Source organism: Lycium ferocissimum, chromosome 4, assembly GCF_029784015.1.
Source record: "Lycium ferocissimum isolate CSIRO_LF1 chromosome 4, AGI_CSIRO_Lferr_CH_V1, whole genome shotgun sequence".
Taxonomy (NCBI): Eukaryota; Viridiplantae; Streptophyta; class Magnoliopsida; order Solanales; family Solanaceae; genus Lycium; species Lycium ferocissimum.
Window position 1 is genome coordinate 22,319,707 of NC_081345.1, and position 72,089 is coordinate 22,391,795.

Below are 72,089 nucleotides of genomic sequence, written 5' to 3' on the forward strand. Positions count from 1 at the left end.
ATTTTTTATTCCGAAGGGCATGACATTATAACAGTAAGTCCCATACCGGGTAATAAAGGATGTTTTCTGTTGATCCTCCGGGTGCATCCGGATTTGGTTATACCCAGAGTAAGCATTGAGAAAACTTAATATCTCATGTCCGGCCGTCGCATTGATCATTCGGTCGATGTGAGGCATCGAAAATGAATCCTTCGGGCATGCTTTGTTTAGATCTTTATAATCAACGCACATTCGAAATTTATTACCTTTTTTTGGCACCACCACTACGTTAGCCAGCCAATCCGGGTATTTTACCTCCCGAATAGAGCCTATTTTCAAAAGCTTTGTTACCTCATCCTTTACGAAAGCGTGCTTTGGTTCTGCCATAGGCCTCCGCTTTTGCTTCACCGGGGGAAATCTCCCGTCGAGGCTGAGCTTGTGAGTTGTTACTTCCGGTGGCACACCTGTCACCATGCGAAACAATCGGCATTAGCTTGAAGAAATTTAATTAACTTGTTCCTGAGCTCCGAGGTTAACCCCGTGCCCAGGTATACCTTTCTATCCGGTAGATATTCAAACAAGATGACTTGCTCCAACTCCTCTACTGTAGACTTGGTTGCATTCGAGTCATCTGGCAAGACGAATGATCTGGGAACACCAAAATCATCCTCTTCATGCCCCGGGTCCAACCCCTTCTGCTCCGTTATCGAACCCATGTACTTTAGTTGCTATTTAGAATTCTTGCCCCCGGTTGACTCATCTTCTTTTTTATCCGGTTTTTTGGGAAGAGGTGACGCTTCCTCGATCGCGAACATTTCCCTTGCAGCGGGCTGTTCACCTCGAATGGTTTTTATCCCCTCCGGGATCAGGAATTTCAGCAGCTGATGTAATGTCGATAGTATGGCCCTCATGCTATGTATCCATGGTCTACCCAGCAATGCATTATACTTCATATCACCTTCGATTACATAGAACACCGTTTGCTGAATAGTGCCATCAATGTTGACCGGCAAAGAAATCTCCCCCTTCGTGGTTTCACTCGCCATATTAAACCCGCTGAGCACTCGGGCTACCGGTACGATCTGATCGAGTAGCCTTAGCTGTTCAACCACTCTCCACCGGATGATGTTGGCCGAGCTACCTGGGTCAATCAAAATACGTTTAACTTGCGATTTAAAAATAAGAACAGAAATTACCAACGCATCATTGTGCGGTTGAATGATGCCTTCGGCGTCCTCGTTGCTGAAAGTGATGGAACCCTCGGGCATGTAATCCCGGCTGCGCTTCTCGCGTACAATGGAAACCTTTGTCCGTTTCATCACCGGGCCCCGAGGCGTATCCATACCCCCGATTATCATGTTGATTATATGCTGAGGCTCCACCGGTTCAACCCGTTTGTTTGACTCCCTTTCCTTGAAGTGGCCTTTAGCTCGCTCACTCAGGAATTCACGAAGGTGACCATTTTTCAGCAAACGGGCCACCTCCTCTCTTAATTGGCGGCAGTCTTCAGTTCTGTGCCCATGAGTTCCGTGGTACTCGCATATAACGTTCGGGTCCCGCTAATCAGGATCCGATCTCAATGGTCTCGGCCATCTTGCTTCTGCGATACGACCTATGGCCGAGACGAGATCCGAGGTATTGACGCTAAAGTTGTATTCCGATATCCTTGGTGGGTCTCTGTTGGTAGCCGAGCTCCCGGCATCACTTCTAAATGACAGACCTCGGTTGTTCGATGGCCGGTCGGTTCGTTTATCTCCCCGGTTGGAGAATTGACCGAGACCAATCCTCGATTTTTCCGACCTGAAGCTTGGCTTTTCTGAATGAGAGTATGGCCGATATCTTTCCCTCGATGGTCTTGACTCCGGATCGTAATTTTTCCTCGATCTCTCAGAGCTTTTGTTCATATTTACGAGCCCCGGGGGAAGTTCGAGTTGGTCATCCTCTACCCGAATCTTCGATTCGTATCTGTTGTGGACATCCGCCCAGGTCACAGCCTCGTATTCCAGCAAGTTTTTCTTTAGTTTGAACGAGGCCGTCGAGCTCCGAGGATTGAGTCCTTTGGTAAAAGCTTGTGCAGCCCATTCCTCCGGAACCGGAGGGAGCTCCATCCGTTCCCTTTGGAACCGGTTGACAAATTCACGCAATAACTCATCATCCCTTTGGGCTATACGAAAAATATCCGCCTTTCGGGCCTGCACCTTTTTGGCACCGGCATGAGCTTTTATGAACGCATCCGCAAGCATTTCGAAAGAAATGATTGAATGCTCGGGCAGATGGTCATTCCAAGTCAATGCTCTCTTTGACAGAGTTTCCCCAAACATTTTCAACAACACGGATTCAATTTCATCCTCTTCGACATCATTGCCTTTTATGGCACAGGTGTATGAAGTCACGTGTTCCTGAGGATCCATTGTGTCGTCATATTTCTAGATGTCGCATTTTGAACCTCTTCGGGATCAATTTCGGAGCCGCGCTCGGAGGAAAAGGCCTCGAATGTACCCTTCGAATCCGGTCCTTTCGAATGGGGGGGAGCCCCGGATCCGGTCCACCCGAGAGTTATATGTTTCCACCCTCTTCTCAGTTGAGTCTACCCGGTTCGCTAATGTTTCGAGCATTCTCAGAACTTCGGTGGATGAACCAGTTCGGGACCCATTAATCTCGACCATCTGTGTTTCGTCCCTTCTGGGTTCGGCAACACCTTTCATCCTCTCCGGCCGTTTCATCATTTTTGCTTTGTACCGGGGCTATTGCGACTCCTTGTTCGGCAATAGGCGCCTCTCGTTCCCGCAACATTTCAAAAATTAAACGTAAGTTAATATCATCGGGGTATCGAGCACTTTCCGGCCTTGTGATCGGGTCAAAGTAATTGAATTGTGAGTATTTAAGGGATCGGTGGCCGGCGGGGCGGCATTCTCCTGGTTCACGGTGTTTTGTCGGTTGAGGCCCTCCCTCAAATCAATGGGGTTTGGGTCAATGGGATCTGCTGGTAATCCCCGTTGCCCACTGTTCTCATTTTCGACCACAATCTCATTGTTGTTGTCGTGACTAGATTGTCCACTGCTTGCCATTTGGTCCGTTTTCACAGAAACGAACAAAAGATTTTTTCTATCTTAATGGGTAAGAGATAGAAACCAAGATCAAAGACCACTATTATCCTAGCCCCACGGTGGGCGCCAAACTGTTTACCCCGAATTTAGGTAATCAATTGAATTTGTAAGTGAGGTATAGGATATGTGGATGAACTTTAATCTATTATGGGCTAATATGAACGTATGAGAATTCGTATGTAAAGATAAGAATATGTGTATGAATATATATATATTTTAACAACTTGAGCTAAGATGTAAACGTTGATGATTAGAGCTAATATGTTATTGAAATAATTATAACTTCACGGATTCGGACCGAAGAGAAAGAAAAACAAAGCTTTAATGTATTTTTTGCTATTACAATATTCTAGATCTTAAGAAGCCAACCCTTCAAAGTAGGGAAATACCCCCTATTTATAGTTTTGCCTTCTCGGCCTTCTATACAACATAAAGCCCTTTTAGAATAAAGAAAACCCTAAAAGGATAAGGTTGGGCCGTACGGTCTGACACCCGTACGACTGGCAGCACAATGTGGCAGAACGGTCTTGACACGTGGCAATTTTGTAACTGATCAACCGGACTAACGGCCACGATCAACTCGGTCATGGAGAAACCGGACTAACGGCCACGATCAACTCGGTCATGGAGAAACCGGGCTAACGGCCACGATCAACTCGGCCATGGAGAAATCGAAGTGGCTGTGATGAGGAGTTTGCCCCGGATAAATCGGACCATACGATTTTTTCTCCGACTTCTTCTGATCGACCACTTCTGACGCAATACCCCGGGCCCGAAAGAGTTTTTGCGCTTGTGCTTGTTTCTTCCTTCCCTTGATCCCCGGTCTCACCGGTCTAGCATTAGTACGATTTTTACCGTATACAAACAGACAACCTTAATGGCTCTGTTGTTAACATCATGTACCAAAGGTATGATAACCCTAGAGCTAGTATAAACTTGAGCATAAGCTATGCAGTATTTGGTTAAATTTTTAATACTTGCATAAAAATCGACATTATATTATTTGGCTGTTATTTTTGTTGGCTGCATAAATAATATGCAAAAAATATGTAGGAATTATTCTATTATTTCGTACTAGATAAAACATGTAATAATAATACTTAAAATTAATTAGTAATATGTAACCAGTAGCTTAAAGCAATTAAAATAATCATTACTTATGAAACAATTGTAAAACAAAAAGGATAAACAAGACACAACCTTACAGTTATACATATATAATATTTTGTGTGCGTTATTAATCTTTACATTATTGTCATATATTATTTATTCATGCATAATTTATCTCTGAAGCAAACGACCCTTTACAATATGAAGCACTCCTTACGAATAATCACTTACTCCATTCGATCTTTTTATACATCGTTGAAGGTTGACACTTGACACACCCATATAAAAAGTTCTTTGCTAGCATTGATTTTAAGGAGTACCTTATTAGTTATATCGTTCTCTTCCTTAAATGAGTTACATATTAATGAGAAAATGACAAAAAAGTGATCCCTTATGTTTGATTATAGGTTCAAAATTGCCCTTAAGTATGTATTTAATAGTTTTCGTCCTTTAAGTTTGTCAAAGTTAACGTTTTTAATATTCGTCAAATATTTACAGGACTTTGTCTTTTAGATTTGAAGGGAACTATGAAAAAAAAAAATTAGCTGAACTCACATTTAGAGGTAATTTTTTTGTACTTTCTGTTTTTTTTTTTTTTTTAATTTCTAGAGTCTGGAAAAGTTTTTTTTTTTTTTTTTTTTTTTTTTTTTTTTTGTTGCGCGGATTGCCCTTTATTTGGGGTGGTCTTTAATATTTGCCCTTCAAAATGGTAATCTTTAATTTTTACCCCTCGCCTAACATCCCGAGATTGTGGGTTCGAACCCCAGCTCAGGTAAAAAAAAAATAAAAAAATTCGCTAGGCAGAATTTTGCAAACTTATATCGGCGATGCATTAGGATTTGTAGTCGCCGAAGGCCAAAATTTAAAGACCACCATTTTGAGGGTAAAAATTAAAGACCATCCCCGGCGAACATTTTTTTGCGCGGAGTGCCCTTCTTTTGGGGTGGTAAATTATGCCTCTATATAATTGTTGTCTTTAATTTTTGCCCTTCGCGCAAATTGCGAACCCTCGCTCAAGCATTTTTGGGTCGCGTGTAATTTCTGTTATTTTCTTATATCTTTTTAGTGTAGTTTTTTGTGATGCATATTTTAGGATTTGATAGAATTTCTTGATGCTTATAGTCAAATCTTTTTTTATAGTCAAATCTTTTTTTAATAGTTCCCGTCAAATCTAACAAATAAAGTTCGGTAAAATATTTGACAGAGACTAAAAGTATTAATTTTTGACAAGTTTAAAGGACCAAAACTGTTGGGTAAATGCTAAGGGACTATTTTGAGTCTACTATGAAACATAAGGGACCATTTTTGTCACTAAGCAAAGGGCAATAAAAATTTAAAGATTTCTCTCCGAGGGCAAATATTTAACTGTAATTCTTTCGCATATATACTCTAGGAAGTCTTATCTTTTTAGTGTTTTTGTTCTCTTCCTTTTTGTATTTTTAGGATTTGATAGAAAATTATCCCCGCAAATCTTTTATAGTCAAATCTTTTTTTAATAGTTATAATCTAACAAATAAAGTTCGGTAAAATATTTCATTGAGACTAAAAATTTATCCCATTTAAAGGACCAATAAAATAAATCTAAGGGACTATTAATGGCATAAACATAAGGGACCATACCCTCGAAGTATATATCGCTATATATTAACTATGAGCTTCATTTTATACTTTGTGGAATAAAATAATCCCTAGGTTAGAAGGTATTCTTGAGTTAAGTTTTATATCAAATATGGTACAAAATTAATCTCAAAACTAATATTGAGATATCCCACCTTTTAAAGGGTAAAGCCGTAAAGCGTTTCCTATGAAAGGTTGCTCAATTTTTAAAGACAGACTTAAAAATTGACAAGGAACTATAGTGAGAGATAATCGATTGAAGGGAGTAGTTAAAATTTTATTAAATACTTTTCCTTTTCTCCAGTCGCCAATTATTTAAGTTTTCCCTGTACGCCTAAATAGGGTGGGCATAAAACCCACAATCGACCGAACCGAAATTTTCGATTTGTTCAATCAGTTAATGGTTTATCCTTTTTAGAACTTCAATTTTCGTTCGGTTCTTGATTTTAGTGTTTCGGTTTTAAGGCTAAAAACCTGTTTGGATGGACTTAAAAAAAGCTGCTTATAAGCTGCTTTTTTTAAGCTAAGCCAAACGGGCTAACTTATTTTTTTGGGCTTATTTTAAGCACAAAATGACTTATAAAAGAGAAGAAAATTTACAACTAAACACCAAAAAATTCGAAAACAAATTTTATACAACAACTTATAAGCTAACCAAAAGGGCTCTAAACTGAAAAACCAAAATTTTTAAAAGACTTTGACTTTTGCCCTTCGCTAAAAATTTTTTTTGGTTTTAGGTTTGATGTTAGGTAGGCGTTGCTTGGAAAAAAATGTCGTTAATGTTAGGTAAGAAATTTTAAAAAAAATTCGCACGATAGAGTTTGGATTTGCATCAAAGGTGTTACATGTGCTCCAACCATGGCGTAATCTAATTTTTCTGCCTTGCATTTTTTTTTTTATCGCACCAAGCATTCGAGCTCGAACTCAAAACCCAAGTGTTAGCGAAGGCGAGAAAAACTTAAAGACCACCAATTTAAAGGACAAAAATTAAAGACCACCCCAAATGAAGGATAATCCGCACAAAAAAATGAAAAAGAAGCCCAGTTTGATAGGTCCAAAAGTCAAAAAAATTGAATTGATTGAACCAAATCAAACTTGGAAAAATCAAACCGAACTGAAGTTATTTCGGTTCGGTTTCGCTAAGCAAAATCAATAAACCGAATACCAAAAAATTGAATCTAATTAAACCGACTGACCTCACCCTAGTCCCAAATATATAACTGTGTTATCTCACGCCTGATTGTGGAATGCAGTTCGCACGCTTTGATATGGTTATATTAGAGTTTAATTTTGGGAATGGAATTGAAAGGACATGATTGCCCTTCATTTTTTTCATGAATTGGATGTGGGATTCGACAAAGCGTGCTAAGCCTGTCCACATGACATAAATGAGATGCTCTCTTTTTTCTTTTCTTGTTCCTATTTTTGTCTTTGGCCCTCCAATTTTCTACAGACAACTTTGAAGATGTTTGAAATATTTTGTGCCTTTGAGTCATAAGTGGAGTTTGCATGTAATAAAATGAGTTGCTTCCTCTTCCTTTTTGTAAGGAAATTATTTGGTCAAATATTCGATCGATTGTAATTGAAGAAGTGCATTCTCTTCTTCTGGAGAGGAATTTAGAAGTCGCTAGTAATTACATATTGTGATCACATTCAAATTGTAACTTCTTAGAAAAAGTTACATTCTTTTTTTTTTTTTTTTTTTTTTTTTTTTTCAAAATGTAATAGTTTTCCTTCAATCCACTCCTACTTTGCTGCTCATATTTTATTCACTAGGTAATTTACCCGCGCTTCGCGCGATAATGAATAACTTCATTGAGCTTATGAATGATCATTCTATAATATCCGAATGTAAAAAATAATGAAAAAGTAGATTCTTCTTGAAACTAAAGGTAATTAGAACATTTTTCAATATAAATTAGGAATTTGGTATTGGCACATATATCAAAAACCTGAATGATTGCAAAATTCTAACTCTTTGATCAATTGTACCTTCTACATATTTTTCGGTTGTAATATTTGTTCCTTGGATATAATTGGCTTCTCAATATTGAACGATATTTCATGAAATAATCAATCATCACTTTTTCTATTTTTGTGTACATGAGAAGTATAAGATATTTAATTTTGTGGCGTACGCTATACTCATTCCGAAGCCTCTAGCTGCAAGTTTTCGTTGCTCTTCCATGTCATTGTCCATAAGCACCAGTAAATGTGTCATAATAAATCTCTCTTGAGAAAGATAATTAGCTACTCGTACACTTAATTAGCTAGAGTTTAGAAGAAATATTGTTGCAACTTAGCTTTCTTGCGTTGTTACCTTATGTCAGCTGATGTTATCGACCATAATAATTTTACGCTTCTCGGATGTTTTTGAGTTCTCCTCATGGTCATTGACTTGATCTGGCTACAACAATGAACTATTCCAATGAGTTAAGTGTTAAAGAAATGGAGCATGCCTGAGAAATTTTGTAAGACATGTGATGTAAGAGTCAAATTCAATTCTTAAGAAATTATGCCCATCCAATAGTAGAAAAGTGCCTTCTTTGAAGAGTTTCCCTCACAACAAGTTACTACCTACCACTTCTGAAATGGCCATTACCTTTAACAATGGAAGATGAAATATACAACTCAAATCAAATGAGCATACGCCTAAAATTTCAAATTGAAAATGGAGATTAACAAGATGCAAAGTCCAGGTTGATTTTCTGGTTCACAAACATGACAATCAACTGTATCTTACACCTTATGTAAAGGGCAAACGAATATGAGAGGACATCAAATAAAAAGAAAGAAGGCTAGAGAAATAGTAATGATAAAAAATGCAATAATTGTAGAACCTGGAAAGCTCGTAAGACCGGCTAATTAAACAATAATAACAAAATATTAATGCAAAATTTACCTTGCCAATTATTCGAAGAAATTTGATATGCATGATCTATAATATTGTTATCCATTATAGAAATCCTATATGAAAAAAAAAAGTATTATGAAGATTTAAGAGAGGAAAAACGAAGAAAAAAGAACGTTAAAATATTTTATATGCATGATCTATAATGACCTCAGAGGGGCCATGAAGCACACTTGGTTGTTAAAAGAAAACATAGCTAAATGCATAAGTCGCCCTTGAATCAAAATACAAAAGTGCAGAATGGGAAATAAAAACGGAGCAGGACAAGTATAACAATGCTATCATACCATGAAATCTGTATAGTCAAAAGAAAATAAGGATTGAACAGGTTGATGAAGTGCACTTTGAACTCCCAGATCAAAGCATGACAATTTATTACTAATACCGAGTAATCTCCTAAATGAGATACTTCTTGACACAATATGCAAAAATCTATGTGAACTAAATGCTTGCAGACGAAACACCTAACAGGAAGCAAACCAACTATATGCACGATTATATAGAATTGTTAAGATCGGATCTTCCAAAACACTATAAACCCAGTTGAAGTAAATGGTTGATGATATACATGCATTATTGACTATTTCTATCGCACAAATGAAACATCTTAGTAGATTCACTCTTAATCCGATCTCATCTCAAGTGAAGGGGCCCTCAACTAAAATATCATAAGTTTCGTTCACGACATTGCAAACTCAACAAAAGCTAAATAGAAATTACAGTGAAGTTAAAAGAAAAACAGAAGAAGAAAAGAACACAAGGATGACCAACGAGAAAGTATAAAGCAAAAACATTAAAAACTGAGAAGAAGGCAAAAAAAAGAAACTGCTTATGATGGCAATAAAACACCATTGCTTTACAGATCTCTGTTTCATGTCCTCCCAATTTTGCCATCAGATTTTTTTGAAAATTGGTTTCTTCCACTTACTTTAATTAAATTGTCACAACTTTTAATCTTTCTAAATAACCAGACCAAAAAAAAAAGGTTTCTCAAGCAACAAACTACAAAAAGGATGCATCACGTGATTTACTACATGGGTAAAATTTTAGGAAGAATTTACACGACCAAAACAGAGGTATATCGAAAGAATGACAAAGGGAAAAAATCATCACATAACTGACCTTCTTGTAACTGAGTATGGACTTTTATCGTCGTTGTTGGCCGTCTGAGCACTATTCGATATTAATACAGAATGTGGACTCCATATGAAGTTGAATAACTGAGGATAGTGGGAGAAAGAAGAGGGAGAACGGGAGGGAAAAAAGAAACAATTAAACTCTACAAATCATTGAATGATAAATACCTAATCTAAAAATTGTCATGGTACTGATCAATTGTTATGTCACCCTAGCCGAAGGGACGCATAAGTCGAAGCAACGAGTGTAAAGGTAAACGAAAAGTGGGAACGGAACCTAGAATTACAGGAAAAATAAATAGATTAATTTCCTGATTTCTGAGCTGTGCCACGTAAGCGGGCCCTTGTCCTATATTGAACAAAAACGTTAGTTATTGAACTGAGAGGGGAAGATGCTACATGTTGCAAATATATCAAAAGAATGTAAATGGGGTTAAGATCTACTTTGAAAGAATTACCGACCTGCACCTGCTGAGTAAATAACACCATTTCCTAAAGTCGTAGGCAATGAGGACAACTGGATCACAGTTTGCTACCAATTCAATTCTGAACAGATTTCGTAAATTAAGAAAAGATCAGGAAAATTTCACCTCTAAAAGTAAAGGAGGAAAAATTACTTGGCAGTGTACTGATTAGAAAACCTTTCAATAAAATAAGTTGATAGATAACTATAACTTTCAATATGCACGCCCAAAAATAATGGCAGCAACCCACAATTTGAATACCTCAACAATACTGGCAAATAAAAACACAAGGAACACTGAATAATCACGTTATATTGAACATTAGTAAGTGTATTTTATATCTCAACGTTACTGGCAAGTAAAAGCAAAAGGGAAACCGAAATGTTATATTAAACATTAGTAAGTGTACTTTCAGTCTAAAGATTACTGGCAAGTAAAAACATAAGGAAAACTGAAAAATCATGTTGTATTGAACATTAATAACTGCACTTCCACCATAACAGGTAAAAAAAAAAAAAAAACGTGTTTGACTGCAGTGAATGATATTCTGAGAACTCCGACGAAATCCACTACCTTTGAGCCATAACACTGGTGGGAGAATTCCTTCACAAGTTTTCATATTATTAAGATTTCGACTCTGTGAAGTTGTGAAGACGATGAAGTGGCCTAGATGCCATCCAGGTCTTTCCCCGCCTTCACTTGCTTATAGGGAGATAGTGCTATTTCACTGAATTGATCAGTGTATATATTATTTGTGTATACAATATTGTCATAAGATATGCATTAAATCGGTACCTCCAACAACTGCTAATTTAAGAACTTAAAGAATATAAGGAACAACATTCCACCCTGTATGATATGTGGTCTATTTGGTAAGAAAGATATCGTAGATGCTTAAGGGTCAAAAAAGTTTCTTATCGCAAATTAGATCTGATTGTATTTTATTGTTATCTCTTTGGTGTCCTGGAATTGGCAAATGAATCTGAAACGCTTTTACAATTGGAAAAAAATAATTGTATAGGCAATCCAGGTACATCTTTTTTGTTCACTTGTAAGAACTGCATAAATTTGTTGTAGATAAAGCTATGTGCATCATCACATGGATTGAATCAAAGGGAAATTCTTAAATGCCACAGCAGTATAGAGTCTAATGAAATTGTGAACCACTGGACATGGCCACTCTTTTTATGAGGGGAGAGACCAAAATGACTTCTCCTATTATCTATGTCGAGATTATACAAGCCGAAGAGTCGCATCAGTTACATGCCGCAAATATCAAATGCAAACTTATACTCATTCTTTTTCTTTTTTAACTCTTTTTATCTTAATATAAATCCCACACTCAAGACAAACAATGTGAAACCAAAACTTCTTTCTATTATAGATATAGTAAATGAGTACAACAAAACTTTTTTATGAAATTTACAGTAATGTATATGTAGAGATTACTTTAAAAGAATTACTCAACTGCATCTGTTGAGTAAATAAAACTCTTTCCTCAAGCCATGGTCTAGTTGTATGACATTTTGTTGAATAGTTTATGGACGTCAAAGGAAGCACCCTGTTTTTTTTTTCTCAGTCAAATATGGTACCATTGGTGATGTAGTTCCTCTTCAACACTGTAATGCAAACACAAACATAATTAAAACAATCAAAGCTCAGTGAAGTGGAACATGAAAGATAAAATGGAGATAGCAATACAGAAAGAATATAGAGGAATTCAATAAATTGAAGAAAAATGAAGCAAGAGAACCATAAAGGAAAAAAGATAGAGAAGGAAGAACAATAAAAAGAGAGGGGAGAGGAAGAACGATGCAAAAAGAATTGGTGTAGGAAATTTTTTGAGAAGCGTTGGGATGCTTAAGCGGGTTGTAACTGAAATTTTAAGTACAAACTGAAAGGGAATTTAATAGTCGTGACTTTTGGAATTGTCTTTTAATTTATTTAGAACACTTAAATAAGAGGGAAAAATGTTAAATTCTAAGAAAAAAGATAAATAAGAATGTTGGCTTTTTAGAGTGCCACGTCAGCGGCCTATGTCCCTGTTTTATATTGATATATAGATTATCAGTATAAATGCTAGTTACAAAAAAATAACTTGGCGTCTTGTGTAATTTCTAGTCATCGGTATACATGTAATTACTATCCTTCTATAATTTCTTTCTTAAAAAATACACGACCTAGTACTACAAAAGTGATTTCCAATACACACTATAGCTCCATTTTGTATGTAGTCCATTCTGTAGCTGGAGATAGCGGGCCAGTGGGGTGAGGTGGTCAAGGGGTGGCACCGTGGCGGGCGTTGGGGGTTGGCGGAGTTACGGGTGGGAAAGGAGAAAATGAATTTAACATACCACTTATGAAACCTGTTTTTCCTACTTTTACTGAGAAAACAAAATATATGTCTAATCCACTCTAAGAGTGATTAATTTGAAGATTACAGCATACGTACATTTCCAAAAGTTTATTTGTGAAAACAAATATTGGACTTAAGTTGAAAAAAATATATATGCCTAATTCACTGAAATAAGGATATCATACTGCTAGAAAAGTTGAATTGCTCAATTAAGGAGATTTATCTGAGCAATTTTTTGTTGTTTGTTTGATGGTTCATCCGATTATGTGTGGATAGGATTTTGGATGTGGGATCAACATTTGTAATCCCAAATAGAGAAAAGAAGAGGAGCAAAAAAATCAATTATTGATTTTTCTTCCTTTTTTATAGAAAGTTAATTCTAGTATTCCATCTTGTTTGCTGAGAATGAAAAGAAAAAAGGATATACTAGAAATTTTTATCTAATTTAAATACGTAAAGGAAAGAGTGGCACATAGGCAAAACAAATCCTTTCCAAGTCAAAAAAATAGATTTTGAAAAATTTCCTCTTTATTCTTTCTTCACATAAAATATACTCATACCTCAATTTCACGCCGGCAACTTAATAGTTAAATATGTTTCATTTTTGGCCCATAATTAAATATAATAAAAGAAACAAAAAGAAAATGAGCATCTGGAGAGTGATAATCATCGCTTATTTTATTTTGCATATGATACGAATCGATTTGGGGATGAGGCCAAATCAATTCAAACGCGGAAAATTAAAGGATACGAAGAAAAAGGATGAGAAAAGAGGATAAATACTTGACCCGAATGGGGGGAATCCTATAGACAAATCTAAGTATATGAAACCTAAACCCTTCTAATTTGAATTCAACAACCCAACAGAACCAAAGCAATATGAATTCAAGGCAAGATATTCAGATGAAATCCACAAACGAACAATCTTCATGAAATCATTGGAAATAAGCGGTTCAAAGACCAATAATGGAATCCACCATTGAATCTACTAAACTAAGCTAAACCCTAGCTAAACAAACTATGATAATCCTATCATCACTCAAATATTCATCATCAAAATCTAAGTAATGAAATGAAAGACAAGCTATATATACAAGCTAAATAAAGAAGACTAATAGGCAATTACAATGCTACCTTTAACGAAGTAAGGCCTTGTTTGCTACTCTTCTAGTGTAGTCTTCAATTCAATTGGCCTTCAATGGCCAAACACGCCCCTCCTTACATAGATGATCCTCTAATCAACCTTGCATGCATGGCCTTCTTGCAAGCATAACCTTCGTTGCACAAATAGCCAACTCCCGATCTTGTCCAAGTTTGCAAGTGTAGCCAATTTGCAGAAATGTCCATGTTTGCACGTTTGGCCACTTTGCGCATTTGGTCCCCCTTTCTAGTAGCTTCTTCATCAATCAACTCCCAAGCCACCTTCCACACATCATAAGCCATCTTGTGTGGCTTGTAGGAGCCTGCAAAGGACTCAAATGACTTCCTCATCTTCCATGTAGCTTGTAGGGCTTGAAGTCTCATATCTCATCCTTGATTGTACGTCTTGAAATGAAGTGTGCTAAGTAGGATCATATCATCCTCCCCTTCTTTAAAAGGATTCGTCCTCGAATCCGAACCTAGCAAAACCCAAGGGAAGACATACGAAAACATACTCCTCAAGGATTGAGGGTTAGCACACAAAGTAATAACCACACATACATGCCAAGGATGGACAAATTCCGTGGTACAACCACACATCAATAGCAATCATGACTAGCAAAGGTACTACGAGGTATCGTTGTTGATTCCTCCAAGGTTATGACATAAGGGTAAAGTAATAAAACTAATAAACGCAAAATATGAAGCATGTAATACTACATTGGCTCTATTTGACATGAAGCACCATGAAAATTCAATTTTTAAGCAAGGACTCTTCCAAGATAGTGTCCCTAAATCACACAAGGCATCAGCCGGACCAAATGGGAAGAACATCCACCTAGTATGGTCAAGAACACAATTGGCCAGATCATAAGAGCCTTCTCCCACATAAGATGCACTCTCCATAGGCTCAAGAATGTCATCATATGCAAATAAGTAATAAAGAAAGGTATCACATAAGACAACTTCCTTAGCTATGTCATCCCCCAATGTAGCCTCACTATTAGGTTCAAGAATAAGATCATTCAATAGGCTATTAGGAAGTTGAACATGAAAGGAAGAATTTCCAATTTCTAGGCAAGAATCACCTTACTTTATAACACTTTCCTTCCCCACAAATGGATTACAATTCCTCAAAGGAAGATCTCTGTCATGGGAAAGAGTGTCATCATTCCATAGTGGGTTGCATATCACATTATAGTCTCCAAAGGAAACAAAATGCTCAACATTACCAAACACCCCACTAGATTCATCATTCCCAATAGTCATGTCAATATCAAATAATGCATTATCTATAAAGAGAGAAGGATCAATTAACATTGAAGTATCAAAGCATGCAATTCCACTCTCATAAAGACAACGGTCACTTTCCACAATACTTTCATGCACATGACTAGGTAAATGATCAATTGTACCAACATCATCACTAAATTGAGGGTCATTAAGCACATCAAAAGGTTCCTTAAATAGTGGATTTTCATAGCAAATAAATTGATCAACACAATCAACCACACTAGTTGGACGCAAATTGATCTTGCTGTAAGTTAATCAATTCGGTCATCGCAAGATCAACCAAAGTGGGTGTCTTAACAACTCACATGACAATGTAATAACATGGAAATCATAGGGATCAACACTAGGTTGACACAACTTGAACTTAAAAGAAGAGTCAAGATAGTCATCAATAGAATCAACTAGTGTTGGATCACCCATATCGTACACATTGTCAATTGTCACAATAGCACTAAGCTCATCACAAGGCAAAGCCTCATTAAGCTCAATTAAGGATAAGCCATCAATTACACTCACTTCAACAACATGATCAATCACATCATTTGTGGTGTTAAGATTAGCTATTTTACCTTGAAGTTCACACTCACCTCTTTTGCCTTGGGTTTCAACTTCGGAGCTCGTTTGCTCTTTCGGGAAGCTCTCAACCACCTCAAGAACCTTCAAAGGTTGAGGGTCATTATTAGGTTTGCTTCCAAGAATACCTGCACTATCATTAAGACCACTGGAGAAGAAAGAAAAGTCATAAGGGTTAGATAAAGGTTGTGACAACTCCCTCACATCACTCCTCACATCCTCTCATTTTTCCTCTCTAGAGTTGTCACTTTTCACTCCCTTACTCCTCTCAATCTTTTCTCTCATAGTTTGTTGGGCCTTGTGGACTTGTTCTTGCATTTAGAGAACTAGCTCCGTCATTTCCTGGAGGTTATCTTTTGCCCCTTTTATATTATCTCCTATACACTTGAAGTCTTCTCTTATCTCCTTGAACCTACCACTTGTGCTTGTTTCTTTTTTGGGTTCATTCCTCGCTTGAGGCCCCTTATACCTCCTACTTCCTTCACCTATCGTCACTCCTCCCCTACTTTCCATAACATAACCACCTTGAGAACATGGTAACCTCGGATTAGGATAAGAGTAATGATTCATTGTATTCCTTAGAGTAGGATAAGATGTCGGATTTGAGTACCCGCCATAATAATTTCCATGGCCAAAATGATGGCCACCTCCCCTCAACACTTCTCTTCTCCTACCCTCTATATCATAACCATATTGGGAATTTGGTGCTTCCGGATTAGGGTAAGAATTATATGCCCTTGTGTTTCTTGAAAGAGGGCATGTATACTCTCTTCTCCTTCTAGGCGGACTCCTACTCGGCCCAATCCACAGACTTATACCTTTTTGCTTGGAATAGGAAGTATCACAAGCCGATGTACGTGAATATCTACTAGAAGATCCCACATGAGAGTTTTATTCAATCCCATTATCTTCACAAGTATATTCACCACAAAGCGCATAGCCATTAGGCTCATAATCACCACATTCTTCCCATTCTTGCAAGTTCTTATCAAGTGGTTCATATCGAAAGTGTGAGGAAGGAGCATACCTTAACTCACCTCCATGTCCATGGTGTGTAGAATGAGACTCTTCATGCTCGTATCCACCATAGGACTCTTCTTCATACTAATCTACTCCTTCTTCTTCATAAGCCTCATGAGGTGTTGCCTCACAATTGCCCTCAGAGTAGTATTCTTCACCTTCGTATGAGTTATGATCGTAGCGACCATGTTCCTCATACGACTCATGAGCACCATTATATTCATTGTAAGAATACTGATGCTTATATCCCATGGCATCTCCCTCATATCCCCTATATTCATCATAGTCATACCCTCCATTGCTAGAGGCATAACATTCGTAATCGTCTTCACAAGATTTCGAGGCTACGGAAGACATCCTTATCTCTCCTCCCTTATGTCTCCTCTTCGTGTACCTACAAAACGAGCAAACAAGATTAGTAGCAAAATCTCCTCACATCACTCGTATTTGCACTCAAACTTACCTCTCAACCTAAGCTTCTTCCAAGGTTGGTCAAAAACCCTTTTAATCTAAATCAATTCACAAGATTGCTAACCTTTATGGAGGAATAGATTCTTATTAATCGAAAGACGGACAACTCGGTAAAGCAAAAGGACTTGAGCCAAGAAGTTTCTACGATATTAAAACGAGAAAAGCTTGAAAAGAATTGGCACGAAGGAAATTAAGGACTCAAGAACTAGTTAACAACCAAGTAAGGATCAATTACTAGTTGTTAATTAGTTAGAAGAATCAAAGAAATGATTAGGAATGGAATCAAAAGAGAATTAGAGTTGAAAAACCTGAAATGCGCAACATACACACTGTAAAGACATGCTACTTGGCAGGTGCAGGTAACGCGACTCGCATGTTCAACATGCTATGGTGATCTGCGTCTAGCAGATGATGCAAACCAAAATTTTCAACTCTCTATCACAAGATGCTACACCACGTGCGACTAGCAGGTGCTACATGCGACCTAACATGCTACTAGCATGTGTCGCATATGGGCCAACTTTTGTGACTTTAATTTTTCTCTTGGGATTTGCTTGGATGCTTCTTTTTTTGACTTTTCCTTGTACTTGGGCCCACTAAACCTAGTATTTTCCTTTTTGGGCTAGAAAAACACTTTTCAACTTTTTTGTACTTGAAATTTTGGATCAAAACTTCCCTTTTGGGTGTTTTCTTCCTTTGAAGATATGAAGATTGCTCAAGAACACAAGAACATCCAAATTTCCAACTATGCTCAAATCAACTCCAATTTTTCCCAAATTTCGAATCTAAGCTCCCTTCAACTAGGAGAACAAAGCCCAATAAGAATTAACCTCCAGTTTAACCTCAATCACTAAGACCCATTTGGAGTTCATCAAAAAGCTTGAAGGTCTTCAATGGTGATTTTCCAAAACACCTCCAAACACTCCTAAATTTGAGATCTAGATGGATTTGACCATAAGAAGCTTGATTCTAACTTCAAATCCACCAAACAACAACAATTTTCTGAATTTTTTTGATTTTTGAATTTTTTTTTTTTTTGGTTCAACCAAGGATTGAAGAATTGATAAAAACAACTCCTCAACCTTGCTCTGATACCAAATGATACGAATCGATTTGGGGATGAAGCAAATCAATTCAAACGCAGAAAATTAAAGGATACGAAGAAAAAGGATGAGAAAAGAGGATAAATACTTGACCCGAATAGGGGGAATCCTATAGAGAAATCTAGGTATATGAAACCTAAACCCTTCTAATTTGAATTCAACAACTCAAAAGAACTAAAGCAATATGAATTCAAGGCAAGATATTCGGATGAAATCCACAAACGAACAATCTTCATGAAATCACTGGAAATAAACGGTTCAAAGACTAACAATGGAATCCACCATTAAATCTACTAAACTAAGCTAAACCCTAGCTAAACAAACTATGATAATCCTATCATCACTCAAATATTCATCATCAAAATCTAAGTAGTGAAATGAAAAACAAGCTATATATACAAGCTAAATAAAGAAGATTTATAGGCAATTACAATGCTACCCTTAATGAAGTAAGGCCTTGTTTGGCTAGTCTTCTTAGTGTAGTCTTCAATTCAAGAATTGTTCTTCAATGGCCAAACACGCCCCTCCTTGCATAGATGGTCCTCTAATCAACCTTGCATGCATGTCCTTCTTGCAAGCATAACCTTCCTTGCACAAATAGCCAACTCCCGATCTTGTCCAAGTTTGCAAGTGTAGCCAATTTGTAGAAATGTCCATGTTTGCACGTTTGGCCACTTTGCACATTTGGTCCCCCTTTCTAGTAGCTTCTTCATCAATTAACTCCCAAGCCACCTTCCACACATCATAAGCCATCTTGTGTGGCTTGTAGGAGCCTCCAAAGGCCTCAAACGACTTCCTCATCTTCCATGTAGCTTGTAGGGCTTGAAGTCCCATATCTCGTCCTTGATTGTACGTCTTGAAATGAAGTGTGCTAACTAGGATCATATCAGCATATACATTGGTCCGCTTTTTCATTTCTCTAGTGACATCGATAGAAATTGTTACCACAAAAAGATGTGGTGCAGCGGATGGGATTACTCCTCCCTTAACAAGAGATCTCGGGTTCGAGCCCTGGGTATGAAAAAATTCTTGTAGGGAGGGCTTCCCCCCGAATGGGGCCCTACGCAGCGCGAATTCGGATATAGTTGGGCTCCAATGCGGGTACCGGATGCCGGGTGGGAAACCAAAAAAGACAGAAATTGTTATGCCATTGTATTGTCTTTAAATAAATAAAAAGGTAAAGAATTATCAAATTATTCTATCAAATGCATGTAACCAAAAAAATATAATACCAATAACTAACATATTAAATAAGTAAGAAGCTGAACTAGTTTCGATACAAATTGTTATAGAGTTTTAGCCAACTTCATTCTTTAGATTAAACAAACGTACATGTCTTTGTTAGTAATAATAATTTGTTCCATATATACGTATTGGAGTATAAGGATTAGTTAGAGTTAATTCTTGGTATTAGCTTTAATGATGATGCAGTTAGTTAGTTAGTTAGATGACATAAGCAGTTTGTTAGTGACAACTGGTTATAGCTCATGTGCACATCACGTGCACTGTATGACCAAATGTATAAATCCAAGGTTGGCATTTGTACTCAAACACAATGAATGAAACTTCTCCTCTTTCTTCTAATTTTCTCTCAATGCTTGCCCTAGTTTGAGATCAATGAAGCTAAGCATCACTAGATTTGATCAAATAGATCAAATCTAACATGGTATTAAAGCGGGAAGATCTGGACTGCATTAATTCCTAAACACAGATCAATTTCGAAACACAATTTTTTTGAGAAATTGCAGTTCTTCGCAATTCTCGCTTTAAAGTTAGAATTGTAGGTTTTTTCTTCAAATCAAAGCTTAGAAATGGCGAATCTCACAGTAGAAACACTCGAACACAGTCATCTATTATATTTGCAACAATCACACACACTTGGTGTTGTATTGATTGGTATAAAACTCACAGGTCCAGAAAACTACTAGATATGGAGTAGATTGATGAGGCTAGCCTTAATGGTGAAGAACAAGTATTGTTTTGTTGATGGAACTTGTTTAAAGAGTTCGTACAGAGGAGAATTGGCAACTTAATGGGAGAGATGTGATGCTGTGGTTCTGTTGAGGATTAGCAGCACAGTTTCACCAAATTTAGTTTCTACTATATTCTATGCTCCAAATGCAGAGCATGTGCGGGATGATTTCAAGGAACAATTCAACAAATCAAATCTAACCAAAATCTATCAGATATGGACTGAGGTAGCATGTCTGAGGCAAGGTGCAAACTCTGTAACTGACTATTATACTAAAATGAAGAACTTATGGGATGAATTTGATGTGTTAATTCCTTCATCTTCATGTGGATGTGTGGAAGCTAAGCCCTATGTAGAATATCTACAGCAACAAAGGTTGTTGTTGTTTCTGATGGGATTAAATGAGTTCTTTAGTCATGTGAGGAGTGATATATTGCTTAAATCTGATGTACCTAGTGTGACTCAAGCTTACTCTACTGTTGTACAAGAGGAAAACCAAAGGCAATTAGGAGTAGTTGATACAAATAGAGAAATTCTTACTATGTTAGCTGGAAGAGGATAAAATTTTAGAGGAAAAAGGTCAACAAACTCATTCAAGGCCTAGCTTGTGAGGTCTGTGGTTATAAAGGTCATAAGACAGTAGATTGCTATAGGTTGGTTGGTTGCCCTGCAGACTTCAAAAGTAAGAAGAAATCACTTCAAACTGGTAATCAAACTGGTCCAAGTGGTTATGATCAAGATCAGAACAAGGTGCATCAAGGAGGTTATAAGCCAAGAGGTGGTGCACATCAAGGTGAAACAAGCAACTTCAAGCCATATGCCAATAATGCAGCAGCAGTAGCAGGACAAGGATATTTTCTTACTAAAGATGAGCATAATCAGATGAAGCATTGCTGCACAACACTGAATTAAGTGAATGCTAGGCCAACTTGGCAGGTAATGTTTCTTTGGTGTCTAATAATCCAGGCTCACATGATTGGATAATGGACTTAAGGCAACACACCATATAATATCTTGTAAGGATCTGCTAAAAGAAATAAAAGCAATTAAAAGACTCAAGTACGCTGATTCAGTTACTAATAGGAAATAAGACTCAAATTACAAGCACGAAAAATTTGTGTTAGGTGACATAAAAGTGAAAGATGTCCTACATGTACCTGATTTCAAGTTCAATACCTGATTACAAGTTCAATCTTTTATCAGTTGCCAAGCTCACTAGGGAATTACATTGCAGTGTTAGTTTTTCCCCTAATTTCTGTGTGCTGCAGGACCTTTGCACTAGCAAAGTGATTGGGATTGGTAGACAATCTAATGATTTGTACTTATTGAGAGATGAAATAAAGGCAACAGTGAATGCATCAATAAAAGGCTCAAGCTTGTTTGAACTTTGGCATCTCAAACTTGGTCATCTTTCACTCAAGGTAATACAACATATACCAACTATCAAAAACAACTTGAAGAATCCACCACAACAATGTTGTCAGATATGTCCCATGGCAAAAAAATAAATAAAAAATAGATTACCATTTCCTCATAGTGTGACTAAGTCAGATCATACTTTCCAATTAGTTCACCTAGATATAATAAAAAATAGATTACCATTTCCTCATAGTGTGACTAAGTCAGATCATACTTTCCAATTAGTTCACCTAGATATCTGGGGTCCCTATAGAACCCCTACTTATGACAAGAAGCATTACTTTGTTACAATAGTTGATGATTTCAGTAGATTTAATTAGATGTGTTTGATTCAACATAAAACTGAGGTCTTGATTGTACTGACAGATTTCTAACAATGGTATGTACTCAGTTTGGCATTAAAGTGCAAATATTAAGGTCAGACAGTGGCACTGAATTTACTAATTCAAAATGTAAAAGTCTTTTTTCTTCTCTTGGAATTGTACACCAAAGTTCTTGTCCTTGCACACCCTAGCAAAATGGAACTGTAGAAAGGAAACACAAACATATTTTAGACACTGCTAGGGCCCTGCTATTTCAAGCTTCAATTCGTATAAGATTTTGGAAGGATTGCATTCAAACTGTCGTTTATCTAATAAATAGGCTGCCTTCTCGGGTACTAGATGATAAATCGCCTTTTGAAATATTATATGGGAAGGAACCAAAGGTTGATCACTTAAGGGTGTTTGGTTGCTTGTGCTTTGGTTCTGTATTGCCAAGGCATGACAAGTTTGCACCAAAGGCTGAAAAAGCCATATTCATAGGGCATTCTAAGTCATAGAAAGGTTACAAACTACTTGACGTAATATCCAAGACTTTCTATGTTAGGTGGATGTATCTTTTATGGAACACACTTTCCCCTTCCAAGGGCTTTATGATGAGTTTGTGGATATGTTCATTCCACAAGAACCAGTGACTATAGATTGCGAGCAACTTTCCACTCACATTACACCTAATACTATCTCACCTGTTGCATCATCTGAGGAACTTGAACTTGTTATACCAAATATTCCCATTTGCCAAAGTGAAAGTGAGACCATTGACACAAAATCTCCCCATGATGATCAACCTACTGCTATATCTGCTCATGTTGATGATGATGCAATTATTCCTAGTGGTGATTCAAATACTGCAGCTGATGTATACTTCACCAACTCTTCTGATATTATCACAAGGCCAACTAGAGTTTCCAAGGCTCTTCTACGGCACAAAGACTATGTGGTTCCAAAGAAACCAAACTCAGTTTGCTCGTATCCCATTGGGGATCATTTATCCTACAATCATTTGAGTCATTCCTATCAGAACTATGTAAAGCTTTTTCTGTTGCAGTTGAACCAATTTATTTCAAAGAAGTTTCTAAATACCAGCATTGGCTAGATGCTATGGAAGCAGAGATAGATGCTTTAGAACTTAATAACACTTGGACAATGGTAGATTTACCCCTAGGAAAGAAAGCAATTGGTTCTGAATGGGTGTATAAAGTGAAACACAAGGCTAATGGTGACAGGAGATATAAGGCTAGACCTGTTGCTAACGGATACAATCAGCAAGAAGGACTAGACTACCATAAAAGTTTTTCCCCAGTGGCCAAAATGGTCACCATAAGAATTGTTATCAGTATAGCAGTAGCTTCCAACTGGCCCCTTTACTAAATGGATATGAATAATGCCTTTTTACAAGGTGACTTGGTTGGAGAGGTGTATATGGATTTGCCTCAAGATTTCCAGAAACAGGGAGAGTACAAGGTGTGCAAACTGCTTAAGTCCTTATATGGCTTGAAGCAAGCTTCAAGGCAATGGAACCGCAAGTTAACTGAGACCATGGTTGAAACAGGCTACATTCAAAGTGCTCATGATCATTCCCCATTCACCAAAAAATCTGGGCATAATATAGCAGTTATTCTCATATATGTAGATGATTTGTTGATTACTGGCAGTAGCACAAGCTTGATCCAAGAGTTGAAGTCCTCACTGCACAACAAGTTCAAGATGAAGGATCTTGGCACTCTCAAATATTTCTTTGGCATTGAAGTGTTGAGAACACAGGCATGAATTTTACTCAATCAGAGGAAATATGCCCTTGAATTGATATCAGATTCAGGGCTCAGTGGTGTAAAGCCAGTGAATACACCCTTGGAGGCCAATGTCAAGCTTACCTTTGTTGATTATGATGAACTTACAGGAATTACAAATGATCCACCTTATCAGGATGTCAATGCTTACCAGTGACTCATTGGAAGGCTATTGTATTTGACAATTACTAAACCTGGCATTAGTTTTGTTATTCAAGTGTTGAGTTAATTTATGCAAATGCCCGAGATGTCACATTGGGAGGCTACACTAAGGTTAGTTAGATACATCAAGAGGTGTCCAGGTCAAGGTTTATTACTGAGCAACACTCCTAGCACAAGTTTAGAGGCTTATTGTGACTCTGACTGGGCTGCATGCCCAAATACTAGAAGATCTATAACAGGCTATATGATCAAGTTGGGTCAATCTCTCATTTCCTGGAAATCCAGAAAGCAACAAACAGTGAGTAGAAGCTCAGCTGAAGATGAATACGTTTAAGCATGGCTGCTGTAATTTCTGAGATCATATGGTTACTTGGACTTTTGAAGGATTTAAATGTTGCAGTGTCAACACCAATCAAGCTGTATTGTGACAACAAAGTAGCCATTCAAATTGCTGCAAATCCCATCTTCCATGAAATGACCAAGCACACTGGCATAGATTGTCATTTTGTAAGGGAAAAACTCAAGGCAGGTCTGGTGGAAACTCATTATCTTAATACTAAAGAGCAACTAGCTGATTTACTTACAAAAGGGTTGGAAACTTCTCAGCATCACGTTCTACTGCATAAGCTTGGGGTTTTTGATGTATGCACAAACTCCAGCTTGAGGGGGAGTATTGGAGTATGAGGATTAGTTAGAGTTAATTGCTGGTATTAGCTTTAATGATGATGCAGTTAGTTAGTTAGATGACATAATCAGTTAGTTAGTGACAACTGGTTACAGCTCATGTGCACATCATGTGCACTGTATGGCCAAATGTATAAAGCCATAGTTGGCATTTGTATTCAAACATAATGAATGAAACTTCTCTTCTTTCTTCTAATTTTCTCTCAATGCTTGCCCTAGTTTGAGATCAACGAAGCTAAGCTTCATGGATTTGATCCAATAGATCAAATCTAACAATACGTATAAGGCAAAATCCTCCTTCAACCTTGCAAAACACAGTCAAAATTATTCACATAAAACTATGAGATCAACCCGTGGGAACTTTGTACTGTGGCTCCACATTGTTTTTGCTCTAACTTCTAGCTTGATAGCCACTGGTGAATTAGTGGAATATGAACTTTCCAAAGATGGCATTTCATTACCACTAAAAAATTATGAATTATTAGAGGCTTCATCACCTTCAGCTTTACCATCTATATCACCACCATCACCTAGATCTCTATCTCCAGCTCCAGCAGCTCCACCTAAATATAGATCATCATCACCTCCGCAATCATTATTGTCACCACCTCTGTGCGACTACAAACTATCACAACCATTATCTTCCCCTCCACATTATCAGGGATGACTTTCTTATATGACCAATAAAGCAATCGTTTGGGGCCTCAACTTTTTGGGGCTTCATTTTTTTCTTAAAGATGTATTTATATTATATATATATATATATATATATATATATATATATATATATATATATATATATATAATTGTTGGCTCGACCGAACAAAACTTTTTAAAATTAAAATTGATAAAATCTTATCTAAGACGAACAATGTCTCAAGTAAGTTTGAATGTATTAGCTATATGTAATATCAATTGAAAAGGAATTGTTTGAACAAATAGATTATAGAACAGTAATTAATGAGTTTGCATCTAAAAAGGCTAGAAAAGTAGACTTTAAATAAAAATATATATGACGGTCTTTATTTCTTAGAAAAATAGGGCCTCTCTCAGAAGTTTGGCGCCCCCAATGTTATTGAGACGGCCCTGCACATTGCCATTTTAATTCACTACCACCACCACCTCGATCTCCATCTCCTTCGCCATTGCCACCTCTAGCAGCTCCTCCGAAATATGGATCATCAGCACCATATCCACCATCTCCATCTCCGCCACCTCTTCCATAATCTCCATTTCAAACACTAAAGAAAGCTACGAATCTACCATATTACTAGGTTTCACTCTCATAATACGTATACTACATAAGCACATGTATCCTCTTCAATCCAACTATTAATACAAGTTTCACATAAATTAATTTTATTCTTATGAAGCATTATTAATTGAATTGTGACATGAAAGTATTGGTTTGGTTTGAGGAAGAATTGGGTATGTATGATATTCTACCTTCTCTCTAGGGGAAGGGGAGGGTGCAGGGGTGTGTCTCATCTTATAGTGTTGTAATAGTTAACACCCCAAATTACAAGATTTAATTGAATGTAGTGTACATTATGTACATCTCCGTGTAATATCTAATACAGTTTCCTCTTGTGCTTAAAAAATTGTTCCACTGGAATCCTTACAAATTATATATTAGGTCCTCACTAGTTTACGGATCACATATGGTGTTACCTTAAAATGCTAGTATATCCCAATATACGAGACCAGGAAAATGATGTAGAAGAAAAGAAAAAAATAAACCAAAACTTGCGTAGTTATTAAATGTGAAATAAATATATCTTATCCTATTGGCCCAAATCGTGGAACTCGTTCTCTAAAACTCTGAGAGAGTTGTGAATTTGGGAAATGGGAAGTATTCGGCCAATTATAACCCATAGACCAAATCCTTATTGTACTACTTCTAGGAGCCGTTTGGACATGGTTTGAAATCACAGTTTTAAACCATAATTTGAAATCATGTTTGGATATGTAATTTGGATATTTAAGTTATATTTTCTCTTATACACATAAAAACCCCACAAGTTGTGAAAACCATCAAAACATTCTCAATTCTTATACAGTTTTACCAAATGAGCAAGTCATAGTTCTTAACAAAATTAATACGTTACTAGAAGGCCTATCTAAAAAATACAATATCAATTGATCAAACTTTAGTTCAATAAAAATAAAAATTTAACATGACTAGTAATGTAACTACTCTTTAATTATAATCCTCCCACATGGTAGACATAAATAAAGGTTGGTGGAAGTTAATAAGGTTGGTAAATGATTAGTGGGAGTTATTGTTAAAAATATTTACCAACTTATGTGTCTTTTTTTTATAAAATATAAACTTATGGTCAAATTTTATATTTAAAATATTTGAAACCATAGCTTGAAATCCAAATCATGTCTTTTTGAATGATTTGAAGTTTGAAACCATGAGATGAAATGCATGTCCAAACGCTAATTTCATCTCATGATTTCAAACCGCATGTCGAAACGCCTACCTAGTATCTTTTGACCAATTCATTGTGAGTTGTATTTATTTTTACACACTATATAATGGTAAAAGATAAGCTCATTGAACTTATTCTGAAACAGAGTGGTGGGAATTGCTATAGGTTGTCATTGTGTAAAATTGTAACGGGATGAACAAAGAAAGTCTAAATTCTTTTTTTTTTTTTTTTTTGGAAATTCCAAACTTAAATTATGTAGTATCAAATGTATTGATGTATCTCTGCTACCTCCCCGATCACCCGTAGCGGAACACTATCTATTAAGACTTGAGTTTCGTATTTTTATTTAGCTAAAACTTTTAATAATGATTTTTTAAAAATACTGTAATACAAAATTCTAGCACTGCTCCAATAGTCCAACTGACTTTAAAATATAACCTCGAATTATGTATAAATCGCCGTTGAATAATATTCAATTTTTGTTTTTGAGCATTATTATCAAATAGGAGCAGCTCTGGCTGAATATTTTATATATCGTGAACGACACACTTTAATCATTTATGATGATTCCTCCAAATATGCGCAAGCTTATCGCCAAATGTCTCTTCTATTACGAAGACTGCCCGATCGTGAAGCTTATCTAGGGGATGTTTTTTATTTGCATTCACACCTTTTGGAAAGAGCCAATCACGTCTTTTACTTTGCAATTAACGAAAAGAGCTAAGTATAAAGTATTCCTCCATTCACTTTTCCTTGTCTTAACTTTGCATCCCCCTTAAGAATTCATTAAAGAAGTATGTAGTTTACTATAATACCCATATTAATTGATGTATAATCACAATAGATTTGTAAAATGAGTAATTAATATTAAAGGTAAAATAAGATTATTGTTTTATATTTCTCTTAATATGGTAAAGTGGACAAGTAAAAATAAAATTTATTTTAATATAGTGGACAAGTAAAAGTAAACAGATAGAGTAAATATTAAAGTTAAAAGTTGTCAATTTGGTATAATATTTTAGTTTAAGGGGGAATTTGTATAACAATTTACAAAAAAGGAGAAGAAAGAAAAAGGAGAGTGGGAAAACAGAGGATTGAATTCGAAAAAACAAAAAGAAAACACGCTGGTCAATTTGGAAAGAAGCCAAATAGTACACAACGGCGGCAAAGAGCGAGAAAGATATATATATATATATATTTGAAGAAGCAAAGTAAAAAGAAATCCATTCTCTCTAGAAGAAAGAAAGCACAATTTATTTATTTTTTTGCCTCTACTGATTCACACTCATTTTGTCAATTATCACGTTTAAACGATTGAATTGTTAAATTTGAATAGTTTCAAGTCTTTGAATTATTAATAGTTGTTTTAATAAGATGAATTTCCATATTCTAGGAAGTTACTGCCTAGATGGATATTCCAGAAGATCATAGTGACACCAATGTCAATCATTCTTCTCTTTTGAACTTATCAAATGACAAACACTCTGAGAAAGCTAAAAGTGAGTATCGAATTCTCTTAAATGCTTTAATTGATGTAGCGGGGTTCGTCTTGAAACAAGGATTGCCATTTATAGCTGATGAGGAGAGAAAATGTTTGGGAATAGAAGGTAATTTTGAAGCGTTCTTGCAATGGTACGGGGATCACGTTGTTCCTGATGTGGGAAGAGTTATGTTAGAAAATGCTCAAATGCATCAAACCATGATTGCCCCGAGTGTCCAGAAAGACATTGTGAATGCTTGTGCAAAGGAAACAATTAAAACCATTGTTAAGGACTTAAACGGAGATTATTTTGGAATATTAGTTGGTAAGTCGGAGGGTGCTTGTGATGAGGAACAAATGACAATTGTTTTACGCTATGTTGCCAAAAAGGGTATTGTGATTGAACGTTTCATTGGTATTATCAATGTCACTGATAAATCTGCACAATCATTGAAAGAAACAATAGATTCTTTGCTTATGAGTTACTCACTGAGTCCATCCAAGACACGTGGACAAGGTTATAATGGAGATACTAACATGGAGAGAGAGATCAATAATGATCTTAAGACTCTGATTTTACAAGATAACCGGTCTTCACATTGCACTCATTGCTTTGCCCAACCACTACATTTGACACTTGTAGCTGCTGCTGTTGCTAAAAGGGAATGTGGTGTTGATCGATTCTTTGGTATACTCACGTTTGTGTTGAAGGTTATAGGAGTTTCTTTTGAGAGCCAAGATTTTTCACAAGAAAAACAATTTGAAAAATTGGAAGAACTGCTTAAGTTTGGTAAAGTTCTTACTAAAGCTCTTGCTGCGCGACACTTTAATCAGAAGTATGAGCTTGAGAGATCAGGTGATGTTGCTTTGGAATCTCATTTCAAAACTTTACTTAGCTTCGTTACTATATTTTCATCAGTTGTTCATGTTTTAGAAGTTATTGCAAGTGATGGTTTCACTTCTGAGAGAATATGGGCAGATGATCTTCTTGATGACTTACAATCATTTGAGTTTGTTTTTATTCTACACATGATGTTGAAAGTACTGTCGGTCACAGAGGAATTGAATGTAGTTTTACAAAGAAAAGATCAAACGTCAAAGAGACAATTTGAAATGATGAGAGATGGTGAATGGGAACATTTGATGGATGATGTCTCTTCATTCTGTATCAAACATGATATTTTGATTACTAAAATGCATGATCTCTATGTTTTACCTGGAAAGGGGAAGCCTAAGGTGTCTACCGTCACATATTCACATCACTATCGCGTGGAAGTTTTTGATGCTGTTATTGATTCACAATTGAAGGAGCTTGACAAGTGTTTTGATAAAGTGAATCATGACTAACTCCTTGGTATGGCTAGTTTGAGCCCAGTAAATTCTTTTGCTAATTATGACGAGGACAAGATAATGAGATTAGCTAACTATTATCCAAGTGAATTTGGTGACAACAAGCTTCAAGAACTCAGTTGCCAGCTTGATAATTACATTGTTTATATGCGACAATGTGACGATAGGTTCTCAAACTTGAAGGGACTTGGTGATCTTTCTAAGATGTTGGTTGCAAAAAAGTTGGATTTAACATGGCCACTTGTTTATTTGCTTTTGAAGTTGACTTTGATTCTTCCCGTTGCCGGTGCAAGTGTGGAACGATCTTTCTTTTGGGTGAGAAACAAAAAAAATGAGATGCGCAAAAAAGTTGTTGAAGATTTTTTCAATGATTATTTAGTCTGTCACATCGAAAATGGTGTATTTGAAAGTGTACCAAATGCTGCTATTGTTAATCAGTTTCATAGTATGGACTCTCGTCGAGAACAATGAAGTAGGCTGTAATTTCTGTAATGATGTTGTTGACAGCGATATGCTATTGTTCCATAACTATTTTGGTTACTTTTATATATATAGATGACTAGATGATTTAAGATAACAAATACTGTGCTCATATCAGTGGCTTGCCAAACTGAAAGCTTTTCTGGCAAGTGGTTTGGGGAAGATAGCACTATCCTTAGTTTTAGTTTTGGCTTCATTGTTTTCTGGTTGTAGTAGTTGGACCGGTGAAGGGCCAAATATACCCATATATCCTGTACCATGGGAAAAGGGCCAAATATTTCCTGCCGTAAACCTATTGCCGTAATCTTTTTAAATATATTCCTCATCCGTTAAAGTTATTTAAGGTGAACATCTAATCCGATATGGCATTGATATTTGATTAAGTAGATATAACGTAGCATGCCACCTCAGCACTCCTAACCTATTTTACCCTTCCCTTTATTTATTCTTCCACTACTAAAATTTCCTTTCCCGCCGCCCATTACTTAAAAATCTCTACTTTCCCACTAATTTTCCACTAAATGTCGGTAAAAAAACCTAAATAGTAATATTTTCACACGAAAAATTTAAAAGTTTCCCAGCATTTCAATCAAAATTTGTTTCCACCATGCTTTTTTCAGTGAGCTTGTTTGCTGGGGATGAGGTGAAAAAATCATATTTTATAGCACAGATTTTCCATTAAATGTCGATGGAAAAACCTCTATTTCTAGTAGCAATCACATTGCCACCGTATCACCAATATCTTCTATGGTACAATTTGCTTCTGCCTCAACAAAAACTGCACCTTCCCACTGCAGTCCGCTATAAGTTTCATTTTCAGGCTGACTGTCAATCTCCCTGCTAGTGGATAATAGTGAACAAGAACCTTTGACAAAGCTTCCATAATCTTTTCAACAACATTCTCATTCTCTTTTTCTTCTGATTTGAAACAGTAAATTGTTCGGACCGGCACGCCGATGCAATAGCTTTTAATTAATTAATTTATTTATTTTAGTAAAAAAGGTAGGTTACAGAGACCACGTAAGATTAATGTTGAAATTCTTTAAAAAAAAAAAAAAACGTAAGCAATAATAGTGGCAATGATGGTGGAGGGGAAGAAAATTTTAATGGTGGAAAAACAAATAGAGAAAAATGATAAAATGGGTTAGTGGTGCTGAGATGGCATGTCCACGTGACATCCACCTCATCAAATGTCAGTATCACATACGATTAGATCTCCACCTTGATAATTTTAACGGATGAAGAATATATTTGAACCAATAATTTAATGAAAGGGATATATTTGAACTTAAAGTGTAACGAGAGATATATTTGGGTGGGTCTTTTCCGACAGTACATCGGTATATTTGGCCCTTTTCCGTAGTTGGGTGGACTACCCTCTCTACCTGCTTTCAAAAAAAATGAGCACCTCTCTTTTTGGTCTTTTTCTTTTCCCACATATTTTTCTTTTATTTTATGGTGAATCTGTTTAGTGATCTCATTTTTATTAACTTTTTTAGGAGTCGTTTGAACATGATTTGAAATTATGATGATTTAAAGTTGAAGTTTTGTTTGGATATGCATTTTGAATTATTAAGTTATATTTTTTCTTATAAACATAAAAACTTCACAAGTTGTGAAAACTATCAAAATTTTCCTAATTCTTATACAATCTTACCAAATGAGTAACAAAATTAATACACTACTAGAAGGCCTTTCTAGAAAAGACAACATCAATTAATCAAACTTTAATTAAATAAAATGAAAAATTTAACATGAGTTGTAGTGTAACTACTCTTTAATATAATCCTCGCACATGGTTGGTAAGCGTAAATTTGTTATAAATATACTACCATCTTGTAAATTTTTTAATATTTAATATAAATGGTTTGTAAACATGATTAGTAACTATATCTACTAGTTTATGAATTTATTTTTACAAAATATAAATTTATGAGTCAAATTTGTATTTAAAAAATTCGAAATCATGATTTAGAATCTCAAATTATGTCTTTTTAGATGATTTAAGATTTCATCTCTCATGAGATGAAATCGCATTTCCAAATGCTAATGAGATAAAATTGCATATCCAACCGCCTACTTAGACTTTCGCTCCACGCCAAATCATGCATATTAACTTCCAATGAACTTGCTCTCTGCATCATCAAGATTCAATAAGACAATCCTTTTTTGCCTTTTCCTTACACAGGCATCATATATGTAAAGCTGGTGGCACTTTTAGTCCTATAGGCTGTAAGGCAGAATACTTAAATTGACCCATGCATTTGTATCAGATTTTAAAGTTGACCCCTCAATTCTTGCTTCCTTCATTTTAATAACTTTACTTGACAAAATTAATATTCCATCCGTCTCAAAATATTTGTAGTTTTTTTATTTTACACGCCCTTAAGAAATGTATTAATTAGGAAGGTATTTTTCTTACTTTACACTTATTTATGTCTAAGTTATAATTTCTCTCCATTTAAATGTTTATTCTATTTATGTGTCATCTCCATTAATGACAAAATTCTATAAAGGCTAAAATGGAAAAAAATTAATTAATTATGCCTCAAACTCCTAAAACGATAAATAATTTGAGACAACTATTTTTAATAACCGTGATAAATATTTGAGACGGAGGAAGTATTAATGAGCACCTTTAATCGTGGACCATGCTTATGTCACATTGGCGCAACTGATGGGGGCTAAAGCACACACTAATTATTAGGGGTGTACATGGACCGGGATCAAACCAATTGAGTTAGGTTTTTAAATTTATAAACCAAATCAAACCAGTAAAATTTTGATTTTTTAACCTCGAGTTTTCTCAGGTTTTTCCGGAAAAGTCTTCATACAAAACATATTTTTACTTCAAATATTTCTTTAGTCCTAGTAAGATACAACTATATAATTAAGGTGTTCCTTATTCAAATATTCAACCAAAAAGACGATAAAATCGGTTAAAATAAATATTGCTAATTAATAAGTCACAAAGAAAATGATCATAATCTAAAATACTAGTCATGCTAAAATAAGAACGGCTAATAAGTATTAATTATGTGACAAAGAAAAAAATTAAGTTATGTATTTTCACTTTCTAAACCAATTATGTAAAAATAAAGAACAGATATCCAACATTATTATCATTCTTAATGGTAGAATTGAATTTCTTTTGTTAGCATTAGTGTTGAGTTGATTCTGGTTAGGACTTTATTTGTGTTACTAACATCCATGGGATATAAAACTTATTGGCATTCAAAATTCTAAGTTCAAGCTTAAAATAATATGATTAAAGACAAAAAACTACGAAATAATTTAAGAAATATGTATAAATTACATTACAAATAATTATTTTAAAAATTCAATACATGTAATGTCGGGTTGGTTTGGTTCGGTTAGATTTGACTTTTTTTACCTAAAACCAAATCATACCAATTATGATCGATTTTTCTTCCAACACCAAACCAAATCAAATCAAATCAAACCACTAGTCAAATTTTTTTCTCGATTTATCGATTTGGTAAAGTTTATCGGTTTTCTGTATACCCCTACTGATTAGGCAAATAAAGTGCGTGAATAATATATTTGATTTTAGAAAAATACTAAAATGAAAAAAATATTGAAGTGACAAGATAAAGTAAAAAATAAAAAAGGAAAAGCCACCCCCCTGGAGGAAGGAGACCGATTAAAGGGAAGGATGAAGGTGGAGAAATATTATGAAGGAGAGGAAAAGAAGGCGGTCTCAGGACGGAGCAGGGTGGCGGAAAATGGTGATTAAGATTCCAGCGGTGCCATGGTGTAAAGGTGAAATTTTTTTGGAGTTACACATGTGTTTGGTGTGGAGCAAAATAATTTTTCAAAAAATATATCTCGATTTTTTCATGTTTGATTTTTCAGAATATTTTGAATAACATTTAAAAAAATACAAATTTCTTAAAAGTTCGAAAATGACTTTCAAAAAAAAATTCCTTACTGTCCTCCTACCAACGCTCCAGTAATCCCCAACCCCCGCATCCCACTCACCCTGCAACCCCCAACCACTCACCCCTAACATCCCAACCTAGCTCCCTCACCCTTAACCCCCACCCCCTATTCCCAGCTCTCCCTACCCCTGCCTAACCCCCAACATCCCCCACCCGCGCACCCCTAACTCTAGCACCCTCAATTCCCCAACACTCCCCCTCCCCACCCTCCCCTCATCCCCTTCCATCTCCATCCACCTATCTCCACCCTTATAGTGTTGCCTAAAAAATATACACATATTTTTAAAATAATATTTTCTGCTTACTTATTGAACATAAAAAAGTAAGTAAAAGAATCACCTTATACTATTGGAAAACATTTTCTTCATACCAAATACACTTGAAGTGAATGGGGTTGTTCTATGTCGTTCAAAAAGGCGGAGTTAAGACTTTATGTGCGTTTCAGGAGAAGGTGGAATTTCTTTATGAGTTGTTATGCAGCTGAGAAGGGGACGGTGGAAGAAGATGAAGGTGGACAGCGAAAAAATGGATAGTAATTAGAAGGTTTACAAAGAGTGGTATTCAGAAATTACACGAGTCAAGTAATAGAAAGCCCTATTTTTGAAGTGTCACTCATATTATGGTGATTGGCTTTTTATTTTTTATAAGCTTATCATCATTGACCATGGTGATCGACAAATACTCTCAGTCGGAGGTGTTTATTAGTACTCATTTTATCCGGTTAAAGTGACTAAATGAAAAATAAAAAATAAAAAAAACGAGAGTCTGAGCGCTGATTTTAAATTTAGGCGCATTTGGATGAAGCTTAAAAAAAGAACAAAAAAAAAAAAAAAAAAAAAAAATGGGTAGCCCAACTTTTTTTTTTTTTTTATTTTCGTTTTTTTTTTAGAAAAATGTTTAAACCAAACGCCGATCAATTTTTTTTTTTAGCGCGGAAAGACAACATATGTTCAAGCCACCAAACACTCAAAAAAACTGAAAAAAGCTTATAAGCTGTTTTCAACAACTTATAAGCCAATCCAAACGGGCTCTTAGATATTTTGCCTAATTGAAATGACTGTCTCATTCTCAGCTCAGGAATGGATAACCAATGAGGTCAAGGGTATGGAATAAGCATTATATAATAGAAACAAAAGCATACCAGCTGAGACAGACAAGGACGGAGATCATGATGTAGGAGGTACGATCTTACATTTTGTGGGGTAACTTATGCATACTAAGTAATTGGCCATATAAATAAAAAACTTTTTCACTTTTTTTTTGAAATTTTGGAGTTGAAATTGTGTTTGGCCATAATTTTTGTTGAAATGTACTTGTTTTGGTTGTGAAAATAAGTGAAAAACTTAAAAAATAAATTTTTCTTATTTTTCAAATTCTAAATACAACTTCAAGTTGCATTTAAAATTTTTATGACCAAACACTAATTTTTGAAAAAAGTGAAAAAAAAATTCCCGAAAAAGTAAATAGTTCGTATGGCGGGTCCTAAATCAAACCAAGTTGTAGCAAACCCTATTAAGCAACTAACGGCAAGAATTAAGACAGTTTATCATAAAGTAAAAAGTAAATAAGAGAGAGATGGGATGGGGTAGAAGGAGAGAAAAGCTTAACTAGAAAAACAACGGCCAATCAAGAACTTGTACTTCTGCTATTGGTGCTATAATAATGCCATCCATCACCAATTTCAACCAAAAGAACTAACGGAAATCCCATAACATATTGAAAATAGTTTTAAATTTCCCCCTTTTCACTTATTGGATCCCAAAAATATCCCTCCTTTCACCTATTGAATCCTAATTACCCTCTATGATTAAAAATAGGGCATTTTACATAAATAGCAAACATTTGGGGTTTAATCAAGCTGCATAGCTAATGTTTCAATATTTACGTTCTGTAGCAAATAAGCCCAGCTCCCACATGTGTATTCAATTTTCTTTTTTTAGCTGTATTCATGAATACAATAATTTTTTTTCCACTGTATTCATAAAATAACTATCTGTATTCATAAATTGGCTTGTTGTATTCATGAATACAACGAGTAAAAACTGAATACATATACACCAATAATTACACCAATACATCATATTTTCCGGTATGTATACAACAGATATAGACGAAAAATACAGTATAAAACATTCATACACCAAAAAATTAACAAATATGCCATATTTTCCGGTATGTATACAACAAATACAGGCGAAAAATACTGTATACAACATAGATACACCAACAAATTAACAAAAATGCCATATTTTTCGGTATGTATACAACAAATACAAACGAAAAATTTGTATACACGGTAAATATACAACAAATACAGCGAAAATCTAGACTTTTTCCAGATCTGATCGGAAAATATTTTTCGGTATGTATACAACAAATACAAGCGAAAAATATTGTATACACGGTAAATATACAACAAATACAGCGAAAATCTAGACTTTTTCCAGATCTGACCGGAAAAAAATTCCAGCGAATACAACGACGACTATTGACACCCGATTTTGTCTCGCCCTTTTCCAAAATATTTATTTGCAAATAGTTATGCATACTTTACCACAATTATTTGCTTTCTATTATTATTATTACTATTATTATTATTATTATTGTTATTATTAATATTATTATCATAATTATTATTTTTTATTATTATTACTATTATATTTATTATTATTATTATTATTATTATTATTATTGTTATTTTATCATGCTGCGAGCACTTAATATTATAGTTATTAATATTATTATAATCGCCATCTTATTATTATTATTATTATTATTATTATTATTATTATTATTACTATTATTATTGTTATTATCATTAATATTATTTATTATTGTTATTATTATTATTATTATTATTATTATTATTATTATTATTTATTATTATTATTATTTTTCATCATACTGCGAGCACCCAATATTATAATCGCGATGGTCGTTTTTAACATTTCTATTTACTGTCTTATGTAAAACGCATCGCACTTATTTTATACAATTAGACAATAGCAGTTACTTACTTTTAAGCCTTATAAACATTATCGCGCAACTATTATTGTAGCTGCTACTAACTATATTTTGCATTGCATAATTTATTCACTTAAGCACTTGTTAATATGTAATTTATTAAAGGATGTCTAAATCCCTATGTGAAACCCACGAAATTAGAGAAAAGGCAGTCCATTTTTAGGCCCAACCGAGAACCCCATTTCATCAGCCCACATTTTTTACACTTCAGCCGAGCCCAATCAGCTGCGACCCGGCCCACCTTTCCCTTTAATTCGTTAGGGTTCTTTTCAATTCTCCTCAGCCGCACCTTTGTCTTCTTCTCTCCTTTCCACTTCCATGAAAGACTCTTTCTCTCCTTCAATCTTCAGTAGTTTGTCACGCCATATTGGGCAAGTCTGGTACCCTTTTCGTATCCCGCCATCTCAAAGGCTGAGATGTTGCTTTCTCCCCTATTTCAACGATTCTAGTCAACACAAAGGGCCAAAAACAGCTCTGAAATTTCTGAGAAAAGATCGACGTTTCAGAGCTGGGATTTGATTTCAAACAGCCTTTTGATTTTCGTTTTGGAGCCAAAAGTTTGAAATTCGAAAAACCCTAATCTTAGGCTATAAATACCAAGTTTGAGAACCATTTTGAGGGGAGGTTTTGGGAACGGCGAAATCTGATCCTTAAAAAATATAGTTATAGTTTTACAAAAAAAAAAAAAAAAAGAGGGCAAAAAAAATCAGTCAAGAAATCCCTCTATTTTCATTTTTTGGTTTGAGACCTGGGTTAATCCAAGCGGATTCGGGTTCGTCAATTTCGAGTATAGATCCGTGACCTGAAAATCCCGCATTCGCTGCACATAAAAAAGGTAAACCTTCTTCCTTCCCTTATTTTAATGTATTATCGATGTTTTGGTATTTAGTTTAATTTATGCTTATGTGTTAGTTAATATCCGTATTCATGTTAGTTTAGTTTAGCTTAATTTATCATAGTTTAGTTAGTTAATCTAGTGTATTATAAATCAGTTTAGATAATCATGTGGTTAGTTTTGAGAAGCCACAAGATAATCCTGTTCATTCACCTGATCATAGGTTAGATTGCATTAAATTAGTTAGTTATGGTAAAACACATATTAAGTAGATTTTGTTCATGTTTATGAATCTGGACTGGTCTAAATAGGGTTTGAATCTTGTTTGTTGTACACCCATTGACCTGTTCATATGATTAGGGGGCTACTATACCTTTTATGTCCATATCTATACACATAACCATGTGAAATAAATCTGTTAGCTATCTTTAACTAGTATGTGTTCATTGTTGGACTTAAGACTGATATAGGCCTAATCCGAACAAGAGCATTTTGTTTGGCCATGTGTTATAGTGTTATGAGTTTGTTTCTAGAACATCTGTGCTTATCTAATGTTTACTTAAGGGATTTCAGTCTAACACAGCTTCAATGTAGTCTCTTATGTTTGTTTATCTTTTGTTTCGACCATTTGATGACTTATATGTTCCTTTAAAAGTTCTTGCGTTTCATGCTTAAGTATGTGATTGGATATGGACTATTAATAGCAATATAGTTGTATGAATGAGTAGGTATGTTTGTTTGAGGCCTTGAGTTGTTTGTTCAGATCCAATGGGCCAACTGTATGCCCCTTTGCTATCACTGCCCTACATTTATTCATCTCTTGCCCATTCGACAGTTTCTATGTAACTTTGTTGCTTTTTCATGATCCTGTAATAACATTATTCTTGGATTTTGTTTGTTTCAATATGAGATGTTGGTATCTTGGTCTGAGTCTGTGACTATTGGTTTGAGAAGCTAAAATGATGTTGAGTCTGTGTTAACTCATCATATGGGAATCATTTCTACTCTGTCCTTCATAGTTATGTTGAAACTGCTATTGTGGCCGAATCACCTAGCTTAAAGTTTCATCTATTTAAAATAAGATCTAAAGATGTATATTAGGATTATGCATGACGAAACTTGTCTTCTCTCTTTTAAGGTCATTAGGGACTAGAAGAATGTGTTAACTGAGTATTTGTTTCTTGTTGTAATGCCTGTCTAAGCAAGATTAAGGTGGAAATGGTTGGTAGATAGTGAAGGTTTGAGAAACTAATCAGTTCTTTTATCACTTTAGCATAAAATAGGCCAAAGCAGTTCATCTAGTAAAGAATAAGAATGTTTCAACTCTATGGTTTCCCCTAACTGTCATATTGTGGAATTAATGCAAAAATATATGCTAGTTTGAATGTTGATGTGTTCAGCTCGTTTGTTTGTGTGTTTCTGTTGGAGTACCCTTGGAAATGCTTGATATTGTACTCTCAAATTGTCACATTTGCATAAGTTACTGCTGCCACATTTGCCCATATTGAGCTGCAGTTGTTCTACTGTATATCACCGCACTTTTGCGTCTATTTTGGGCTGAAACAGTAGTCTGCTCTTTGGCTATTTCCCAGCTCTCAATTTGAACCATGGACCTTTGCAATCTTGGCCATTTTGTTGCCCTACTCTGATGCATATTGTAGCTACATTTAGCCTGATGTTGCTCCATTATTGATGTTGCATTTGGCCATAGATAATTGCCTATTTGCAAGGCCACTGCCACTGAATGTTTCTGCTGCATTTTTGGGCATTATGACTGCCATATAGGGCTCTTAGAAGGGCTGCACCTTGGTTGTCGTATTATCTGGTATTTGTTGTGGTTTTGAGCCCAATTTAGATAGCTTTGAAGCTCCTTAGCTGCCGCTGTTGGAGGTTGTCTGACATCTTTGTTTCGAAACCATTGCTGGTGTATTTTTGCTCAATTTGGAGGCCATTACTGCTACTTTGCTTAGCCTATCGCTGCATATTTGGCTTTGGCATTTGTTGTCTTGAAACTGTTCTAGAGTAGCCTGCCAGTACTTCTTATATTTTGCTCAAAAATTGAACAAACTGCTTATTAAATCTGTTTCATTTCCTAATCCTTTTCACCCTTTTTTTTGCATGTACACTTCGGAGCAAAATGGAGTCTTTATAAAGACTCTCACCATCTGAGCAGTCTCACTTTGAGATTAAGCCGCCGCTAGCCATCGAATGTGCATCTCCATTTTATTCACTCATTCCGCTCCCTCAAGCAAATCTGATAAAAAAAAAGGAAAATCGAGAATTCGCATTCACTTCATCATTAATGCTTCCCCTCTCTCGAAAATATCTAGACTAACGCAAAACAAGGGGAGAAGATGGGAATGATTGCTATAGTTGTTTTCTTCCTGGCGTATGCTTAATTGATTGTTTTGTGTGTGTGATGATTTCTTTTATTAGACATAGAATATTGAAACCTTAGAGGGGATAATTGGGGTATTATTTCAACGAACCAGAAAGTAGCTTTTACATAGCCATAATCTATTTTCACTCTTTTGAGCAATGGAATTTAGATTCTCATGAATCCGAAAGAGTTTTTTAAATATAGCTATTGACATTAATAGAGTCTTCAAGTTTGACAAATCATATATTATTTCGTTGGCAACTTAGCATTTTTGACTAGTGCATTTTAAATCTTAAGTTAGTCACGGCACTCTTTTTCTCATTTTTCTAAAACCAATCACGGTATTCTTTTTAGTTTCTGTATTTTTTTAGTTTTGGTTTTTCAAATAAAATGTCTTCAAGCATTTTAAAACTCATGATTAAGTAGACAGCAAATCTTCTTTAAATCTAATCCACTTTTCAGGTTTGACAAGAATACATATATTATTTCGTTTGCAATTTAGCACTCTTCAATTTTGCACTTTTGATCACTATATTTTAAATCTTGGGTTAGTTAATCACGATACTCTTTTCTCATTTTCTAAACTATTTTGGCGCTAAATTATAATAAGTATTCATAATCTTTTAGTAATATATATTAATTAATTAACCTAAGTTTAACCGGTCAACCATTCTTAATGGATCTTAAAGGGTGCCTAACCCCTTCCCTTTAGGATAATCAGAGCCCTTACCTAGAATTTATTAGGTTCGTAAGACCTTAAAAATGGAGTTTAATTTAGTAATATTTAGTTAATAATTAGGTGTCCTAATTCACCGTTAAAACAAATTAGGTGGCGACTCCTTAAATAAAATAATATAGGAATCACCAATATGTTGTACTCCGCTTTGACCCGGTCTAAATGGGGTATAACAACAACATTTTTTTTCCGACGTAGATCTGAGTTTTTTCTTCTTCTCTGGCATAGATCTGAGGTTCTTTTCCGGCGTGCCCTCATCGGCATTTTGAATTCTTCGTGGTGGGGACGGCGGAGATTGGAGGGACTTCGTCGGAGCTTCGCCGACCAGCGGATCCGTCATAGATCTGGTTTTTTTTTCCTTTTTGCCTCCGGAGAAGAAAGGAAAAAAGGGTACGACCGGAGAAGAAAGGGAAAAGGGGAAGGGGCTGGCAGTGACGGTGGTGAAGGGGCGCGGCAATCGCCGGAGCTCCGGCGGCGGCGGTGGCCGGCGGCGGAGCAGTGGGGAGAAGAGGGGGGAGAGAGATGTGAGAGATGGGTTGGAAGTGAATAGTGGGATGAGTATTCTATTTTGTGTGTGTATATATATATATAGTTACTAAATGATATTAATACACAAATATTTGCTATGAGAAGTAATTAAATTAAACTATAGCTACTAAATGTTAATACCCACTATATGTTTGTTATGTCATGTAGTTATTCCTAAATTTATTCCTTCTTTAAAAGTAATTATCAAATGACATATGCGAAAAGAGAGTTGATGAACCCTTTGTGCCCGTAATTCCACCCCTAAATTTTAGCACAGACCGAGGGGCGAATTCATTCGAACCTTATATCCTTTAACTATCTAGTTGCTCTATAGATCTATCCTTCTGTGTTTTCCTTACAATTTCTCCCTTCTTAAAACAGTAAAGTACTGTCAATTAGCACATGGAATTCTAATACCTAATATTAGTACCAGTTGAATGTCTTCTGACCAACTTTTAATGTAGTAAATTGAAAGCATATCCAATCTAATCGAAGACAACAACCAAAATACGAGTCTGAATAAATTTATCTTGTAATTCAGCTAAACGTATTTAGAATATGTTTGCAAGTAAAATTTATTATCTTCTGACATAAATTTTCGTAATGTTAATAGTAATTAACATGAGATATACGACCGAAGCACGTTTTCAGTGGATAGTCAAACAAAAAGTTTAAACACCAATTTTAGGTAATTTTTTACTCTTTAGGCAATTTATATTTTCTCTCTATCACATGAGTATTAATGTGGGAATTATACTGAGATTTTAATGTGAAAATTATGACAAGAGGAGTAAATCATACGAGATTATTTAGTGATATCCAATTCGCAGATTGTTATTCCACTTTGAATGTGGCATCAAAATAATATCAAAATCGTACGTTTAACTAATATCAAGGTTTCTTATACCGGAAACAAAGATTCAACCAAACATGGGATTAAGAAAACCCCACATTCTATCCAAGGACTATTTTTCTTACCTTAATATTAGTTGGTTCGTCAACAAGTTATACCGAGTTATAAAGCAAAAATTATAATACTGGAATTAAATAATAATAAAATTCTTTAATGGATATACTTTTATAGTAAATGTAATAAAAGCTATATCATGCTTGAATAATTCATATCCAAATTAAATGACTTATCTTGGAATTGAGGGTTAGTTCACTTGGTGAGCTCGTTAAAAACTTATCTGTACCATATGTTTAGTGCAAGACATATGTCCTTGCACATATTTATTACTTAACCATGTTTAAGTGGTGTGGATGCTTACTTTGCTTTTAATTAATTGTTGATGTTAAATTATTTAGTTTGGTCAGGGGCGTATCTAGCATAGTAAGAGGGGGTTCAATTGAACCCCTAATTTTGATGCAACAAATATTTACCGTGTTGTAGGTGGAGGGTTCGAATTCATTAGTAGCACTAGATGACGAAAGCCCGTGCTAGCACGGACCCAACAAAAATTGAGTGTATTTTTAGTAAATTTTTATTACATAAAGATAATAATAATTCAATTAATCCAAATTATCAGTATATTATTTACCCTCTCCCTTATATGACTTTCATGGGTTGGTTCTCCGGTGGAAAGATTTGAAATATTTTCTCCCATCAAATTTCATGTTATCACCTCTTTATATCTGACAATGTTGAAAATGGCTTTCATGTGTTAGCATTTGTTATTGCCCTGTATTTCTTTTCAAGTATAGACTAACTTATACATATCTTAATCGTTGCAAACATAAATGAGAATGTCGCATAGTCTGACTCCCTAGTGCATATGCTTTGTCTTTTTAATGTTATTCTTCAGTATTTGTTTGAGGAGTCTGCGTCTAAAATTAATGCATTTTCATTCTTAGCTAAATCTTTAGGTTTTAACTCTTTCAATGCTTTTGACTTTTATAACTTCATTACTGTTTTTTTTCGTTCACTCTAAATCCTTATTTTCTCCTAATTTTTCTTCTGTAAAGTTTCACTAAGCGTAGCTTACTACTTTATCAACTTATTATTAGGATTTAACTGTCTTAAAAAAAAATCGTCTCTTTTTTTATATATTATTAAGGAATTTATCTATTATAAATTAAAAAAATTATCATAATAGAATTCATATATATGTATCCTATCGTTGTAAAAAAGGTCCATGCCAATAACAAATACATTAATTTGCGCAAGAATCACATTGTATTTTTTTCATCCCAACTATTGAAAAATGCTACTAACCATTTCAATATTTCATATTAGTATTATGGGCCTAATTCATTACATTTTTCACAAATTGTCGAATAAAAGTATGTCTAGCTTTCAGATAAGATATATACATTGTACAATATATAAGGCTTTAAGTTTGTAGGCTATTTTATTGTTAATGAAATTTTTTCTATGGGGTCATTTAAAAGTGGATTGAATTCTTATTTGCTCCAGAAAATGATCATCTAAATTGAATAAGGTGATCCTTGTCAACTTTTTCTTAGTCCTCATTTATTTGCACTTAATGGAAGTCTGATTCTGAATGGCTTACACTTAAGCCATTAAGTTCATTTATTTACAATAAGATTTAAGCATTTATTTAATTTGATTAGGTTTTAATTATTAAGATCTTGAATAAACTCTTAATAACATAAAATCTTATTTTACACGATTGAGATTTTGATCTGGCTATTTTTGGTACTTTTGACAAATGAAAAAATTCACTAATAGAAGAAAAAATTAATTGATTTACACAATTTTTGGTTAATTGTATTTTAAATTATTTTTAAGTTCATAAAATTAATACTACCAAAAGGGAAACGGAAAAGGGCCATATATACCCCTATACTATGGGATATTGTTGAAATGCACCCTCCGTTATACTTTTTAGCCATTCGTGCCCCTGCCGTCTGGGTAACTTTTAAATATACCCCTTGTTTGACGGAGGGGACACGTGGAGAGCTTTGGGAGGCTAATCCATGTTCTTTAATTTTATACCAGGTAAAACGTGTTTGACCCACCACCTGAATTAAAACCCACCCCAAATTAAAACCCACCCACTTGATTAAAAGCCCCACCCCCCTACACACTCTCCATAGCTCAACCTCCATAGCGCTCTCCATTGCTTCTTCTTCATCTCAAAAAACGTGAATTGTAAGCCCAAAAAAGGTAATTTTGTTCACTAAGTTGAATTTCTTTAACTGAGTTCAGCCCTCTTAAATTTTAATATTTAGGGTTAATATAAGTTTGTGAATCCATAGCTCCACCTCCATAGCCGCATCATATCTTCTTCTTCATCTCAAAAAACTTGACTGGTAAGCATTACAAAGGTAATTTTGTTCACTAAATTCAATTTCTTTAACTGAGTTGAGCCCTCTTAAATTCTAATATCTAGGGTTAATATAAGTCTGTGAATTTTAACGTCTTTCTTCAATTTTAAGGGTTTAGGAAATGTCGGAGGTTAATGTTTCGTCTGCGAGGACTTGCCATTCATGGAGCTGGTTCCTCGACAATTCACTTCAAAAACTCCTGTAAATCCCGGAAGGAAATTTGATAAGTCTGCTAATCGTGATGTAAGTTGTTTTTTTCGGTGGATAGATGTTGAAATGTATGTTTAAACATTAATTAATTTCATTTATTATTGGTAGAAATCATGCGGTTATTGGAAATGGGATAATGAAGATTTTCCCGATGGTGTGGTTATTGCAATTAACCAACTACAGTTAGAATTGGAAGCGGCAAAAGGATCGATCAATGTTTTGTTTATGACGTTGGATCAAGTGAAGATCAAAAGGGATGGTTTGAAGGATAAAGTGGAAGCTTGGGAGGCCATGAAAAACATTGAAGTTAATAAAGCTATGAAGTTGGAAGAGAAGGTGTTGAAGATAAAGATGTGTATTATAATGTTATGTGCGTTAATTGTTGGATTTGCATTTGCGGTGATGACAAAATGAAGCTCATTATTGTGTTTATATTTTAGTTTGAAGGTATATTAATAATGTTTAGTGTGACTAAATTGAAGTTTAGTTTTGAATGTGTAATGTGCATCTTTGATAGTGTTGAATGAAATTCATTGATCTTTAATGTCAAGTTACTCGTGCATATTAACTTGGACTATATTGTTGTGCAATTCGTTTAACTATATGCGGTTGTGTAGTTGTATATGGTTGTGTAGTTCTTCGAGTATATTGGTGCGTATTATTGGAGTATATTAGTGCCAAACTACCCAGAAATATAGTCCAAACTGCCCAGATTTTTTGCGTGCAAACTGGACATTTTTTGCCCAGAAATTTGACTCTATAGCTGGACAGTTTTGAGAAGAAATTAGGCCACTTTACTAAAATGGATACTAAGACAGAATACATACAATAGTAATAATGCACAATAATTGATCAAAAATAAAGGCAATTTAACTACTAAAACACCTTCAATAGATTAAGCAAACCAAACCATACATCAATTTCTTAAATAGAAAAGGCACAAGTAGACCTAATCTATGTCTATGATATCCTCCTTCATATGAACAATGAAGGTTAGGCGATCCTCAACATCACAGACGTGAAAACGCAACTTATATTAACCCTAAATATTAGAATTTAAGAGGGCTTAACTCAGTTAAAGAAATTGAATTTAGTGAACAAAATTACCTTTCTAATACTTACCGGTCACGTTTTTTTGAGATGAAGAAGAAGCTATGGAGGTGGAGCTATGAATTCACAAACTTATATTAACCCTAAAAATTAGAATTTAAGAGGGCTCAACTCAGTTAAAGAAATTGAATTTAGTGAAAAAATTACCTTTTTATGCTTACAATTCGCGTTTTTTGAGATGAAGAAGAAGCAAAGCTATGGAGAGAGTGTACGGGGGTGGGGTTTTAATTTTTTTTTTGGGGGGGGGGGGGGGGGATGATGGATGGTGGTTAATTCGGGTAGTGGGTCAAAACCTTTTTACCAGGTATAAAATTAAATAACATGGGTCAGCCTCTCAAAGCTCTCCACATGTCCCCTCCATCAAACAAGGGGTATATTTAAAAGTTACCCAGACGGCAGGGACACGAATGACTAAAAAGTATAACGGATGGTGGATTTCAACAATATCCCATAATAGAGGGTATATATGGCCCTTTTCCGAAAGGGAAAAGGCATCCGGCAAAAGCACAAACTTGGGGTTCACGTGAAAAAGCACAAGCTTGCATACGGAAAGTTATTGGGTGGGAGAGATAATAGATAAGCAAAAGACTAGAAAGACCTAATTGCCCACAATTTGGATCTAATGTCAAAGAAGCAGTCATATCGAGAGCAGGCAGCTCAACTGGCTCTTCTATAATAGTAGTAAAGTAAAGTAATGACATCTCTTTGCCCTCCCCAAATATAGGTAATAGAAATTTAAAAATATTTCATCTTCAGTTATCTCGCTTACTATTATAAGGGGTGAAAAATCTTTTTCTTCCGATTCGATCAAATAACCATGCAGAAATTCTAGTATAAAATATTCTATCATATGTTTAATTTCAAGATCTTTTTGCCACCTAAGGCCCCGTTTAAACATGATTTCATCTCATGAGATGAAATCATGTTTGGACATGCAATTTGGATTTCTTAAGGTGCAATTTTTTTTATAAACATAAAAACCCCACAAATTGTGAAAACCATAAAAAAAAATCAATTCTTATACAATCTTACCAAATGAGTAAATCATAGTTCATAATAAAATTAATACGCTACTAGAAGGCCTTTCTAAAAAATACAACATCATTTGATCAAACTTTAATTCAATAAAAAGAAAAATTTAACATGAATAGTAATGTAACTACTTTTTAATATAATCCTCCCACATGGTACGAACAATCTCTTCACGCCGAGCATGCATTTTCCGGTTGGTAAACATGATTGGTAAATATATATCTATTAACTTATGGATCTTTTTTTACAAAATATAAACATATGGGTTAAATTTTACATTTATATTTTTTGAAATCATGATTTCAAATCTCAAATCATGCCTTTTTGGATGATTTGGGATTTCATCTCATGAGATGAAATCAGAGATGAAATCGCATGTCCAAACGCTAATTTCATCTCATGATTTCATCTCATGAGATGAAATCGCATGTCCAAACGCCTACTAAATTTGTTATCTATCTTTAGGGTAGGATCTATGTTACTCGGACTCTTCAAAAATGGACACGGGTGCGTGTCGGATTCTCCAAAAGTAGTGCATTTTTGAAGGATCCGACACGGGTATGACACCATTTTTGAAGAGTCCGAGCAACATAGGGTAGGATTGACATAATTCTTGACTTATTGGCTTAAAATTACTTTTAGGAAAGGGTCTGAGGATAAATATAATATCCACGTGCTGTTAGCCTGGTTGATTAATTAGTTTATAATTTCAACTAAATCGAGTCTACTATTTTATATTTGTTAAAAAGTTAATACGCACGAGAACCTTAGAAGCTTACTTAATCCGAAAATTAATTGACTAAACCAAAAACCCCGTGTAAGCTGAGGGATGTGACGTCATTAAATATCTCACCATTTTAATTTGAATTTTAATTTCTTCCACCGAGCCATGAAACACATATGCACACTCTCTTTACGCTCATTTAGACTTAAAGCTTGAATTTCAAATGTCCACACGCTTCCCTCTGGACCATTCTTGCAAATTTGACATAAAGTCAACCCTAATACTTCCATTCCTTCATGTATATATATAAAATGTTTTTAATCATTTTCCCTCCAATGGTCTCTCCAGCTAAAATCTCTTTCTTGATCTGGGTCCACTGTAATATACCTCGTAAGCATCTATGGAAGGTCCAAGTCAGAAAAATGAGCAGAAATACAAAGGAGTCAGGTTGAGAAAATGGGGAAAATGGGTTTCTGAAGTGAGATTGCCTAATAGCCGTGAGAGGATATGGTTAGGCTCGTTCGATACGGCTGAGAAAGCTGCAAGGGCTTTTGATGCTGCGCAGTTCTGCCTCCGAGGGCCGAACGCGAAGTTTAACTTCCCAGATAGCCCGCCGAATATATCCGGCGGGCAAAGGCTTCGGCCCTCGGAGATACAGGCTGTTGCAGCTAGGTTTGCGAATAATTATGTTTACTCGCAGTCAGTTGTACAGGACGTACCACTACCATCGCATCATGGACATCAAGAGGGCAATATTATGGCAAATATTAATTCACACGTGATAAATATGGAGAAAGATGAAACGTCACTATCATCGACTACTTGTTGTGACGTACCACCAGTGGTCCAAATGGATGCCACTATTAATCCTGCTGATATGGACTGGGCTTTTTTTGATATGTTGGAGGATTATCCACATCTAACTAGCGGGCCTGGTGGGCCTACATCTGATTTTTTTTGTGGTCCATATTCTGGGACTAGTTTTGATTATGGATATTATCCGGGAGGACTGTCAAGTAATCTCTACTCACCACCACATTTCCCACAAAGAACAACTCCTAATTATGATGAACATGGCCATGATGATGATACGGGCAATGGTGGAGATGAACATTACTCTCAACAATCCTTCCTCTGGAACTTTTAACTAAAAATATACAAGTCCTACTACTAGTTATTGGTTAACCAGCATCATATATGGCAAATATTAGTAATTGCTATGCTTGCTTGTTTTTATCCATTGCTAAGTGATGGGTGGCTATATATATTAAGTGGGGATACGTAATGATCTTTTCCGGTTTTCTTATAGTAATTTTTTTGCTGGAAAGAAGAGATATATAAGCCTCGGTTTATAGATTCTGGGATCGATGTATTTTGCTTCGTTGCCTTTGCCAGCTATAAGCATGCATGTATCAGTATCTGTCTTAGATATAATGAATAAATTGTTGTTTTTCCAAGGGATTTTACATGTATAAGAAAGAAATTGTGAGGAGTCGGTATTAATCACCATGTTATCTTAAGCAGGTGTCAACATACTGTCAGGTTTCAACAGACTCGTTGATGGCCAAAATATAACTACTGAATGCATGGTAGTTATTTTGTCTCTTTGTCTAGTGTATTTGTCTGTTGTTTATATATACAAGGAGAGTAATTTATTATCTTCGTTGCATGGTATTCCAAATTTAATTTGATGCTTCTCAAGTTGCTCCTGTACGTGCATGTAAGTTATTATTAAATCTATGTCTTTGTGATTGTTTACGTCGAAAAGTGAGGAACTACGCACGTATTCTTGCTGGATGGTTTATATCGTCGTGCTTCAAGAAAAGACATGTTATAGTAAAGAAAATTGGTTGTTTATAATTATGTCTAGGTTAAGTTACTCGCTACATGGAGCTAACGTAAGTAATAAGTTTCTGCAATAAATTAACTATGACAGTAAACTTCCTCAATTTATCAATATAAACAGTTTCTGATTAAATTAATTTGAACTGTTTTTGTGTAACAAACTAAGTGATCAACCGTCGATTATTATCTTTTTTGTGGTATGCGTTAAAGAGATGTTGGACCTCAGGGCTAAGATAATAAGTGTGGATTTCCTTTAACCAAGAATATCTAAGATCACTCCACCCAGCAGAATTTTGCAGGCAACTGCAACAAAAAACCCTCTCCGTATTTTTTTTTTTAAAATTACATAAGGGGTAGGGGAAGGGAAAATGGGGAAGGGATTTACAACGTGGGGATTCGAACCTTCACCAATAAGGTGAAAGTTCAGGTAGCCAACCAACTAAGCTACTAGATCCCTACTAAAAAAAAAAAAAAAAAAACCTCTCCTTGATCGTCTCTTATTTTGATTTAGTTTTTGTGAAACTAGATTTAGGAAATGATTCTTTTTTTTTTTCTTTTTTATTGTGGGCGTGTAAATTATTTACTGAGGCGAATTTTTGGACAACATCTGGTTACTTTCTCCGGGGCGGAGCCAAGACATTGTATATAGAAGATCACAATTATTTATTTATTATATATAGTAGATGTTGAATTCCCTTCGCTTCTTGATTTGCTTATTTCCTTATATTTTGAATACTCCTCCTCAAAATCCTGGATCTGTCACTGCACACCTAGCTATCTTTGAATTATTTTTGTTACTCGAAACTATCTACTTCGCTTTTAATTTGCGTCTTACTTTACCTTTTAATCTATTTAGAAAAGAATGTCAGATATCTATATTTTACAAATTTAATTCCAGTATCTTCGTTTTAGCCTTAATAAGAACAAAATGACATTTACGTTTAAGACTACAAGATGCAAATGGTATATTTGGTATATCCCACACACTTTTAGTTTGAGACCACGGAAGTCAAAAGTCATTATTTAAATTCTAATTTCGTGGCCAATCCTATGAAGGGATTAAATTTAACGTACCTTTAGAAAGAGTCAATAAGAATTGTGGTCTCAGCATAAATTAGTACTCCCTCTATTCCAATTTATGTGATACTTTTGGCTTCCAGAGATTCAAACTATATGAACTTTTATCATCATTTTAAGATGTATTTTTTCATCAAATTCGTATTAGAAAAGTTGCAATTTATAGTACTTTTCATGTAGTTTTCAAATATATAAATTTTATTGTTAAAATATTGAGTTAATCTAATCTAATTTAGCTTCAAAGTTCAGTCAAATTAACCCTCGAAAAGTGAAAAGTGCCACATAAATTGGGAGCAGAAGTACAACTTAATGTATGTATTGTGAAAAAATTATCAAACGGGCAGAATTAATCCCTCACGAGCTCTAATTTTCTAGATTAAAGAATTCCGACCAAAGCGACACATGTTTATAAGTAGCAAGTAAACGTGTCCTCTTAACCATAATAAGCAAAAGGGACTTTGAAATGTTGCAGAATTGACCACAAATTTAAACATTCTCTTCCGCGCCTGGCCAAAGGAAAAACGTTGACCTTCAACAACTACAGATAAAAACTGAATGGCAAACAATCAATTTGGACCTTGTACACGTCAGCTAGCTAGAGAACGTATGTGTATAGTACTTTGTCTCTTTCAATTCATATATTATGATGTGTCTATACAAACCATTAAAATATATATATATATTTACAACACTTTTTTAATAGAAAGTACTCCCACCATTGTGGCGGGTGTTAGGTAAACCCTGACCTATGATATGCTCCCTCTTTTTTTTGGTCAATATGCTCCCTCTTTAATATGCAGCTTCCTACACTCCTTGTAAATGTAAAATATAGCTGAAGGATCTTTGAGAAAATTGTTCACATAGGAGTAATTTATTATAGCAAGACTAAGTTGGGAAAAAAGAAATAGTACTTCCTTGATTTTGAGAATGGCACTTATTTTGGACATTAAAGGCTGAAACACTTAAATAAGGACAAGTGAAAATAATATTTGTATAGCTTTAAGAATTTTAAAATGTCTAAAATATGTAGAACAATCGTATGGTTATAAAAAAAAAATATATCAATAAAGTTAAGTAAAAAGTTTAAATTACTTATTTTTAAATATAAAAAATTGTATTTTTAATTGTAGTGGAAAAAGTACTATCGCCATGACACATTTTCTTTTTTAATCAGTCCAAAAAAATGACATTTTTTATATGTAGTACTTAATAATTTAACTTTGAATGTCCCATATTATTTTTAATGAGACGATTTTCTAGCCACACAAAAATCTATGATTCATTTAATTTTAAATTGTAAATTTCAAAAATTCATCTTTTATTTTTAAACTTTGTGTTCAGTCAAATACGGTATCCAAACACTGTGCGCTTGTGCCCACGTAATCACTCTCATCACCTGAATAAAGTCCATGCAAGTTACTTCTAGATTCTAATTTATTGTTTCGTCATAGATTTTTCTTTAGAAAAGTTTTCTCTTACTTGGAATGACACACAAACGTGAATTAGCACAACTCTGGTCGGCCACGAACCCAGGTCCAGGCTGGTCAACTGATCACAACATAGACTTATACATTCGTACATCTGCTCCCAGTACGGATTGTTAAACATCTCATCTCATAGTATACAACTGATGACTTCATTATGGGAAATTAGGAATCACAATGGGAAAATAGTTTTTGTCAAGCTTAGAATGTTTGCTTGACGTAAACTATTTCTTTCAAGGAAACGTTATTCTTTTATTAAATGGGAGAAATGATTTTCCTCAGTCTTGAACGGAAATTACTTCATTCTTCATTTCATATCACTGCTCCGACTAATATTACTAATGATATTACTCCTATTAATCTTTAGGTTTTAAAAACTATCAGACGTGCTAATTAATATTGTTAATTATTCCAAAGCACTCTCCTAGACCAGTAGTATGTGATTGGAGATTCTATGAAAGAGGTTCATATGGATAATTACCATCGATATATAATACTGAAGCTAAAAGCTAGCGCTTGATTGCTATTAGTTGAGAGGATTGGTTATAATTTTAATGAATTCATAGTCCTTAAGAAGATATAATATAAGATATCAGTAACCCCGAACTATACCCGAAATCCAGGGACACATTTTATCTTTAGAGGAGTCCTATTACCCCTGAACTATTTTAAAGTGTAATAAACGCAACCCCAAGTGCTGACGTGACATAGAGAACCGAACTCTTGGTGGGCAGTGAAATACACGCGATGCCAAGTCTATTTTGGCATTTTTTTTTAAAAAAATCTATTTCATTTTTTTCCTTATTGTTTACTTTTTAATTCCAAAATATAATGGATTTACCACTTTATATTTAGAAAATGAAAAGGACAATTGTTATTGTATTGTTCTAGTGTGAACTTAAAAATGAATTGGAGGTGCTTAACATATTCAAAGGTTGTTGAAGTTTTAAAGTTGAGATTCAAGTGCTAAACTCATTCTAGATCCTTAGTTGCTGTTGAGATTCGAAAATGGAGATAGAATTTCGAATCCAACATTGTTGAACCTTGAAAAAGCTTGAAGAACAAAAAATGGGTTTGTGATGTTACACCTCGGATTTTCGCACGTTAAAGTCGCATCATGAGTTAGTCGACGTAAGTTCAAAAAGAAATTATGTTGAGGATAAAAGGGATTTATTTTATTAATAAAAATGGTTACAAGAGTCTATAAATAATATTAGTAAGTGGCGGAAGATTTGGAGGGTGAATGAATCAAAGAAGCATGAGTTTCGTCAAAAGTCGGCAAGTTGGGAATATGATAACTTGTACTTTTGGGCGAGATTAGGAGTTCTTCACATGCTAAGAAAATAATAATATGAAGTATTTGAATCGTATAATGGTCGTTTGTTAAGTTTGGAAATCAAACGAGTTGTAATACGAAAGTCGACAAAGGGCGTCGCAAGTTAAGTTTGTAAATTTCACTGAAATTTGGGTCTGATGTCTTGAAGCTTTTCTCTCAATCTACTTGGAGTTACAGGGTGATCCACCTACCAAATCGAAGGTCTATGAGTCTAGTTTCCAGCGGATTTTACCGTTCATCAATACAACATCGGAGTAGAGAGATATTCGCATTTCCGTCCAGGGACATAAACTGTCACGGGATCAGTACTCTAGGTCGGTGGCTGCACTTTTGCCTTGTATATATATAAGGCCTTTCACGACTTTTCCCTTCATTTTATCATCTTCAAAACCTGGAAAACTCTCAAACCCTCTCCAATTAATCCTCCATCAATCTCAATCCAAACCAAGAGCAAATCTATCAACTTTAACATGAAGAACAACATGGCAACTTTGAAATTGTGATTTCTTCACTATTTTACCTTTCGGAGGGAAAACCTTGCTTTGAAGTAACATGGAGTTTGAAGTGGTTTTCATGACCTAAGGTATATTTTAATTTCCTTTTGATCTCTTTGAACTCTACAAGTAATCGATCATAGAAATTGGTGAAAACCCTCATAGAACAAGCTCTTCTATATTCTTATGAAACTTTCTTGAACTTAGCTTATTTGTTGTTTGTTTTATATGGTTTTGTTGTGTTGTTTGGAGTTATGGTGATATGGATGAGATCATATTGAAGAGGAGAAGTAGAAAAGTAGAATTTGGTAGCGTTTTACGGGAAAATTTTGATACATAAAGGGCCTATAAATTCATGCCCATGAGTTGCTCGATTAAATGTCTAAATGAAGATTTCTATAAGCTATGACCTTGGTTTTGATCTTGAATAGTCCGTATTATGTAGGAAATCATTCGTAAGGCGTTCGAGGACTCGGGAAACATATATAACTCTATCGATAAGGTATGTAGGGATTTCTCTTCTCTTCTTGGCATGACTAGAATTCAAATGAGCTTTCATTGAAATGTTATTTCCGTTAACTTGTGTCGACCACGTTCAATCATGATCGAGCTAATCTCTACTTCATATATGACTTGTGTCAAAGTACTTTCTATGGTTCCACATCTCTTTTGGTTAACGATTGAACGACCTTCCGTTAACTTGTATCAACCACATTCCGAAATAGTTAAGATCATCTCTCTTATGAATAGCTTATATTGGAATACTTTCCATGATTCGTATATATTATTTGTCAATTGAAGAATGATGTTCATTATGGCACTCTTCACGTCAAAGTTGAGGCAGTTGTATTTCCAATCATTTGAGTTGATCTTTACCTCACGTGTAATCCGTATCAAGTATATTTCATATTCTTTACATTTATGGTCTTCTTGATTGAAAGCTAAAGAACGTAGCAACAATAATGAAAATCGAAGGGTAACAACGACAAGTCACTCCGACTCTTTCCATGATATTTCTTCTGAGGTCAGTCTTGCATTGAGCTTATATATATGTATTTATTTTCATTACCGAGCCGCGCTATAGTCGTACGGTAGGCACTTATATATGTGCACTAAGACATGTTTCTTTCTTTACCGAGCGGTGTTTGTAGGCGGCCGGGTAGGCACGTAGCTGTGCACCTAGATGTATTTCTTTCTTTACCGAGCCGTGTTGTAGGCAGCCGGGTATGTCACACCCCTCCCAGCAGTATGACGGGCTCCGACCCGTAGGTCGGGAACCAACTGACTTATCCGTTACTTTAAACATTATAAACCATAACTCAAAAAACACACAACGTTAAAAGGCCCAACACGGGGAATATCCGATCATTCGACACGTACGTGTTCATATATGGACCGACAAAGTCGCCACATCATAACGTATATCATAAAGCCGACAAGGCTAACAAGAAAGTATCAAAAGCTCAAAATAAGGCCGACAAGGCCACCAATATATTATACCATAATATGACCGGTGGAACTATAAAACATCTAATCGTACACACACGTCTACGAGCCTCTACATAGATTTCAAATGATTTTAAGGACAATACCAAATAGATCAGCCTCCGAAGTAAGTGGAGTGCTCCCGAGAATCCGCCGATAGAACACCTACCTGCGATCGTCTCCCCCCCTACCCGAGTGCACGAGCGCGGCGTCCACAAAGTGGACGTCGCACGAATAACGAGTATGTAAGGAATGAATAACAACATAATATAGAGATGAAAGGGAACATGGAATAAAGGAGATAACATGTACATCTGGATGCCTCACAAGGCGGATGCCATGCATGCTTAGCCTTAAAAAAAAAAAACTTTTTCTTACATACATATATATAATATCATTATCATAACGTACCCGGCCTTTTCAGGACTCGGTGTGTAACGTACCCGGCCCTTTCGGGACTCGGTGTGTAACGTGCTCGGCCCTTTCGGGACTCGGTGTGTAACGTACCGACCCTTTCGGGACTCGCATGTAACGTGCCCGCCCTTTTGGGACTCGGTGTGTAATACCAACCGATCGGTGGTTGCACAATGTGCGCCGTACTCCGCCGACTATAGCGCGACTCGGTGTGAGAAAATACATACATATATATAAAGCACGTAGGAGAGCCCAATCAAAGCCATAACTATATCGGAGTGACGTAAGGTCGGTAGCCTCCGATTATATTACGGATCAATCATTATCGTTTATCCCACCTTGAAGGAACAATTATTATAAGGTGAGATCAACAACAATGAATAAAATCGAGACAATCATGAAATAAGCTCAATAATCTCATAATAGCATTAAAATCATAAGCTTTGGACTTTCTAGAATTAAGATCATCATCATCATGGTCATCATAGAAAACATCTCATCTTAAGTGTCATAAGAAGTTTTTTGAGGATCATGAACTTTTAACTTTTGGAAGTAAGAGAGTTATGGAAACATATATGGAATCATGAGATAGGAATCATGCCTTTTGAGCAAAATCATAAGATGAGATCAACATCAACAAACATAATCAAAATCTTGAAACCGACAAGAATCTCAATGACATTAAAACCATAACTTTAGAATCTCCAGAAATGGGATCATCATAATCCTCATCATGGTCCTTATAGAAAACATTCGTCTTTAGCATCACAAGGATTTTGAGAATCATGAACTCGCTAGTATTTTTAAATAAGGTATTATGGAAGGCGTGTATGCGTTCATAGGAAATGAATCATGCCTTAAAAGGAAGAGGAATAGCCTTAACATACCTGGAAGATAATTTCTCGACTTCCAACTTACTTCCTGTCTTGCAATTCACTTAAGATCATTCGTAGCCTCGTAATCTACATATACGACCATTCATACTATTGTTAGCCTCATCGTCATACGCTCGTCTTAAACCTTTAATTTAAATTCATTTAGAATCTGCCGAAATTCGGGCGGCACCTCCCCTGTTTATATGCCTAGCCGAAATCATAATATCAACAACCAATCACCAACAACAATACCAACATCATCAACACCATTATCCATACCAATATATTTCCTAAAACATCCCACACGATGTTTTCCAAATTTCTCAACTAACCAACTTGTGATACAACTATTTAATAACTTTATTTCCATAAAGAAGTCGAAATTAATACCAATAAGGAGAGATTCATACCTTTTCTTTGTTAGAGCAATAATATCTACAATATCCACCTTGAATCCAAGACAAAATACACCGCAAAACGATACTATAAGCGCGACTACACGTTGCCTGGACCTCGATTAATATTCCGTCACTTGAAATTACTCAAAATCCTCACTTTTGTGAGATAAATATGCTCTCTTGCTTGGCTGAATTTTCTGGAATATTTGGGAGGTTTTATGACCAAAAAAATGGGGTCTTTCCCCTTATATAGGCTGCCAAAGTCGTAGGAAGAAGATCAGAAGCATCGTAGCACATTGTTTTCGCTTCCGTCAGCTGAATTTGTAATGTCCATAATTCTCTACTCCGACGTTGTATCGATGAGAGGTTTATTGCATTGAAAACTAGACTCGACGAATTTCATTTTATGCTTTTGAAACACCTTAAAACTCCTAATATACTAGGAGATATGCCCCTCCAAAGTTGACTAAAAATCTGCCCAAAATCTTGCCAACATTTCTCAAATTTTCATCAAACTTATTTTCTTCAATTTGCTTGATCTCGAAATCTTCCGAAACTCTCCATACATGATATTTATCACTAATCACACTTGATAATGATCATGTTCTGCTGTTTCAAGATTGTCCTTCTTGGTTACGACTTACGGGATCGTAATTCATCCTTTACTCCATTGTTACGTACTTCCCATGGCTTGTACCTTCCAAAACATTATGGGACGTCTCCGATACTCCATTACTACGGTGATGTAAGTGGCATGCTCATGCTCTGAAAGTGCGGGTGTAACATTCTCCCCCCCTTCAAAAACATTCATCCTCGAATGTTGAGGTAGAGTTCACTCCGAGGTAGATATCAATGTTCTTACCTGTATTTGCCAGTATTTACTTTACTTACTTACCGTCTTACTTGCTCATTTAAAACTGAACTTATCCGAATTACGCAGTTTATCCTTTTTCTTTTGTGGCCAAAATTTATGCCTGTACTCAAGGTCGTCCCTTTTCTTATTACCTGTCTGTCTACTAACTCTTCATGCTTTATCGTTCTCATTGTATCTTCAGCCTCCGTCGTTTACATTCTTATATGCTCTTTTATCCAGTACTTACCACATACTTTTATCCAATTTTGATCCCATCTTCTTTTTATTCAGAATTTCTTGTTCTCTTCGATCTCCACATATCTTTCTTACATTTTACAGGTGTCCCAGGCCTTTGTCTTCTTGGAGTTTACTTATTCTTGTTCTTCCTCCCTTAAAGATAACCTCAAAACTAGTCACATTTTAGCATCCTTTGCTTTCTATAGCAGTTGAATTAATCTTTGCGTTACTTTATCTTTTAACTAGTTTAACACCGAGATGTCTCGCTTAATTTCTCTTTCCTTCAATTGGACTTCTGGCACTTGGCTAACTAATGGTAATTCTTGTACTTATATCAAAAACATCTCAAATCTCTTCTTTAATGATTCACTTCCTTCAATTTACTCTTAAAGTTTCTAATCCTTAGTTCGGCTAATAACTTAGGGGTGAATTCAGAAATTTGTAGAAGAATAACCAAGATTCCTATTCATGCAGCGAATTTGAATCTTTTCATTCTTTCCTTTGTCTGTAACCTTCATTCGTCCCTTTTTCCAATAAGAGCAATCATGTTTCTTGTTCCACGAGGTCCCATTGTCACCCGCTTGTTCCAATCAAACGTGATATCCTTTGATCATTTCTTTTGGGGTTCTCCTTCTACTTTTAACCTTTGCCCGATTCTCACTTAATACGTCTTTCCTATAGTTTGACGCACTCATCTGTCATTTTGGTTTATCAATCAAGCAAATCTCTTGATTCTTTAAATGTCCATCTCCTTTATTTATATCCTTGAATCCTTTTCTTGCGATCTTATCTTCGTCTGCTTCCATGACTTCACCTTCCGTTGACTTAGTCCCTCCTATTTCTTAGCCTTCTATTTCTCTGCTAGTATACAACTTTCTTATTCGGTTGTGGCACTTTTCCTTGCTTGCTTCTCTAGTACTACTTTAGATTATCCCTCTTAGTACTAATTGATTTTACATACATATAATCTCATTTCCTTGTTAATTCTTTGGTCGGACTCCTTAATTCTTTGCATTGTCATCATAGTTCCACTTATGGTAATGCCCACACGGTTTATAATAGCATTTCCTTGCTAATGGCTTATTATTCTCATTAATTACTTTACTTCAGATTACTCATCCAATACGTCAAACATACCATAGCCAAGGGATTTATATTCAAATGAGACTCAATTCGACCCATACAAAGAATCCTCAGCACCATTCCTTATACACTTGTATACAAAATTTTCTTATCATTTTGTTATACCCCATCACAGATTATACTTACAAGTTACAACATACTAATGCTCATATCCCAAGCTAATCTACTATTCAAAATATCTTCAAATCCATGTTTGAATATTTCCTCCAATTTCCTCTTCTCCAATCTTAACATCATTACGAAATAACTCATAAGCATGAGACTAAAATAAAATCTTACTCTATTACAACTTCCTTTCAATATGAGTGTGCTTCCTCTCTTTAAGTCCTTGGCTCCCTATACCAGCGGCTAATTGAGACTTAACTAGCTTTCATTCTTCTTCAAATATTTATTGTCGTCCCCATACCATTTTACTAGCCATTTCATCAGGACGATTATTTATATGGTCCTATGACATATGCTCTTCACGATTTAATATAAACGGTGACTTATAATTTCACGATGCATGAGATATTTTCTAGTCTCAGGCAGTACTGCTGTCATGCTATCCATAGGCATATTGTCTTCATTTCTTTTAACGATCATTGAAATTCCTAAAAGTATTCCTCTTTTAAAACTCTCACCTTTTACAGTTCTACAATTTCTCTTTACTAATCCCGACTGTCCTTGATATTTAACCTTATATAGGCTGCCAAAGTCGGTATGTACCGTAGCAAGATCGTTGTTTTCTCGCTTTGTCACCGAATTTGTAATGTCCATAATTCTCTACTCCGACGTCGTATCGATGAGCGGTTTATTGCGTTGAAAACTAGACTCGATGAACTTCATTTATACTTTTGAAATACCTTAAAACTCCTAATATACTAGGAGATATGCCCCTCCAAAGTTGACTAAAAATCTGCCCAAAATCTTGCCAACATTTCTCAAATTTTCGTCAAACTTATTTTCTTCAATTTGCTTGATCTCGAAATCTTCCGAAACTCTCCATACATGATATTTATCACTAATCATACTTGATAATGATTATGTTCTTCTGTTTCAAGATTGTCCTTCTCGGTTACGACTTACGGGATCGTAATTCATCCTTTACTCCATTGTTACGTACTTCCCATGGCTTGTACCTTCCAAAACATTATGGGACGTCTCCGATACTCCATTACTACGGTGATGTACGTGGCATGCTCATGCTCTAAAAGTGCGGGTGTAACGGTAGGCACGTACCGTGCGTGCCACCGATCACCAAGGCGAGAGATGATGTTATGATGATGAGCTCACCTTGCAGAGAGGATTTATTATCGTTATATGATCTGATATATGCCTCCACAGAGAGTAATGATCTTACGGGCATGCATTTACATTTATGTCATGGTTATGGTTACCCTCAGTGGCCTCGTTCAGAGTTTCAGGTTGTCTCTAGATCTTTTCCCATGATTATCCGTATCTCTTGATGCATGTTATATTTACGCTTACCGCCTTACATACTCGGTACATATTTCGTCCGACGCATTTGTCCTTGTGATCATGCCCATAGGTACGGTGAAAGATTGGTGTACCTTTCTCGGTAGATACCAAAGTTCAACGGGGATGTTCGCACTCCATTCTCGAGTTGCCGGTCGGAGTCATTAAATAGGATGCATATATATAAAGAGAGTATAGCTATGGGTACGTCAGGGCCCTTGTCCCGACCAGTTGATGCATATTAGTGCTCTTAGAGACTTACAGACTATCAGTCAGTGTACAGGTATTGTGTTTGGCCTTGCCGGCCTTCTGACTAGTTGTCTTTCTTGATTGTGGCCTTGTCGGCCTAGTTATGCATATATGTGTTGTTGGGCCTTCTCTCGCTGGTTGTTATGATATACTTCTTACTATTGTTATTCAGCGGCCTCGTCGGCCTATGATTCACGTTATAGAGCTTAGATATCACAGTTGGTTCGCTCAGCCCCTTCGGGTGCCGAGTACCGGTCACACCCCCAAGGTTGGGGTATGACAAACTTGGTATCAGAGCAGGTCTGTCCTAGGGATGTCTGCAAGCCGTGTCTAGTAGAGTCTTGATTATGAATGTTTAGCGCGCCACATTTATAATCAGGAGGCTACAGGGCATTTAGGTTGTTACCTTTCTTGAAATCTAGATCGTGCGGTTAGAGCGGAGTCATAAGAGAAACTGAACAATGACGCCAGAAAAAGGTATTAGTCGCTTTCCATCCTCTAATGTGAATCCAAGAGCTTCGGAAGTTACTTTGTAGTGAAGTAAGGAGTTGAACGAAGGCAGTCAAGGTATGATCTTTTGTCTATGATTTTTGATGAGCTAGTATGAGTATCTAAAACATGTCCCCAGTAATAACTTACGAGGCAACGATAAGAATTCTTCGCTTGATTTGTTGAAGTTGTTTGTATTGTATTTGTTTTTTGCCTTGAATTGTCGAGATTTGAAAATTCGTATCTGACTGTTGATGAGATTATGTAATATTTTAAGATGTATATAGTTAATATAAGATGTAAGTTGAAGGAATAGATAATGATGTTGTGTTATAAACAGGTATTATATGAGAAGTTGACAGGTCGAACTTACTTTTGTTATTCAGAGTCATAAGAAATATTGTTAGGTTGTGATTTGGTATTGTGGAAGATGTTCCAAGGTAAGATCTCCTTTCCTCTTTATATGTGTGATTCGATGATGTCATAAATCTAAGATGGGAGAAATGAATAAATGGTGTACTTGAACTGATAGTTGTATCGTGTGTATATGTGGAGCGAGTTTTGTTATATTGAGTGGTTGGAAATGTGACGTATATTTATTCATGCGTGGGTTGACGGTGTAAAATAAATTTTTAAAAGGGAGTTAGAAGGGGTTAATTCCGTAAAGCTATGTTAAAGCGGGCTCACCGTCGTCGGGCTACTTCTTGAGACTTTTATGTTGAGAATAGTATTGTATTGGTGGATTTGAATTATAAGGAATTACCGGGGATGGAGGATATTATGGTAACAATAAATTAAGGAAGAATGAGAGAGAATGGCCAACGACTCGATGAAAGTGTGTGAAAGATGAGCGATGCAGAATAAAGCCAATGACTCTATGAATATAAGGTAACGCTATTACCATAACAGGAATTTATAAGTCGGAATAGTTAAATTATTTCGGGAAAGTTTTGGGTTTGTAGGAACATCGGGAGCAAGTTTTGACGGAAGTTCGGCATCGAAGCGCAGGCCAACACACCTTGCGGCCACCAGGACAGTGCCTGCGAGATGCGTACGAGGTCCGCGAGCGCGAGGTGGCGTCACAGACCTTGATAGGGAGTAAGGTCGGTGTTTTAATTTGGGGGCTTGTATGACGATCACTTAAGTTATATTTGGAGACCTGTGCTAATGCACATGTGAAATTTGTAGATGATGCCTTCAGTAGGAGTGGTGAGGAAAAAACGGGGCGGCAGGAGGAGATGTTATAACAAAAATCATCGATTAATAGGAATATGGAGGAGACCACGACATGAAGGGATTATAAACATAGAGGAAATGGGTGATGATAGGTGTTTGAACAAGACTCCTGGAGTAAATAAAGGGTTAAGTTTAATAGAAAGATAGAAAGGGAACGGGCTAGATACGATAAATATAACGACAAGAAGCTGGACAAAAAGGATAATAACGGTAAGAATCAAAATAGCAAGGTGGCGAGCTACATAACCCTAATAAGCGGACTTGGAAGCCTGATGAGATGAGGTTAGAAAACAAAATGCCACTGGAAGAAAGGTGAGCTTTATGGAAGAAAAATCAACATTTACAAGGTATCTTGAGAAGAAATTGAAGCATGAAAGATTCTGTAAAACGAATAAGACATTGATAGCTTGTACTCTATATAGACATGAGGGCGAATAGCAACAAAGGAATAAGAAAAAGTGTGACTCATCCAAGACAATATCTTGCATGAAAATTTAAAGTAAAGAAGGATTTTGATAAGAAGGAATAAAAGCAAAAATGGAAGTGAAAGTTATCGTAAAGCGAATAATAGTCACCAACGGGTACGAGAGAAAATATATCGGTATATATATATATATATGAATATGGGGAGTTCTCGCAGTAAGAGGTTGACTATGAAGGATAATTAACTAAGGTTGAAATGTTAAAAGACATAGATGCTATCTCTACACGAAAGGGTAAAGCAAAAAAAAATTCTTCGATACAAGGGATGTGGTGAAAGAAAGTAAGTTGACACACAAGGAAATTTTTTTGAAAGAATAAGACTGTTGACACCCGATTTTTTCCCGTCTTCCCCAAAATACTTATTCACATTTCTAGTATTTTCAGCAATTTAAGAAATAATTATTTATATTTTTACTATAGTTATTAGCTTCTATTAATGCCGGCGTTTTATTATTTTGTTGCCGTCACTAGTTGTTATTATTTTTTGTTACCACAATTATTATTATTATTATTATAATTATTATTATTATTATTATTTTATTACCGGTATTATCAAATTTGCATTATAGTCATTTCAGCATTTTTACCGCATTACGCACACGCATCGCAGGTATTTTCGTACAACTAAGTAATAGCATTTATTTGTTGTTGACTTTCAAATATTATTGCACGGCTATTACGACGTCATATAATTTTATCTAAACACTAATAAATGCATATTTTATGTTAGATAACATTTTAATTCAGCCCACCGTTAGTCCTAAAAAATATTTGGGCTAAAATCCTAATCCGTTGAACTCAGCCCACACTCATTTAATCTGCCCAGCCCATATCTTATTCATCCCCCTACCCAGTCCACTAAACCAGTGACCCGACCCGGCCCATCTCACATTTTAATCCCCTAAACCTAATGAACCACATCCTTTTCCTTTCCTCCTCAGCGCCGCCTACCCCCCTCTCTCTCTTTCTTTCCACCCGCTTCTCTCTCTTCCTCTTCCTTTCTCCTCCTTCATCTTCTCTCACACATTAACGCCAAGAATGGCAAGGTTGACAGTCCCCTTTCGCCTTCCCCAGATCTTGCGTGGCCATTTTGGGAAAAATCATTAATGCTTCGTACCTCACCCCATCCGGATTCAACCGTTGAAAGAGGTTAAAATCTTGTTTTCTTCTTCTTGCTTTCTGATCGCATCTGAAATGGCTTTGATGAGTTTTGTCCAGTTGTGATTTCAAATCGATTTTTTTTATGAGTTCCATTTCACTTTCGGGTACCAACATTTTAATTGATTTTGTCTCTTTATCTAGGTTGTTCCTGATCAGTGATAGGGGGGGGGTTCTAACGTTTTTTGAACAGAGTTTGACTTGAAGTCCCGCCCAATTTTAAACCCCTAGCAAACCCTAGATTTTTCGGGGGTATAAATAATCGTTTCTCGAGTCGTTTAGGCAAGTTTTCGAGTCGCCAAAATTCCCTAAAAGAAAGGCTTTAGCCATTGAATCCCTAAAAAATACAAGTCTTTTAGCCACGAAATTCCCTAAAAATGAGTTCTTCAGCCGCAAATCCCCTTACAATAACATATGTTTTAGCCGCCTAGAATACCCTAAATATTAATCTCTTAGCAGTCGCAATATTTTTTTTAGCATCGAGTAAAAAAAAATACTAAATCAATTTTATTTTGTTTTCGTTTTCCTTGGTATTGCTTCGAATTCGAGCACACGCAAGTTCGGGTTTGGTGGTGTTTCGAGGTATATCGGAGATTCGACGCCTCACTTCGCTGCACCCGAACCAGGTAATTCTCCTTTCTTCTAGTCTTCTTGGTATTTTCTTCACCTATCTGATGATTATGTGTGCCAAATCACTAGTATGTTCATGCTCGTGTTAGTTGTTCTTCCTGTTTAGTTAGATTCATGTGATTAATTCCTAGTTTAGGCATATTTATGCATGTTTTAATTCCCATAATTAAGATGCTGGTAGAAAGTTTAGTTAAGTTTAGCATGTTTTTGCTGTTTAGTGGATGATTTGGTTCCCATTGTGTCGTTTAAATGATATTAGCATGGTATTAGCAGCTTTAAGGCTATGTGTGTTTCAGGCTGGTTTATGTTCTTAATGTGTTTGTAGTTTATTAATATGGGTGTAATGTACCCTATTAACTGTTATATGCATTTGAAAGCATGTTTAGTAAAAATAATGATCGGCTAGGTTGGATAAAAGCAGATCTTGATGTATATATGTTGAACATCTAATATTGGGGTCAGACAAAATATTTTGGGATACTGTCAGAGAAGTATTGGTGATATTGATTCTGTTTGACCAAATGGTTAAGGTGTTAAGCATCTTAAGCCATTCATAAGCTTATTTGCATCATCTCAAGGGTCAAGCCTCCGCTGCTTTTCTTTTGGTTTTAGAAGTGAGAGTCCCAATATACTAGCATACTTCTTGTCTTATATTTACCTGCTAGTTTTGAAGAACGAAGTTGCTCACGCGGGTGTTTGGCCCAAACTACTTTGTATTTTTCTAATTTGGTAACTGAGTCAATTTGAGATCACAGAATATCTGCGCATAAAAATGATCATGTATGGCATTCTAGTTCGATTCCTGTAATGCTTAAATCCTCCTGCTGTCCTGTTCAGATGTGCATAAGGTCATATATGACCCTTCAATCTTGATATAACGTGATGAGCATTTTTTGGTACTTGTTTGATCTCGTATGCTGCCCCTTGGAATACTGTGCCACTGATGGTATAAATATCCTTAAACCCGAAGAATATCACTCCTTTAAAAAACATCAGTCATACCAAACTGATTTGGAAAGTAGCTAGCCCTTTTGTATGACTCAACTAGCATATGAATTATTCCTGTCGACTGTTGCTTTAACATATCTCCGTAATTGGTTTAAGACAAAACAGAGTCATTAGCTATAGATATTTTGTTAATTCCAAGTCTGGTTCTACCTTAGCTTTCCCTCACTGTGTTGCGTTCAGCTAATGAGTCTCCCCTTTTCTTTTAGAACCTGTTTGAGTGATCTGCCTTCCTCTTTTCATCTTATAGTCCTTTTTTTTGTATGGCTTGCTTTGGAATTCTTAGTTGCTGGTATTAATTATCTCTTGTTTGCTAGTCAAGTGGTTAAAAATGATGAGCTTTACATTTATTAATCCTCTCCTATTTGGTTAAGATTATATGTAGTTTTAGTAATATTTTTAGCATTTAGTGACTAAGTAACTTTTAAGATTAGAGTCCACTCTTCCTGTCTTGCCTTAGCTTTTCCTTATCTATTCAAAGCGAAGGTAATTTGATTAGCTTTGGGCTGTTGGCTTTTCCTGAAAATGATAGCTTAGTTTTGATACCTATTCTGTTCCGTTTCACTAAATATGTGTGTAGCTTTAAATGAAAGTTGGTTCTAAAGTCATGTCCGCCAACCTTATGAGTGTGTGTATATAAGGCATACTTAAAATATACAATATATATACATAATCTATTGAATTGTCTTAAGTTAAATTTATATGTTTGATTTTTCATTGATTTGATACTAATCCTTTTCCTTTCATTTTTTATGCATGATCACCGCATACGAGTCCGAGAGACTCGCTCTTCTTCTGCATTCGGTGTTGGGCCAAAGCCCAGCATGATTCCCCTCGTGTCCAGCCTTGTCCGCACAACAAAAAATGGAAATAAAATATTGGGCCGTGGCCCATCAGCAGCAGCAATTCGTGACAGTGGCCTTAGAAATGGGCCAAATCATTTTTTTTTCTTTTTCTTTCTCTTTCTCTACCTTATTTCATTGTTGTGTATTTTGGTTTGCCTTGTTTGACTAACACTTCATCTTATTTTTATTTTTACCTAGCTTGGATGAATTATAGGAGAAATAGTTTGGATAATTTTAGAAATAATGGGTAGTTAATTCAAAGGGAAAATCAATAATTAATTCTATAAGCTTCATTCTTTCATTTATGTCAAGACTAGTTATGGCATTTAATATGTATTTTATTCATTTAGGATAATTAATTTGCAAGTAATGTAACGGTATACGTATGAGTTAATGGAACCATTTTTTTATATACTTTAAGATTTCAAAGGCTATTAATATACAAATATATATATTCAAGAACTTTACAAATAATTTCTTCAAGATTTATCAAACTATATGTATTTTTAGCCGAATACGACTAATAGAGTTAGAGGAAGAAAATTCATTACCTTTTTGCACCTTATTTAATAAGCCTAGATTTCCTACATTACTATATATAATTTTTATTCCAAATCTTTAAACTCGTTAAGCTTTCTTCTAAAAAGGTTTCTATTTATATGTAAGCCACCATATTTTGTAAACTTTGGTTTAAATGACATTGTTATTCAAAACTTTAGCAATACTTATAAGTTTATTTTTAATGGCATTTGAAATTTCCTTTTATGCAAGACTATTATATTTGGCACAAGCTTTACTTTAAACAGTATTTTAAAGCCTTAGTAATATTTATAAAATCTTATAGCATCATTGCATTCTCCCCTTAAAATCTTAATAACCTTTATAAGTCTTAATTAGCCTTTAAAGTTCTTTTTAATAATTATCATTTTCCTTAAGTTTTATTTTAGCTAATATTATTTTCCTTTGAACCTTGGTAATATTTGTAAGCCATTTTCTTAAAATTTAAACACTGTATTTAGTCTTAATTAATTAACCTAAGTTTGACCGGATAACCGTAGTTAACGGATTCTAAAGGATGCCTGATCCCTTCCCTTTAGGATAATCTAGAACCCTTACCTAGAATTGAGATTAAGCGGATCATTAACGGAGGTATAGTTAGGTTTTACCTTAGTTAATAAAATAGGTGTCCTAATTCACCATTAAATTAATTAGGTGGCGACTCCTAAAATAAAGCAAAAATAGGAATCTCCAATATGTTGTATCTTAATTTAACCCGTTTAAATGGGGTATAACAAAGACGATAGGAACATAAGTTGTAATAAAGTAAAGTCTTTGGATAATATTGAAGGAACGATGCCCCAATAAGGGGGGAAGCTATCAAAGTCAGTCTAATGTACCCAGTAATTAGGAGATGTCAGGGCAAGTATACATGTATGAAAAAGTGGACAGTCATCGAAAAGAAGACTAATGTAAAGGGAGTAACGATAATTGCAAGCAAGTTCAGGTTCGAGAAAGGAAATAGAAATTTCAGATGAAAACCAAATGACTAAGACAAATAAAAGCAAATTGAGAAGAGACATAGTTGTATTTAAGATACAGAGCACTGAGGAAGTGGAGGCCTGAATGCGATGTAACCATTGCAAGACAGATTCGTTATTCAAGCTAAGGACGTTGGTGCAATTAAGTCCCGAAGGAAAAGATAAGTAATGTTGCTAATAATAAGATGATACGATGGGACCAAAGGGATTAGTAGATGAAAGGAACTAGAAGTGAAAATGAATATGACAACAAGATATGAAGAGTATCGACAAGGATTGAACCATTGGCCTATTATGTGCTGAGGCTAGGGATGAAAAATGTCACTTAACTGTGCAACGAATCTAGGAAATAAGCCCGACAAGTTGTTAGAAAAAGAAACCATTACACTCAGTTTGGGTTGGAGTGTGTAAGCCATAGTACCGTGTGTTATTTCAGGATTAGGCAACGTCCATCGCGAGTTTAATTCCCTTGAAAAATCGTGAGTGGAACTATTTTTGGTCTATTCAAACTACGCTCATGGTTGAAAGATTTTTGCCAAATTAAACAGAAATAAAATGACTCAATCTTGTAGGATTCCATTCCTTATCTTACCAGACTAAGGTGCACAATTCTGGAGGCCGTTCCAAGAACATATATGTGCTCATACTAAACTTACAAGTGACATAGGCGGGTTGAGTTCATCCGTAGTAATTGCCACCATCCGAGTACGTAACGAAGATGGAGTCATGATTTGGTACAACAAATAGTAATAAGTAATGAAAAAGTGAAGGACTAAACATCCCCGTCTCCTTTAGACATCTTAGCGATATTGAAAAATTTCTCAAAGGAAGTCTATTCGGGTAACCGGCATCTCGACTTTGGAATTTCACTGGAATCACCACCAATGAAAGGCCTATCGAGACTCGCCGAGAAAGGTAGACTTATCTTGCACTGGGACCGGCTAAGTAGTCGATAAGTTTAATGTGTGTAAGAAATTTAAAGTAGCTTATCCGTGTTCTCCGTATATCTAAATATCATAAGTACCCCATTACTACCCCTGATCTTCAAAATCATTATTTACAAGCTACAAAGTTGAAAAAAGAAAAAAAAATGTGTTGCCAATAGGATAATGTGGAGGAGCCGACATAAGGAGACAAGGAAAAATGTGAAGGCTGGATACCCGCCATTTGTTTCAGACCTCAGATTTATGCCGACACTCGTGTGATAAGATATCTCCTTTCCAATTATATATATTGAACTTTTATATATCTTATTTGATTTTATTGTTGAGACAGATATGGCTAGTATGTTGCAGACTTCAGCAAAGGACGGTTGAGGTGAGTTATGGCTAACTTATTGTGATTTTTGTGTAAATAGATGGTCGTGAGGGCCCAAATTGTTGTTGTTATGTTGTTGTGTGGCCCTGTGTGGCTTTGGACATTTGTTTGGCCGTTTGACAGTTTTGGATAGTCTTAATTACGGAGGAAACTCGCCGAAATTTTTAGAAATCCCAAGGTTAGAATATCCCTCAACATTCAAGGACGAATGTTCTTAAGGGGGAAGGATGTTACACCTCGGATTTTCGCACGTTAAAGTCGCATCACGAGTTAGTCGACGTAAGTTCAAAAAGAAATTATGTTGAGGATAAAAGGGATTTATTTTATTAATAAAAATGGTTACAAGAGTCTATAAATAATATTAGTAAGTGGCGGAAGATTTGGAGGGTGAATAAATCAAAGAAGCATGAGTTTCGTCAAAAGTCGGCAAGTTGGGAATATGATAACTTGTACTTTTGGGTGAGATTAGGAGATCTTCACATGCTAAGAAAATAATAATATGAAGTATTTGAATCGTATAATGGTCGTTTGTTAAGTTTGGAAGTCAAACGAGTTGTAATACGAAAGTCGACAAAGGGCTTCACAAGTCTAGTTTCCAGCGGATTTTACCGTTCGTCAATACGACATTGGAGTAGAGAGATATTCGCATTTCCGTCCAGGGACATAAACTGTCACGGATCGACTCTAGGTCGGTGGTCGCACTTTTTCCTTGTATATATATAAGGCCTTTCACGACTTTTTCCTTCATTTTATCATCTTCAAGACCTGGAAAACTCTCAAACCCTCTCAATTAATCCTCCATCAATCTCAATCCAAACCAAGAGCAAATCTATCAACTTTAACATGAAGAACAACATGGCAACTTCGAAATTGTGATTTCTTCACTATTTTACCTTTCGGAGGAAAACCTTGCTTTGAAGTAACATGGAGTTTGAAGTGGTTTTCATGACCTAAGGTATATTTTAATTTCCTTTTGATCTCTTTGAACTTCTACAAGTAATTGATCATAGAAATTGGTGAAAACCCTCATAAAACAAGCTCTTCTATATTCTTATGAAACTTTCATTAACTTAGCTTATTTGTTGGGTTTTATATGGTTTTGTTGTGTTGTTTGGAGTTATGGTGATATGGATGGGATCATATTGAAGAGGAGAAGTAGAAAAGTAGAATTTGGTAGCGTTTTACGGGAAAATTTCGATACATAAAGGGCCTATAAGTTGCTCGATTAAATGTCTAAATGAAGATTTCTATAAGCTATGACCTTGGTTTTGATCTTGAATAGTCCGTATTATGTAGGAAATCGTTCGTAAGGCGTTTGAGGACTCGGGAAACATATATAACTCTATCGATGAGGTATGTAGGGATTTCTCTTCTCTTCTTGGCATGACTAGAATTCAAATGAGCTTTCATTGAAATGTTATTTCCGTTAACTTGTGTCGACCACGTTCAATCATGATCGAGCTAATCTCTACTTCATATATGACTTGTGTCAAAGTACTTTCTATGGTTCCACATCTCTTTTGGTTAACGATTGAACGACCTTCCGTTAACTTGTATCAACCACATTCCGAAATAGTTAAGATCATCTCTTCTTATGAATAGCTTATATTGGAATACTTTCCCCAGCTTCGTATCTATTGTTTGTCAATTGAAGAATGATGTTCATTATGGCACTCTTCACGTCAAAGTTGAGGCGCTTGTATTTCCAATCATTTGAGTTGATCTTTACCTCACGTGTAATCCGTATCAAGTATATTTCATATTCTTTACATTTATGGTCTTCTTGATTGAAAGCTAAAGAACGTAGCAACAATATTGAAAATCGGAGGGTAA

General features: G+C 35.5%; 2 protein-coding genes and 1 long non-coding RNA gene across 3 annotated transcripts; 2 read left to right on the top strand and 1 right to left on the bottom strand.

Annotated features, from left to right (window-relative positions):
- The first annotated feature begins 28,473 nt into the window (after positions 1-28,473).
- LOC132053822 (uncharacterized) lies at positions 28,474-29,892 on the top strand. The gene has a single exon (XM_059445922.1). The coding sequence runs from the start codon at positions 28,474-28,476 to the stop codon at positions 29,890-29,892; it is 1,419 nt and encodes a 472-aa protein (XP_059301905.1).
- Positions 29,893-36,527: 6,635 nt separating this feature from the next.
- Positions 36,528-42,003, bottom strand: LOC132054465 (uncharacterized). Its single transcript, XR_009414305.1, has 2 exons — positions 41,493-42,003; positions 36,528-36,822 (listed from the first exon to the last, which is right to left on the bottom strand). It is a non-coding gene; the product is annotated as an uncharacterized LOC132054465 (long non-coding RNA).
- A 6,538-nt stretch (positions 42,004-48,541) lies between these two features.
- LOC132054466 (ethylene-responsive transcription factor ERF017-like) lies at positions 48,542-49,664 on the top strand. Its single transcript, XM_059446468.1, has one exon. The coding sequence runs from the start codon at positions 48,608-48,610 to the stop codon at positions 49,352-49,354; it is 747 nt and encodes a 248-aa protein (XP_059302451.1). The 5' UTR covers positions 48,542-48,607; the 3' UTR covers positions 49,355-49,664.
- The last annotated feature ends 22,425 nt before the right edge of the window (positions 49,665-72,089 follow it).

Coding starts and splice junctions, on each gene's coding strand:
- LOC132053822 (XM_059445922.1), top strand. CDS start 28,474: ATGGATATTCCAGAAGATCATAGTGACACCAATGTCAATCATTCTTCT.
- LOC132054466 (XM_059446468.1), top strand. CDS start 48,608: ATGGAAGGTCCAAGTCAGAAAAATGAGCAGAAATACAAAGGAGTCAGG.